Consider the following 72089-nt stretch of genomic DNA (forward strand, 5'->3'; position numbering starts at 1 on the left):
TGGTTAATTGGTTAACCACAGAGAGCAGCACATCAGGGTTACGTGATGCACCTGAACGCATCACCCAGGGCTGTCAGCTGCTGGAGTCAGACCGGACCCCATAAAGCAGCACATGACGAGGCCAAGAAGACAGAAAAATCCCCTTTAGGGCAAATTCTGAGAAGCAGAGGCGCTCCAAACAGCGCAGATACAGGAGGAAGTGGAATCTGGCGGCATGAAGCTCCTTAACCCGTAAAAATCCATAAATTAGCTGTGTGGTCGTATACGCCGCAGGGTTCCGAGTATGTGAAAAAAGTAGCTGATTATATTTCGGACATTACAGTATTGATAAAGCTGCATGTTGCCAAATATAGTTCATTGAAGGTGTTTCTGAAGGCAAAAGACCTCGAAAGCAAATGATCACTGTGATTAAGACCAAGTGGGATTTCTAAACACTGAGGACTCTCTGATGTATGTAAAACCCATGGAGCAAATTTAATACAGATTTTCACTTCTTGACGAAGACACTTTCTAGAATCTAGAGAATTCACTGATATCGCGTTGCTCTATTCTGTCTTGTACGTTCTACACTGTGTCCTAACTTTTTTCGGAATGCGGACGCTCTCAGAAACAGATATTTCTGACATTCCCAGACGAGTCAAAGCTGGTTTTCTCCAGTAGAATCCACCACCTGTTAGTTTCTCGGCTCCATGCAGTGTTTTGTGACCTTTGAACTTCAACAGTTCGACTCGCCATGTCGCGTGCGGCGTTCACGTGTGTGAGGCCCTCCGCCAGGCTGCGTTGCATAATGGCTCCTGTTCACACCCTCAGGCTGGAGATGTTATCACCAACCTTTGGAGAAATGATGGAGAAGTACTTCTGTCCGGACGGCCGCTGGTAGAGGTAATACATGGTGCCAGGCTTTTTTACAATGTTACAGGCAGCGTGGTGGAGGTCGGCGTCCCGTTTCGCCTCCTCCAGAGCCTACAGGAAGAGAAGGGAGAGGGGATTTAATCAGAACGAGCTGCCGGCCTGGCCCAGCCTGCTCTGCTCACTTTCTCACCTTCCTTGCTTGTTCCTGCAGGTATCTGATCTGGTCGGCGATGACAGTCAGTTTGTTGCATGCGTTGGCCTTCACGAACTCGTCCCCCTACACACGACAAGAATGCTCTGTTCAGGACTGTCTGATGAGAAAGACTAAAGCTTCAGTTCACACACCTTCTGCACTTGTGCTGCCAGAGCCACCAGGTCCATAGGGTCTCCCACCCTGGTGGTCTGGTAGGAGCTGACCAGCTCCAACCCACTGGGGTTGCTGCTGCTCTCCACCAGCGTCACTGAAAAAAAACACACACAGCATGAACTTAAAACACACTTTAACTCAAAGCCATCACCATCCTGAGGTCCAGCATGTTTGAGCTCAAGATTTAGGCCCCGTACAGGAAGTAAAACAGGTCATTAGCCAACTGCAAACTTGAATTGTAACTGCTGTGGGCTTCAGAATCATGGTGGGTTTTCAGGTCCAGCACCCAGGACAGTCGGGACATGTCCCGACTGTCCTGGGAGTTTTAACTGAAAACCTGAAAATTAAAATGTCATAAGGTGGTGCATTCAAGATATTCACTGTGTGTTTTGTTAACTTGAATCATTTATGTTCTTATATTAGTCACCACAAAAGGTTGTACATATCAATTAATATTACTTATCCATTTTTAATCCTGTCTTATTTTATATTTAATTTCCATTTCTATTTATTCTGTGTGGAGCGACGCTTCAAAAGAATTTCTCTCTGAGATTAATAAAGTATTTCTATTCTATTCTAGTGTCTCAACTTATTTTAAAGTTAAACCATCACAACTAAAATTGCAACCATGACTGAATCTTGAATCCACAAATAAGTGAAATAGAGTCAAGTTCACTCCACAACTGAGTGAGTTCCTAGATCAAGAATCCCAGGAAGAGGGTACAACTAGAACGAACACACACACACACACACACACACACACACACACACACACACACACACACACACACACACACACACACACACACACACACACACACACACACACACACACACACACACACACACACACACACACACACACACACACACACACACACACACTACAGTTATGCAGCTGAAAATGACACGATTCATTTCACTGCTGCTGTGAAAACCAAGAGGTTAGTTGTTTGACCATCATTAGAATCTACATCAGCTCCACTGTTTCACCATAAAGCTTCATATATAATCAGGGATGTTGGTAAATATGATCCTCTCCTGCATTAGACCCAGAAATAAGTTGAAATGTGGATTCACCTGATCACACAACAGTTTTCCAGGAGCTTAGCCCTGAAGAAGACAGCAGTGTTTTGGGGACTGTAGTAATGAATGAGTGATTTCTAGAATTTCAAGAATCTTCATTAACTCTCAGTGACCCGTGAGTGAATTAAACTCACATTAAAAACACTATACAGTCATATGTCATAAATGAATAGCTATAAAATTCTTTAAAAGGCTGATCGCATCTTTTTAAAACCATATTTAACCTAATCCAGTCCCAACTGAGTGCCAATGTGGACAGTATTGTAGCACAGCAGGTTCGTTTACCTTTCAGACGAATGTTCTGTTTTCACTCACGTGTGTTTACACGCCGGCAGCTTGTAACACGTAACAGCAAGTCAGAGCAAACCGGCTAAAGTTCACACTCACCGGTGGTGCTTCGGTCAGGCTGGTTCGGTAAACTGACCGTCCTGTCCATCTTCCCCTTGTCTCTTTATTATATGAATAAAAACGTACGGGGTGTTGATCTTAAGTTTCCATGCGGCAGACTGTTTTGTAATGTTTCACTACAGATCCCGTCCTCCGTCTCCGCCCTCTTCTCCCAACAATAGCGGTCCGGACAAGCGCCTGTTTAAAATATATACAAACGAAATGTTCTACTAAAGCATCTCCGTAGACTATATTAATGTTGGATATCCATCACCACAAAAAGACCACATCAAAATCTATCGTTGTAATATTTTTTGCACATCATAATTACTGTTTCTGTGCCTAGAGGCACACCAAAAGACCACCCTCTCATCAGAACATCTACAAGTAGTGATGTGTCGCTACTCCTAAATATAAATGGTTCTTTGCGTCTCTCTCTCTCCTCTCTCTCTCTCTCTCTCTCTCTCTCTCTCTCTCTCTCTCTCTCTCTCTCTCTCTCTCTCTCTCTCTCTCTCTCTCTCTCTCTCTATATATATATAAACTTTGATATTGAGCTGTTTTAAGCAGTTTAACGACTTGACTCTGTTCAACTTGTGCTTGCCCATAATGCATTGCGTGCAAGCTTACGTATTCTTTTTAAAATATTACGTGCCAGTTGTCTTATCAAACTCATTTTACTTGAGGGAAAAACGTTATATCACATTCTGATTATGAGTGGGTCTGACCGGGAAAATGTTGGTATATTTACCCTGAATTACACTTTTTTTTTAAGATATCTATTTAAGAATACAAGTACGTGTGTGTGCGTGTGAGATAACTTTCTCAGGTGGGGCTCTTCATTATTATTTGATTTCAGCCAATGTTAACTTAATTTAAATACAGTGCGTTCATAAACCACGTTAAAACAATCGTGTCTTTTTTTAGCATTGGTGAGCATTAATTAAGACTCTTTTATTTACATACTGGCATTTGATTCAGACACATCCAGAAATAAAGTGAAAGGAGCAGAAATTCACTATGTGATGCTCAAATGTTGAAAAATAAGACCCAAGCTCATACACGTTTTTTTTTCCTTTCTTTTCTCTGTGGTCACTCCGGGTCTCCGGAGTAAAACAAGAAAGACGTGAAAAAACACCAATAGCAGGAGGAGACTCAATGTTTTCTGGCTCTTTCGTCTGCATCTGAGGTTCAGGCCAAACTGGATGGAGCGACCCGGACTAAACCGATGAATACAGTCCCTCTCCTGGTTCCTGTATGCACACTGACGGTGAAAATCAGTGACGTATCACGTTTTGGAGCAATGCAATGACGTAGCTCTCACTGGCTCCGTTAACGGTGGAAAAAGAACCGGTTCTTTGGTGGTGCTCATTAAAGAACTGGCCCTGGCACCGGCCCTGAACTAGCTCCTGGTTTCTTTCCGGTGGAAAAGCCCTATCTTATATTGAAGATTATCCATAGAAAATGGAGGAAATACAATTTAGGGCCCATTGTTATTTTGTTGACATAAATATATTTTGACAGAATTACAGCATATTAATATATTTTATTAAAAAAAATCCCTCTATTGGCCAGCCACCACTGATTTTATATCCAGTATATGCAGTGGCGTTTCTAGATGTAAATACTTGGTGGGGCAAGATTTTATTTCAGGTCTAATGACACCACTGAATTCCAAAGTAAAGCGTATGCACAACCGTTTAGCCACAACATTATAACAACCAAATAGGCGTTGATCCCATAAAAATGTTGAGCTTTGGAAATAGCTGATCAAAAAATAAATAAAAAATTCAATTAAAAAATAAATATTGACGATAGGGTTCAAACCAGGTCATAATGTTTCAACCAGTCGACCAGTAAAGATCCAAATGAATGAGATTCTTAAAAAGGGTTCCTCACCGCGTCACACAGTTTACACTACTAATTCACCGAGGCAGACCAGATTGCATCAGAGTCTGGCTCGCCTGACCACTATATAAAGACAATGACCATCGGCCTAGCGCCACCTGCTGGAAACAGGAAGTGAGGTGCACATGCTCCGTTCTGGTAGAACCTCTACACTTTGCATGAGAGTCCACATCTGATCACAGCCTGAAGACGGTTACATTGATCTGACATAGCGCCACCTGCTGGGACACAGAACCTTGACATGCGACACATTGCTGCTTGCATATGTTGACTTTACGTTGAGATTGTTGTCATTTTCAGTCATAATTGTTTGGTTTTGTGAAAATATATCAACATTTTTATCTGCGGCAGAAAAAAGAAAAACTTTAAAGTTTACATTTAAAGGTTGTTATGATTCTGTTTTCTACCAGTCCAGCTCACTCGAGAGGACTAAAATGTGTTTGACACTCCTGGTTTAGAAACTTTATAAGCAGTAAGCAGTGAAAGATATTTGATTATTCTTGAATATGTTTTTTCACTTTCTTTGTGTTTCAAGCATTTTCCTAAACATCATTGTGGGGGTGAGTTTTTGAAAAGACTGAAATCTGCAGGAATCATGCATCCGAAAGAGAAACACATTTCTAATGGGGGGGGACTAAACTTGCTGGAAACACTCTGACCTGTCTCTGTCACATTTTCGACATTTTGAGCATTGTCCTACACATTTCTGAAATATTAAATATTGGGGGGTTGTCAGAGCCCATCAACAGGTTTTTGCCCCGGCCCTCATTTAATGTTTTTCTGGCCCTGAAACTGGGAGACGTCCACAGGAACAGAAGTGATTTATTTTCTGGATTTTACATCATTTTATATGACTTTAATAAAGCAGAAAAGTTGGTGAAGTGAGTGCTGGAGGTTCATTGGCTTATAGATCCTCCATGTGTGTCTATGTGGCACCAACAGACTGCTGTGTGTAGACAGGGGGTGCGGGTGCGGGGGGACTCCACTACTGAAACCCCACCTCCAGTCAACCTCCTGCAGGAGAAGGAGGACCTGACACCTCCTCTCTCTTCTCTGTCCTCCACCGCCAGCTCCCGGGTGTCTAATCCCCGCTCTCAGCGCCATGGAGCTCCGTTGCGCGCCGCTCGTCCTCTGGCTGCTCGCCGCGTCCTGCGCGCAGGAGGACCCCGGCCCGGCGTCCGGCCTGCTGCTGGAGCCCTACGACTTCCTCTTCGACACGGCCGTGGAAGCCTACTACAAGGGGGACTGGCTCTCGGTCATCCTCAACATGGAGAAGGCGCTGAGGAACAAAGCCACGGTCCGCAACGTGAAGGCTCAATGCCGGCTGAGCTGCGCCAACCTCACCGCCTTCGGCGCGCCGCTGGCCGGCCTGGGCCCGGCGGTTCCCGGGATCGGGTCCGTGGAGGACCTGGGCTTCTTCCAGAAGGTCCTGAGGCGAGCGGACTGCGTCAACTCCTGCGAGCTGGAGAAACTCGGGTCTCCAACTTTGCATCTCGTGAGTGAAGAGGTGGAGCTGGAGTTCAAGAAGAGGACTCCGTACAACTACCTGCAAGTGGCCTACTTCAAGGTAACGCGACTACGTCTGCACAAAGCCGCACTACTTCACTTTGTTTTAGTGAAAATCACCCTGTCTGAGAGTAACTGTGACTGCCGCCCCCCCCGAGCAGACAGACAGACAGAATGATCGGCAGACAGACAGCCGTGCCACGTCTCTAGGTGTAGTCAGCTCCTGTGCGCTCTGACGTGAGGACGCACAACTGAGTTGAGACTCCCTGCAGAGCATCCGGCTCCCTAAAACACTACATAATCTACAGTCCGGAACACTTCTGACCTGCACTGTGATCTAACTTCATTATCCTCTCAGATTTATTCTATTATGTTGTTTTGTCATGCCCCTGAACGCACCACGATGAAAGCAGGCCACAAAAATCTCTTAAGAAATCACCTTCAATCTCACTACTGTGCAGTTATGTAAAGTAGAGGTTTTCCAGCCCCGTTGGGCATCACCACTGATGAAGATTTTCCTCCTCTACAGTTAAATAAATTGATCACAAGTCAATAAAAAACAAGAACCAGGATCACAAGTTATTTCAGTTCAAAGGCAACAGAAAGCTCCAGATCTGCTGAATGTGCCGAATGTTTTCCTGGAAAGTGATACAAGTTCTTTATGAAAAAGTTTACATTTCATTTAATCTATTTTTTACAAAACAAAACAAGTTGAAAAATGTAAAGTGCTTCGTCAATATCTTATTTATTGTCATCCTGCGGCTGGATTGAACCCTCTGACACTCGATTTTGGCCCCATGGAAAATGTAACCTGGTTACGTTTTATCTGCCTCTTTTTGTCTGCATGCAGTCTTCAGGTCACGTGGCTGCAAAGTTACTCCTGACAGGAAGACAAAACATTTATTTAAAATTTTTTATAAACTTTATTAACAAAAATTCCAGGCAATGCCAATAACTTTGATAATACAATCCAAACATAGAAGACATACACACATCAACTAAACAACCATAAGATAAAACTGAACAAAACAAACAGAAACAAAAATAAATTAAAGCTACAAGCAGCGTTGGCCAGAACGCTGGCCCGTCGGGCTCGGCCCAATCACAACCTCTGGCCCCTTTAAACGTTATCTACCTGAAAATAGAATTAAGGACATCATTTTTACATGTCCTTAAAGGGGACATATCATGCTAAATCCACTTTTTTAGCCCTTAAATGCATTTTGTTGTATATTTAGAGTGTTTAGAAGTACAGAAAAGTTCAAAGTAGTCTCTTCAGGTGCTCCGTTGATATCTTTATATTCTGTTTTGGTCATATTTTGCGATCGGTTTCGATTTTTCTATTCTCTATTACGTTTTTTGAACAATGACGTCACAGTATTCTCAGCGGAACTGCCAAATTAGGACATCGACATTTCGAGCAATCCGCCATTTTTGTTTCTCGCTGCGATTTTGTAGTCCAACCGAAGTTACGAGAGGATAAGTGGAAATGTTCGGTTGTTGGATGTAGTAACCCACAAGCTTCGTTACACCGTCTCCCAGCATCAGAACCTTTTCGAAGTGCCTGGTTGAGTTTTATTTTTCACAGAAATGTACCCACATCTGTGGGTAAGGTCATTTTTGTGTGCGCGAATCACTTTAAGGACGACTGCTTCAACAACCTCCGCCAGTATAAAGAAGGATTTGCCGAAAGACTTCGTCTGATTGAGCGGTCAGTTCCTTCTATCTATGGAGACGACGAACAGAGCACTTCGGTAAGCTGTATATAACGCTAAAAAGTGTGATGATAAGACGTCCCTGTCATTGTTTTGTTAGCATTAGCAGTTGCACCGTCTTCATATGTTAGCGCTGTGTGCTCGTTTTAGATTATAATGTAACTTCTGTGTTAAATAGTCGTTGTAATACAGGCAGTATTGTAGTAGTGGGCATGGATGGAGAAGTTAGTGTAAATATAGTAACACACCATTGCGTTACATCCATATGAAGACGTTGTTCTGTAGGTGCATCATCGTCATTTTCATCTCGCTCCGCCGGGTCCGACTCTGGCTCCAACATGTATGGCTGGATGGACAAATCTTCCGTTGTTGACATTTTGTAAATAATGTGTGAATATAAAGTTTCTGCGCCGCTAGATAATTGTATCTGTTCTATCAAACTACAAAGATGGCCGAACAGGGTGACGTTGAACCGAGTATCACCTCTGCAACCTGGAGAGGAGGCGGGGTATGAAGTGTCTCATTTGCATTTGAAGAGACCGCCCCAAAACGAGTTGCTCTCAGAAGCGCATCAGAAAAGGGGTTGAAAAGGGGCCTGTGGAGCTCTAATAATGAGGAATTCAGACCCAAGCATTGCAGTTTCGCGTTGTATAGACCACAACTGTATGATTTATATGTAAAAAGGAAGGATTTAAAAGCATGATATGTCTCCTTTAATTCTATTGGCAGTCTTGATGAGGTGCCAAATGTTTGAGCGTGTTGAGTGGGTCAAATTTGGGCTAATTGCCAAATTTTCAGGAGTGAAAGAAAAAATATGACGAAACGCACAAAATACAATAGGGTCCTGGCCCCTCGGGCTCGGTCCCTAATGAAAGCTGCAAGCAGCCTTGATCGGGACTTCCTACTCTGGCCCGTCTGGGTCGGCCTCATCATGGCCTCATCTTGTAGGTGTGTGTGAATTGTTCATCACATTCACCCAGTCACGCTTTCACTCCAATGGGAGTGGTTTGGGGTTCGGTGTCTTGCCCACGGACACTTCAGCACACGGGCAGGTGGAGATTGGATTTGAACCTGCAATCTACCGATTGGGAGACGACCGCTCTACCAACGAAGCCTTTCCTGGACATTACATGGACGCAATAGAGGGAGTGACACCTTCTGGGATCAAACCCAAACCTCTTACATGACAGGTATGTGTCCTAACCACTAGACCAACAGTGCACATGTGCTTATGTCAAATCTGACAATACATTTATATATGACAAGCTCAAAAATGTATAATGAATCGATGTTATTCAGGGCACACGTTTAGTCACAATACTTTTTGAGTGATTACATTTATATCAAAATTTAAAGAGAATCTTTTTTGTAATTGAAGTGGGAGGAGAAGGGATTCGTTGGGTTTTTCTCTGTTAAAAACATCTAGAAATGACTGTGTTGTATTTGGTGCCATATAAATAAAGTTGAATTGAATTGATTTGAATTAATTAAGCCATTTCTTCTTTATGGCTTTATGATGTCATCTTTGGCGATATAAGAATATGATGCTCATTCCCCGTTGAGATTGTTCTCAAGGTATTACTTCCAGACTCCATTTAGTCGCATCAATAATGTGAGTAGAATGAAAAATAAGTACATTTGGTGAACTTGCATGACTCGTGAAAAGCTATTTTTTGGGGTGTAAAAAAGATCATTATCGATGTGTTAATACCATGAGTGTGTTGCTGATTTTCTGTGAAAAAGTGACAATATATTATTAGAAATATTTGCTGCAGATTCTAGTGGTGAAATGGAAAACCTGACGTTTCTTCCGTTACTTCCGAAAATGGACACCGACGAGGGTCAAATCCTCCATGACGTGCTCCAGATTTAGAATGTACGTTGTTAAATGCATTTTATAAGTCATTAGTATTTCCAGTAGAACCATGTAATTTTGTATTCCAAATATTTTTATTGAATTTTCAGTTTTATGGATTGTGACGCTCAAGCATCACAAATGCAAACTTTACATTACATGTACAACCACACAGACGCAAAGACAATAAACAACCCCAAAACAGAACAAAAAACAAAAACAAACAAACAAAAAAAATCATAAAAAAACAAAAACATATTACTAATAGAATGGGTTGGGAGTGGGGGGGGGGGTTAAGGGTCAAGGTTGTTTGTGCAGGCATGGAGAGTTCCTTGTTGAAATAATGCATAAATGACCGCCACATATTATGAAATTTCTTAGTACAGCCTGGTGAGGAGTATCTGTTTCTCTCGCTTTAAATGGGCCAGTACTTCCTCAAGCTAGCGTTTATGTCTTGGAGCCTTGGGGCTCCTCCAATTAACAAGAATTCATTTCCTGGCAAAGAGTGTGACCAAGGCAACCACACTTGCTTGATTTGTTGTAAGTGTAATTTCCTCAGGTGAGGTCCCAGATATTGCCATAATTGGATTGGGGCTGATCTATTTCTTATAAACAGAAGAGATGGAATCAAAGATAGACAGCCAGAAAGAGCCCCACCACAGACACAATTCAATTCAACTTTTTTGTATAGCACCAAATACAACACAGTCATTTCTGGGTGCTCTTAACAGAGAAAAGAGAAAGACCCAACAAATCCACATCAGCGAGCAGATTTATTTGCGACTGTGGAAAGGAAAAACTCCCTCAAACAGGAAGACCGGTTGGGGTGAGAGGATAGAGGAGAGGAAAGGATAGATAGAGAGATAGATTGAGGGGGACATACAAACGTTCGAAACACACCCTGGTTCGGGTAGGGGAGGAAGAGAGAGGTAGAGAGAGGGGGTTGGGGGGGGGGGGGGGGGGGGGGGGTTGTTTTGAAGCAACCCTCACTGTAAACTTTAGTAAATAGAAACGTTTTGAGTCTTGTCTTAAAAGTAGAGACTGTTTCAGCCTCCATAACTGAGACTGGGATCTGGTTCCACATAAGAGGAGCCTGAAAGTTGAAAGTTCTGCCTCTGTTATACCTTTAGAAAATCTAGGAACTTCCAGTAAGCCAGCACTCTGAGAACGAAGTGCTCTTCTGGGGAGATATGGGACTAACAGTTCTTTAAGATATTATGGAACCTGGTTGTTCAGAGCTTTATAAGTAAAAAGAAAGATTTTAAATTCTATTCTAGATTTAACAGGGAGCCAATGAAGAGAGGTTAGTATTGGAGTGATGTGATCTCTGATGCTGGTTCTTGTCAGGACTCAGCCAAAACATGTGACCGAGGGTGGCCTCGGTCTGGTGACATCTTTCACATCTTGGATCAATATTTGGATATACAGTAGTTTAGCTCGTCTGTTCCAGGAGAAATTAAGCCTGTGAAATATTTTGAATTGAATCAGACCATGTCTGATACAAATGGATGATGCGTTCACTCTACTCACTGCCAGTTGCCAGGTCATATCTGATATCTGTAGGCTGACATCCTCCTCCCATCTGGTCTTTATATGGTGAAGGGAAGGAGAAGCTGGCGTTTTTTTATTTTACCATATACAAATGAGCCTTTTGTTTGTGGATCCCTGTAAACACAATCATGAATCCAATCTTCCTCTATCGCTACTAGTGCAGCAGTTAATTTAAATTCTACACTAAAATACTTCAGTTAATGATACAAGCATCTAATTAGGCATTTATGTTCTCTAATGGCCACTTTTCAGAAATTTCCGGATGGCCACTAAAAATTTCAAAATGGCCGCAATTCTTTTCAAGATGGCCGCCCATCAAGGTTTTGATTTAATACCCATGTGCCGCTCATCATTTTTTTGACATTTGTTTTGTTTTTACATGCTTTTAGAAGCACAAGTAATGTGCAGTTCTCTTAAATATTCCTTATAGTACAAACAAACTAAGATGGCATCCAATATGGCAGCAATAATCTTCAAATTATGTTGTTTTGGGATTAGTAGAATGCACAAAATGTTATGTGCAATTTAGCAGTGTTTAATGCCATGGACATCCTTGAAACTACTAGTTTGTAAGTGTATGTATCTCCATTTATTTTCTAGGTGGTGGTGTTAGTGTAAAAGAGTGAATGTCAATGCACAACCAGGGCACACTGGTGACTTCACTGCTGTGAAACTCAGCATGGGGTTCAGTGTCAGCTAACGTTGCTTATATATGCTGTGCTTAGCTTTACTAACTTTAACATAGTAGACTAGTACGAGTTGTAGTGTAGCTTAGTTTAGTTTCACAAATGTTGTCTAATAGCCCCATATCAATCAGCTGGTAGAAAGTAGTTGGTAGGTTTAGTTAGACAGCCTCACCTGAATTGACAGGGTGTGCCAGTGCGGGAGAGCCGAGCCAAAGGTATGGCAATGCATGACCTTCTCATGTACTTACCCGGATGGTGTACACATCACACGGGAATTAAATGGCACTGGATGAATGATCGGGCTAGGTGTAGGTTTCCTGAACCCAGTGGTATCCCATACGTCAATGTGCATTTCATTTAAGTCTTTCCCTGCTGCACTGAGTGAGGAAGGAAGACTGTACACTTGCCAGAAGTCTCAGTTGACCTGTATCCTTGAAACGTATGCCCCATCGGTTTACCAAGAACCTGAGGCAGATGTTCTCATTGTAGATGGCTCAGCTCTGGTCCATGCCCTGCCTCCCAAAAGATCGAAGACATTTGAAGATTATGCAGCTCTCGACTTCCTGCCAGTAATACACATGTACAGTAGCAAATACCAACTGACACATCTAGTCTTTGATGTGTACTGCCCAACAAGTCTTAAAGCTGAAACCAGGTCCAAACGTGGCCAGGGGGGAAGACGCAAAGTAACAAACAAGAATGCAATTCCATCTAACTAAGGGAAACTTCTTGAGACACAGTGACAATAAGACTGAATTGTACCACTTTCTTGCTGACAAGGTTGCTCAAATGTCTGCTACAAACTTGGTGATTGTTACAAAGGGATCGGCTGTCCTGAGCACTGGTGAAACTGATCTTGATGGGCTGGATGGATGCTCTCACGAGGAAGCTGACCGCCGACTCTTTGCGCATGCCAAATATGCTGCAGAACATGGGAGCCAATCCATCATGATCAAGGCAAATGACACAGATGTTGTTGTCTTGGCACTAAGTGTCTTCATCAGCCTTCAAGAATCTGGGCTGCAGCACATGTGGGTATCATTTGGACAAGGCCAGAACCTCCGTTGGATATGTGTGCATGACATGATCCATGATGTTGGCCAGGATAAGGTCAAAGGCTTGCTATTCTTTCATGCCTTTACAGCAGGGGTCTCAAACGCGCGGCCCACGCGACAATATTTTGTGGCCCGCACCTTGCTACGAAAGTATAACGTTATCGCAGCCCGCAATTGGAGTGGACCTCCAAGGGTGTGAAGTGAGAGTAAACGTTGTGTTGTTGTGTATATTTACTTGAGTAAGTTCATGAACTTTAAAGGTTTGTTGGCTGGAAGCATGGGACATAACACATCTTTTGCAAGTAGTATAAATTCAGTGGACAATAGTTTCGCTTTTACGGTAGACAACATTGGGAATTGGTTTGATAAGTACATCTTTTCCACTAATTAATCCATAAAAGTTTAGCTTCTATTTTGACATCAACCAAACCATGGCAGCATCAAACCCCACACAAAATCCTCTTCACTCCTGGTTGCCCACCCACAACTGATAAACCAAACTAAACTAGATGAATTAACTAACTACATAAACAAAGCAACAAAAACACAACACAACATAATCATTACCAACACTACAAACCTAAAATAACCCCCAACAACAGTTAAAACGCAACGTACAGAAACTCCCATGATGCACTGCAACGATCTGCTCCGTGATCGTGGAGCGTTTTCCCTCCTACAGTTGAGGCCTGTGACCTGGAGATCCTGGAAAAGTTTGTCATCCTAATGTATGAGAGGTCTAGCACAGTTGCAACTGTGGATGAGGCCAGGCTTGACATGTTTGCCAGAAAACAAAGGCCTTATGAGTCAATCCTACCAACCAAAGCAGCTCTACTCCAACACACCAGACGTGCTGCCTACCAGGCTGGCTGTGTTTGGGCCCAGGCAACCCAGTGTCAGCCGGAAGAAATTAACCCTGCTGACTGGGGGTGGCAAAAGGTAGATAAAGAATGGCAGGTCGATTGGACTGCGATTTCTCCAATTGCCAAGAGCTACTAACAGCTCACCAAATGTTGTTGTAATTCTGTCTGTGACAGGTGCAAGTGCTACAGATTAGGTCTCACCTGTACTGCTCTCTGCAGTTGCAAATGTGAGGTGTAGTTGCATACTGTACACACATAGTCATTTTGTTGCCAAGAAAGGATATATGACATTCCTTGTCTTATCTCCACAAGAGTAGCCTTAGCGTTGCAGTCATGACTGATAAACACATACACATCTTCACAGGTGTGTGGATGGTGAATCATATGAATTACCAAAGTTACAGAAATGCTGTCAGTGAAAATATCCACAATATCCATGTTCATATTTAACTGCAATACATACCTACATTTAAAAATCCATATTTTCAATGTTATGGCTCATATATTAATTTTTGTTGTTGTTGCTCTTTCACGTCTGTAGAAGTGCCTATGCATTGTAGCTCAAGAACCATAATAGATACAGAAATACAACTGGTACCAAATTGTCTGAAATATTCAACTTTATATTCGACTTTCATACATTATTGGGGCATAAAACCAACGCCCTTGGAGTTACAAAGGAAAAACCGAATTCTTTGGCGGCCATCTTGGAATTTGGGTCGCCATTTTGAATTTTTGGGTGGCCACCCAGATGTTTTGATAGAGTGGGTTCTGGAGAGAATATGTACGAAATTTCATGCTTGTATCACTATTTGAACTATTTTTTTCATTTATTTGCTGCACTATACTAATGAGGGTGAAAAGCATGCTTTAATGTAGTTTTGAACCTGCATATATCTGAAGAAATGAGTGTTTGGAATTCCGAAATGTGCCTTTACATAGTCAAATGAGATAAAAAGACCATCTTTAAAGAAAACCTTTACACATAAGAGACCTCTACTTTTCCACAGCTTAAATTCTGGAACTGTGAGGGATGGAGGAAAGAAGGGGTTGGTGAGAATGACACTTGACACAAGCGGTTTCTTATGTCCAAAATGTACTCTAAATTGTAACCAAATCCAGAAAGAACCCCCTATTACTGGATTATTTGTATGGTACTTTCAATGTCTGCATGTGTTAGTGGCACCTCAAGTGTGCCTATGTCGAACAATGTAATTTTGGATGTAAAGAAATGAGAGGGAGATTGAAGACCACAATAACATTTACTAAGGTACTGTAAAAATCAAATTGAGCAGGTGTAATAATTGTCTTTGCTTGTGTTTTACAGTATACTTGTGGTGCTCCCACAATAGACAGACAAATTCTGGCGACTCGAGTGATGGGAGTCGCAGCAAAGAGTTTGAACACTCGGAAAAACAACAAAGAGAAAATCAGCGCTCTAGAAAAGGAGCTAAACAACTTGAACAAAGAAGAGAAAAATGCCAAGGTGAAATCTTCTGACAAAGACATGGAGGTGGTGTGCACCTCTGATAGAGGAGGTGCAGCTGGAGGAGCAGCACCTGCAGGAGAAGCAGCTGGAGGAGGAGCAGCTGGAGGAGAAACAGCTGGAGATGAGAAGCAGGAGATTAGGAGCAGGAGATTAGGAGCAGGGGGAGGAGCAGGATAAGAGAGAGCAGACAGGAGGAGGAGCAGGAGAGAGCGCAGGAGGAGGAGGGGCAGGAGGACCAGGAGAAGAGAGCGCAGAAAGGAGGAGGAGCAGGAGATAGAGCAGTAAGAGCAGGATAAGAGAGAGCAGAAAGGAGGAGGAGCAGGAGGAGAGAGAGCAGAAAGAAGTCGCAGGAGAACGAGATAGAACAGTAATAGGAGGAGCAAGTGAAGAGAGAGGAGAAAAAGAAAGAAGACAACAGAGAAAGATCTTATCATGAGGAACCTGAGACCACAACCCCCACCCCTCCCCCACCAGAGCAAAGGAGTGTGTTGTTAAGAAAATAAAACATGTTAAAAACATTAAATACTGCTGCGTGATGAGTCTTGTTAGAGTCCAGGATGTAACAACCACCCTACATGTGACAACCACCTGAATTGTTCTAGAATATACTGTTAGAACAATTCAGCTTGTTTTTTTATTTTGGCTCGTCGTTACATATTGGGCTCTAATACGCCCGGCTAACACCTCCGCTCACCCAAACCACCAAAATAAAAATTAAATGAAAAACATGTCGACACCTAAACACTGCCACTGCTTTTCTACATTATTAAATAGGAAAAACCTTCACTCTGTTTAACCAATTTCACAACAAATGTAAATACATCTTGTATCATGTTATGACCGCAGGCTGAGCTCTGCATGAGGCTGCATTGCGCTCCGCTACGAGACACATCATTAATATTTTCTACCCACAGAACTGCCCCCGGCTAGCTCAGTTGGTAGAGCATGAGACTCAAGGTAGAGGGTTCATGTCCCACGCCGGGCGCCCCCTTCCCGTGGGCTCACCACCCACAGGAAGGTTCTTAATCGGTGCAATGTGATCTGGGTGACAGTGCTCAGACTGCCACCCCTGTGACCCGGAAACAGATAAGCGGTAGAAAATGAATGGATGGACCCATTTAATAGGTTTTTGAAGTCGATTGATATTCGTGCTCAGAGTAGCTAGGGTTTGCAAATCTTATTTTGAAAGGCAAATTGCGGACTTCCTGTCAGATTTAGGTCAGGGGTACCAGCACATGATTTGTAGGGCTCGTTGAGACGAACAATTGAGTTTTGGTTTGATCTCGCTATGACATTCCTACGGGCCGTGGTCACCGTTTAAGTGTTTTTGGTGGCCGTTGTAGTGTTTGTAGGTGACGCTAGAGAGCACAGTTTGGCACTCTGGGGGTTATCTTTTACTTTTTCTTATAATGTTATCCAGTGTTAATGAGCGTGCAAAATTTGGTAAGTCTTTGAGCATGTTTAGGGGGTCAAATATTTTCTCCTTCAGAGGTTGAAGGCCTTTTTTGGAAGAAAATCGTACTTTGAAAGGCAAACTGAGGACTTCCTGTCAGATTTAGGTCTGGGGTACCGGCACATGATTTTAAACTCTCGATGAGATAAAGATGAGTTTTGGTTTGATCTCTCTATGACATTCCTACGGGCCGTGGTGGCCGTTTTGGTTATTCTAGGTGACACTAGAGAGACAATTTAGCACTCTGGGGGTTAATCTTTACATTTCCTTAATTCTATCGGCTGTCTTTATGAGCGTGCCAAATTTGGTGAGTTTATGTGCAAGCTTGCTGCAAAAAAAGAATAATAAGAAGAAACATTACAAAAACAATAGTGCCCTGGCCTCCAGGCCTTTCTGCTCGGTCCCTAATAAAAAAAAAGGAAGACAAAACATGGCGGACATCTGTTTATTTTCGGTGGAAATTGATATATCTTAAGATCGCTTGTGGCTGTAGCTTCATTTTGAGAGCTTTTCTCGCGACAAATGTAACTTTTTTTTGATATAGCAATTTCCACCGAAATGTTCGATTTTGTGAGCTTTTTTGTTCAATGTAGTGAAATGACAACGTTTTTTTAAGCTGTGGACAAACTTAGATGTTCATATTACACAGTTTGGAGCGAGACTGAGTTGACGATATTTGTTTTAACCAGAGTACTCACAACGCTTCACAGTTATATTTTTTAAAAACATTTTCTGAGCAAAAAGATTTTTCATAGTTTCTGATGTGACTTCTGTATTTGGAGAAAGTAGTGAGTCACGGTACAAAGTTTGTCTTTCATTCAGTTGTTTTGATTCACAGTTCTACTGTGTTCATGATTCAATCTGTTATATTTCTAACAAGGCTGCAGATCAGAGCTGTCAAAGACATTTTAGTTGAGGCTACATTCAGCACAGTTTCACCCATGAGTCGACCACACCGGTAAGATACTGTCATATTAGCCTATAAATTAGAAATTTAAAGTTACTTTTTTTTGTGTTGCAGAGTATACGTGATGAAAATGTCTATAGTTTCACAAAAACCAAACAATTACTCCTAAAAAAGAGTACAATCTCAAGCCAATTTTAATGACACCTTCTGGTGCAAAATATAGTGAAATGTCCAGAAAACTTCTTCTATAGCTGTTGCATTCTGGGTATTTTTAAAAACTACTTTATGAGCAACCAGGTAGCCAGCTTTCATGGCAGTCTCACTGATACCTCAGCTCAGTATTGTGTCAAAAAGTCTGAAGAAATTTGTTTAAAACAAGCAAACAATGTTTTCTTTGAAATGTTTACATTTTGCTTGGTGGTTTAAGTGATTGGAGCCTTCAGCCAGTTTTGCCCCATGGGCCTCCTGTGTGACACCCCTGCTTTAGCTGCTGGGTAGACTTAATGCATAAATCTTTTAAATGTTCCTACACAGCTGAAAAGATCTCGTCACACAAGCTGTCTTATTTAAAATGTCTCATATGCCGTGCTGTTAGTTTATATATCTCAGATGAATTTATATCGTATAATCTCATGCAGTCAGGCATTAACAAGTCAGGAATGTTCTGGCTTTTGACGCAGCAGCAGTGTTACTTTTAGCTGCTGGATGTGTTTTAATTCTTCATATTCTCAGAGAATAACTGCTCCTTCAGTCGTATGTAAACTCCGTCACAGGGTTTCTCCGTGTGTGTGATTGGTCAGATGCTGCAAACTCCGCCCCTTTCATGTGAACACGCACACGAAGGTCTGTGTTGAACCAGTGAGTTGATAACCTGCTGGTTTGTAACGGTTATCAGGATCAGGTGTGTCTGGATGAGTCAACCCAGGAAACAGAGAGGATCCTGGATATGTTGATCAGGGTTCGTAGTACAGGCCTCAGTTTCTAATGAGTTTTTGCGGGACTGAATGTTCTGTTTAGAATCCCACAGAATGAGAGAACTTATTCCACTTTATTTCCTGCTCACTAGTGGTTCAGAAAGTCGAATCTTGGGTCCTTTTCCATCCGTGTGCTTCTCATCGTGTTGGCAGCTGCGTTTCCATTAAAAAAAAATGCAGGAGAAACATGAAGCCAATTGACCAACATTTATTTCCTCCTTCAAAGTGGTTGGATAAACCAAATCTCCCAGTTTGAAGAGGGAACAGTGGAGGATGTTCTCACTCTAGCATCATTTCTAATGTTTGTGAATCGTGAGAGGATCCATCAGGCGTCAGCTGCTTCATCACACCTAAAGTTTTTTCAGAAATGATTCCTTGTCTCTTATTTTGTCCACACAGCAGAGCAGTGGTTCCTGACCTTTCAGATTTAATCTAATTTTGACAACCTCAAAGCCACAAAAGCACCAGATTTCCAAAAATGCTAATATTTAGTTTTTATATTTACTGTGTATAGAATGTACTTTTTATTTAATTGATTGTGGCCAACTACTACGAAGAAGAATATGTTGGACGTGAACAATATTTCATCACCTTTCATGTTGTAAAACGGCGTCATTTAACTTCCTCTTCAACTCTTTTGAGATTTTTGTCCTGAGTCATCGTGCTTGTGACTCCTACAGTAGTAGTGAAGTTTTACTGCCAAACAGACTGTGACCACTACTAATTCTAACCATATTACTGACAATACAAGTAACTATCACATGTAGTTCAGTGTTTGATCAGTTTCCAGCTGGAGGTGATTGGACTCTGAGCTGAGCAGAATCTCTGTGTTTCCTCAGATCAATAAGCTGGACAAAGCAGTGGCTGCTGCCAACACCTTCTTCCTGGCCAACCCCAATCACATGGAGATGAAACAGAACCTGGAGTACTACAGGATGATGGCCGGAGTTCAGGAGGGAGACTTCAAAGATCTGGAGGCCCCGACGCACATGGTGAGAGCAAGTCTGGTAACATTTGTTCTGGAGTCATCAAGCAGCCTGATTGTTCACTATTAACAGTTTGCTTCAGTGACACTTTGTGCTGCGTCGTCGTCATACAGCATTAAATAAAAAGAAGTACAAAGCTCCAAACACAATGGACTATATGTGACTTCCCGGGGTTGTATAATGATATGATATGATATGATATGATATATTATTATGTTATGTAATATAATATATCACCAGGTTATTATTGTCATATCAACATGTGCGATATACATATTGCTACTTGCTGACACCGAGTACCGATATGAGTACTTGCATGCCATTATAATTTCATTGTGTTTAATTTTCATCTGATGCTTTCAAATGTCAGATATTTAACTCAATCAATCAATCAAACTTTATTCAAATAGCACTGTTACTACATGAAAATGCAGCACAAAGTGCTTTACAGGGTGAAAACAAAATATAAATGGTTACACATACCCCCCCACTTGTACACCCCCTGCTGTTGTTTATACATATCAAAAGTAAATAAATGAAAAAATTACATTTCTAAAGTCCTACAAGAGTTAAAAAGGGGACATTAGTTAAAAGCTTTAATAAAAACAATGGTCTTGATCCTGCTTTTAAAAACATGAAGATTCCGCAGCCCTCAGGTCCTCATCAGGCTGAACTCACATGTAAACCTTAACTGTGTAGTTTTCTTGGCCTTGGCATTTCAATAGATATAGAATAGATGGACAAATAGATAATAAGTTCATTCATTCATTTTCTCCCGCTTATCCGTTTTGTGGGGGCAGCAGTCTGAGCACTGTCACCAGATCACATTGAAACATTAAAAATCTTTCCTGCGGGTGGTGAGCCCACGGGAAGGTGGCGCCCGGCGTGGTACATGAGCCCACTACCTTGAGATTAGAGTCTCACGCTCTACCAACTGAGCAAGCCGGGGGCATAAGGAAAGTTGTAAGTGCTATATTACATACATTTTTACCAATGGTTTATTAAACATTATTAATCTTCCATGAGTTTGTCGAAGTTCATACTTTAATCCAAGTATCCCGAGTCTTCCTCTGTTCAATAGAGACTGACGGCATGTGTTATGTGCTGTTCTAACAGATCTGAAACTCTTTATCATGTAGCATGTAGCACAGCTTGGAGTAAAATCCTCCTGATCCACTGATCAGTATAACAACTGAGCAACATCAGGCTAACTCTGCTGGTCTAAATGTCTCTGGTGATTAAGTTGCTGGTGTTGTATCAACTATTTTTCTCCTCCTCTAGATATTTTGTCAGAACATAATTTACAGTCTGTCTTACTTTTATCATTCTCAATAATATTAAAGAATCTCCAAACCATGGACCTCGTTGGTCTTCTGTTGTCTACCGGCTGCTGATGCATGACGTCATGAGATATTCCATGCTACATTGAACATGATACCTGATACTGGTATCGATATCGGTATCGGTGCATTGCATCTTGTTATTCATGTCTCCATACACAGTGCATTCATGCTCTGCAGATTAAAAAGTACAGAATTTTAATTAACAAAGAAATGTGCAAATTATTACAATTATTTCAATTATTGTTGTGCTGCTCTTTATTCATAGGCAGAGTTCCTGCTGGGTAAGAGCTACTACAGCGACGACTCCTTCGGGCTGGCGGCGGAGCACTTCGAGGTGGCCGTGGATGAGTACTTCCCCGCTGACAAGGAGTGCAGGGCGTTGTGCGAGGGAGCCTACAACTACGACGGGTACAACTACATGGAGTACAGCGCCGACCTGTTCCAGACCGTGACGGGTGAGGAAAGCTCCAGAAAGTCATGCAGGTTTTGAGTAGCAGTCTGTGTGAGTGTGATTGTGTGTGTCAGATCACTACATGCAGGTGCTAAACTGTAAGCAGCACTGCTCCGTGGAGCTGGCCTCCACCGCTGGACGGGACAAACCCTTCGAGGACTTCCTGCCGTCACTCTTCAACTACCTGCAGTTCTCCTACTACAACAGTGAGTCTTAGCCCAAACACAAGCTTTACAATTAACACACAACCTGCATGTTTAAGTAAGCTTTCTGAGGTGACGGTTTCGATTTCAAGCCTCTTCGTGGAGACATGAGGCAGGTGTCAAATTACAAGCACTGGATACTGGTTATTGATGTTCAAAAAGTAACATTAAAATGCTTGTTGCTTTCCTCTGATTGTCCAGCTAATAGGATGCCTTTTCTGAAAAAGGACATTACTTTTCTGAGGGGAAAGTTTAGATTTGGAGCTTCTATGTGCAGACATGAGGCAGGTGTCAAATTACAACACTCAGTACTGGATGCTGGTTATTGATAGTCAAAAAGTGATGTCAAAAAGGTTGTTCATTTTCTCTGATTGTCCAATAATAGGATCCTTATCTTCCAAAAGCAACAAGCTTCCCTTTTATGGTTAAAATCAATTTTGCCTCTTGTTTTCAACTCCAACAGTGAGTCTCAGCTTGGTGTTTTCTCTCCCAAACACAAGCTTTCCAAGCTGAACAACCTGTATGTTTAAGTAAACTTTCTGAGGTGAAAGATCAGATTGAGAGCTTCTGCATACAGACACAAAGCTGGTGTCAAATTACAAGCACTCAGTGCTGTTTATTGATAGTTTTGGTTCTTTCCTCTGACTGTCCAGCGAATAGGAAGCTTATTTTCAAAAAACAGCAAGCTTTCTGACATTACTTTTTAACTATCTATAACCGGCATGCAGTACTGAGTGTTTGTAATTTGACACCTGCCTGCGGTCAACTATCTGTTGTTCTCTTTTTACAACAGGAAGTCTCAGCTTTTGGTATTTTCTCTCCCATTCATAAGAGTTCCAAATAAGACTCAATGTTTAAGTAACCTTTGAGGTGAAAGTTCAGAATTAGCTTCTGCATGCAGACATGAGGCAGGTGTCAAATTACAAGAACTCAATACTGCATGTTGTTAAACAATAATGAAAATTTTCTGCTTGTTGATAGCATTCTGTTTTAGCAAAAATAATCTTTTTACATTTTTAATTTCATTTTTGTGGACATATTGTGTAATTTGTATATACAATACATTTTTCACACACATAAATGCTGTTCTTCAAATAAACTAAAGTTGATAGGCTCAGAATTATTTTTGACTAAAAATAGTAACTCAAGAGTTTCTCTCCGCATATGCTGATGTTTTGTTTTTTACTGTTTTGTGAGTCAACAGAATGAATATATAACACATCAGTAACAAGCAGTGATACAAAACCATTGAAAATTAGTGCAAGATCCATCAATCCATCCAGAAAAAACATGCTTTGTTTCACCGACTATATGGTCGAGATGCAAGTTGGCGGAAAACACATCATCTTCCTGTGATGATTGAGGGTGTGGGCATTGAGGTGGTCCAGAGTTATGAATATCTGGGGGTTCATCTGGACCATAAACTGGACTGGTCGGTACATACAAGAGAGGACAGAGCAGACCTTTCTTCCTCAGGAAGTTAAAATCCTTTGAAGTCTGCAATGTACCATTTTTATCAATCTGTGTTGTGGCAAGTGTGGTATTTTTTGCTGTTGTGTGCTGGGGCAACTGCGTGACGGCTAGAGAGAAGAACCGACTGGACAAGCTGGTCAGGAAGTGGATCAGTGATGAGGAGGGGTGTCAACACTGTTGACGAGCTGGTGGAGAAGAGGATGAGGAGCGTACTGCAGGCCATTCTCAAGAACAGTGGCCACCCCCTGCACAACACAGTGGTCACTCAGAGAAGCCGCCGCAGTGACCGACTACTCTCCATGAGCTGCAGCACTGAGAGGTTCAGGAGGTCGTTTGTCCCGGTGGCCATATGACTGTATAATAGACTTTTGTAATGTACATTTTATATCACTACTGACTGTAGCTTTTCTAACTTGTTTTTTCTTTATTATTACTATTATTTTTCTACTGGTGTGAGAGTGTTTACTTATGAATGGCATACACTGGATGATGCTGGACATCTGAATTTCCCCAATTGGGGATGAATCTATGTATCTATGATCCAATTTACTAGTCGCAGAGGCTGCCAACTTTATCAGCATTTTAAAAAAACATCACCAGCAGACTCGGACAGCGGCTGAATTTATGTCGGGTCGCTTTACTTTTATTTGCGTCACATTCACACGCACGTGCTCACATTGTTTTCGATGTAACACTTTTCTTCCTGCTATTCACCATCTTTGCGTGGTGTCCTCTCGCCCTCCAGGTGAGAAGTATGAGCAGGCCATAGAGTGCGCTAAGACCTACCTGCTGTTCCACCCTGAAGACGTAGTCATGAACCAGAACCTCAACTATTATTCTGTGGTGCTGGGCGAAGACAAAGCAGCAGACATATCAGCAAGACAGGTACAGGGAGTCTCTGTTCTGTACAGTTTAATCATAAATCATTAATTAAAGACACAACTAAAGCTCTGATGGTAAACTAAAGCTCAAAGACATCTGAGCTGCTGTTTAACCCTTTATAGTGCATTGAAACAATCAGAAATCAGGATCATTTCAATACTCACACATTGTTAAAGCATATTTCCTGAACTACTTTCTGTGACTTTTTATAATCCGTTTTAAAAGTCTAAAAATGTTAAACTGACCAAAATGACAGTTTAAGTCACAACTTAAAAAAAATAGCTAATAAAGTTTCATTTCAAAGTGCAGCCATTACTGGAGTTTGTGTGTTGTTGTCGTTGTTAAGAAGTGCGTTGTTCTCCCAGGTGGTGAAGCAGTACATCCAGCAGTCCTTACTGGAGAAAGAGCTGCTCTACTTTGGTTATGAAGCTTTTGGAATCACCTTTGTTGATCCAGTGAGTCAATAAATAACTTTTTTGTCCTCACGTCTTGCAATGTTTCTTCTGAAAAATCAATAATGTTTTTGGTTTTTTGTCATGTTTGTTTTCAGGACACGTGGACTCCTGAAGACGTGATGCCAAAGAAGCTGCAAGAAAAACAGAAGTAAGATTTAAGAGACTGTCAGCGGATCCAAACTTTTTCATTTTAATGTGAGAGCTTCCCAGATTATCTCTAAGAAAGCCTGCAGACCCTCCCAGAACCCTCCAGAACCCAGCAGAATCCACCAGAACCGCTCTTATCCTTTAAATTTTAACTTAAGAGTTTTTCTTTGTTTTGGTATATTTGATGAAAATGTCTACATTTTAACAAAGAAATTAACAATTACTACAGAAAGTGACTACAATCTCAACATAAAGCCAATTTTATTTAAACTTTCAAAGTTTGATAGCAACCAGGTAGCCAGCTTTCATGGGAGCATCACGATATCTCTGCTCGGGTCTCAGTGTTGGGACCAAAACTCTTAAGAAATGTGTTAAAAAAATCAATGTTTTCTTTGACATTCTTACAATTTGCTTGATGGTTTGTCTGGATTGGAGCTTCCTGCTGGCTGGATTTGGCCCACAAACGTTATGTTTGACACCCCTGGTGTATGTGAAAGATGGATGGATGGATGGATGGAGAGCTTTGTGTTAGCATGTGACCTATGTGTGTTTCAGAGCTGACAGAGAGACTGCAGCCAGGATCACAGAGGAGATTGGAAACCTGATGAAAGAGATTGAGACGCTGGTTGAAGAGAAGAAGAAGGATTCCACTGATATGGCCAAGGTTATTGTGCCAAAGGAAGGTAACACATCACTTTGCTGCTATTAGTTGAAATAAATCAACTTGGGGAGAACTGAGGCTCCGTTTACATGACAATATTTCGAGTGAAACTGCATAGTTTTTGCATTTTCATTTTGGGAGACGTGTCCTGTTTACTCATCAATGTTTTGAAAACGACATCCGTTTACAAAGAAACAGCAGAAACATTGAAAATTATGTAAACTTTTCTGTTTACACTTGAAACATTGTTGTGTGAATGGGGCCTGGATCTTTCTCTTGACAGTGTTCTGACTCCTCTACTACTTTTAATGTGTGTCCCTGCATCCTGCAGGTGGCGCTCTGCTGCAGGACGACGTCCGGGTGACGATGACGTCGCAGCAGCTGAACGGCTCCCAGCGGGTGCTGCTGGACGGCGTGATCAGTGACGACGAGTGCCGGGAGCTTCAGCGCCTCTCCAATGTGAGTGGCCTGAAGAGCGGCGCTGCTCGCAGCTCCTTGTGAACACATTCTTTTCACGTGTTGACAACTGGCTTGTGGTTTCCATGTTGTGTCGGCTGCACTCATCACTGGGTTGTTACTGTGCTCCTCTCCCAGGCTGCTGCAGAGAAAGGGGACGGCTACAGGGGGCGACCATCCCCGCACTCCCCCAGCGAGCTGTTCCAAGGCGTCACCATCCTGAAGGCCGTCAAGGTCTGTAGCATGTGGGGATGTGTCAACTGTCTTTGTCTTGTTTATGTTTCATATTTGTACAATGTCAATTTCAAACAGTGTCCCTAAATGCAAAACCCACCTCACAGTCAACAGATCAGATCTAAAAGTCATTTGACCTCTGTACAGCCGCAGTCCCACTGCGCTGTTTGTGCCAGGATGGAACAGAGTGGGACGGGTTTTCGTGCGGCCCCACTGAGAAAAGTTGTGGATGGTATCGTCACCCCTCCGTTGCGGTACAGAGCACAATGGAACGGGTCTCATAAGGAAAACGACAGTGCAGCCGTCTGCTGATTGATAGTGACGCTCATCACTCTCGACAAGCCGCAATATTTAAATATCCCATCGGCCGTAAACGAGATGTTGCATCTCAAGGGGCTTTCCTTACAATAAATTCTTCTGCAAATTCTTCCCGTTGTTGTTTAAAAACGCCGCTTTGGGCTCACTGGTTGTTTTGTTAACTCGGTCTATTGAAACGTCCTGGTATTCCGATGAGTTGCAGACGCTCCTCTCAGTAACTGGAGATGAGGAGATTCAGCAGGAGCTGGACGCTGCTGTTCACAATGAGAAATTTTCCACTGTGTCACAGAGAAAGGAGGCCTTACTAGACCTCATCTCTACAGGTACCAAGAGATTCCTTGAGGAACTACTTGCTGGAGTTTTGGGAGAAATGTCCTGTTCATGTCTTATGATAATGATGATAATCAGTCCTGTGGCTTCTTTGCTAGTTTTCCTCTAGTGATGTTGCAACGGTTTTTATTAAGGTGAAAGATCAAGGATGGTTTAAACATGAGGCCCCGTTTACACAACAATGTTGTTTTGTGGGTTCATTCACACCACAGCAGTGCTTGAAAACACAGGCTGTTCAGTATAAGAAGAAACAACAACACTCACTGGTGGCCCAACATTAAAATCACATAGTTTTCTGTGTTTCTGCCGTTTCAGTGTAAACGGACAGCGTTTTCAAAATATTGCCGCATAAAACTTTCCTGAAACGAAAAAGCAAAGATGATGCATTTTCACTTGAAACGTTGTCGTGTGAACGGGGCCTGAGTTATGGAGCAAAAACTCCCTCTGAGGGATTTTGTGAGCACTGCAGTGTCCTCCTGATCTCCACTCCACGCAGACTCGTACTGTCCTTGCACTGAGTTGTGTTCTTGCTCCCGACAGCTCGGACAAGAGGGTAAAGTCCCGCTGAAGAGCACTCGTCTGCTCTTCGATCTCAGCGAGAAGGTGAGGAAGGTGCTGGAGTCCTACTTCAGCCTCGAGACAAAGCTCTACTTCTCATACTCCCACCTGGTCTGCCGCTCCGCCATTGACGGTAAATCACGCACTGCTGAGCTATCATTACCATTTATTTTTTTTAACCCTTCTAGGTCTTTCTTGAGGTGTTTGCTCTTTTTTCCTGGTTCATGTGTGAAATAGTCCCTGAAACCTGTCAGTCACTCAGTAGACAGGTAAAATAAACTCAAATAATTTGGCTCCAACAGCCAATCAGCTATAAATGTAAGATTGTTAAAGTGCCATCCCTGCATGCGATAAGTTCCTGCCTCCTCTGAGAAGCAACATGATATCAAATTAGGTCCGACTGCTCCGACCCCATCCTGAATTCAGAAGATAAATGGCTTCAGGATTGCAGGCGTGCTTGTTCCTGTTGAAGTCTGAGCCGAAAGCCAGAAGGAAAAAACTGGAAGTCAGCATGTCTGATTGGATGGAATCAGCCTTCCTGTTGTACACATCTGTTAGTGTGTACTGTTGAACTCTCACAATGTTACTGCTCGTCCTAATGTCACTGCTTAGTGCATTATAAGACGTGATGCTGTCCGCACAGATTCAATATACGATCCATAAAATCATCAGAAACTAATTGATGTGGATCTCAGAAAGTTTCGTTGGCCTTTTTTTGTGAAAATTGATGTTATTATCAAGAATAGTCCCGAGATATTTATAGTTATGCACAGCGTTCACTGTCTGGCCAAATGATGGTTTTTATGACTGTTGTGGAGCGTCTGTCTGAAATCAGTGCACATGTGCTTGGTTCTCTGTACGCTGAGATGAAGAAAAGCATCATCACACCAGGCTGCAAATTCATCAATGACCAGACCATGGGAATGTTCATGGTCATAAAGAAGGCTACTACAGAGTGGTCAGAAAAGTTGATCACAATGGATATTGTCTTATCTTTAGTGTTCATTGTTTCTCCTGAGCAGTTACATTAGGAATAAATACTCCTACAAGTCATAAAGGTCAGAAAAGTGAATGCAGTGGGAAGGAAGCCTGAAGCTTTGTAACTTCTCAGTGTGATGTGATTCATTCAGAGAAACAGGAGAGCCGCGACGACCTCAGTCACCCCGTCCACGTAGACAACTGCCTGCTGGTGTCCGAGCTCAATGAGTGTATCAAGGAGCCGCCGGCGTACACACACAGAGATTATAGGTGAGCCGAAATGCCATTGAGCTGCTGATGAACTCACACATCATCACGATCACATGCCGACACACTTGAATGTGTCTCTCCTGCAGTGCCATCCTTTATCTCAATGACGACTTTGAAGGAGGAGATTTCATTTTTACCGAGCTTGATGCCAAAACAGTCACGGTAAGTCAATTTCTAACCGTCTATTGAACCCTAATGACATCTGTCCTGATCCTCAACCAGTGGTGCAAAGCGCATTAAAGAGCCATTTGTGTGTTGTTGTTGTTGTTGTTTTAATTCAAATATGTCAGAATCCCAGCTGGAGTCCATCTGGAAAAAGGTTTGAAGAAGTGGTGAAATATGCTTCAATTATAAAGCTCATCTCTCAGTACAGTTTAATCAATCACCCCATTTGCACAATGTTTCAAGTGAAATTGCATCGTTTTTACTTTTTCATTTCAGCATGAAACCACACTCACATGCAGCAGAGAATAATGGACTCTAAACACTAACTAACTGGGAGAACACAGACACTTTAGTGGACAGACGACCAAGTTGGATTTTTATCACGGTGACTGTCAAAATAAAACTACCAAGTCCAGAAGAATATGGACTGGGAGTCATGACACCATGAAGGAAACATTGTTCTGATTGTCCAGCTACTGAGCATGTTACTATGACTGTCGGAGGCGGAACATTTTCAAAAAGTTGTTTTCAGTGGCTTTGAGTGAACACCAAGCAAAGAAATCAAAATATCACTGAGCAACGTAAAGCTTTAGAAGAATTTCAACCACTTCAAAGAATTGAACGTCTTGATGAAATTGGTTGAAAAAACGTATTGGACTTGGAGAGCATGAACAACCTGTGGTCTCATCATGACTCTTACTATACAGTACAATGTCTATTGTACACGGGATACCAATATATACCAATGTAATACCAATACCTCCAACGAAGCATGGTGGCGGCAGCATCAAGCTTCTTCTCAGTCAGAGTTGAGGGATGTTGATTTAGGAGGACATGGACGACTTGTGGCCTAAGACATAGTTTTCAAAAGTGTTGATGCTGGAGGAAGGTTAAAAAAACATTTTGACTTGATGTAAATTTCAATTATTTTTAACTGTTGTTAAACCAATTGCATTTTTAGTTTGTGTGCAGCTATTCAGTTAGCTGTACATCTTTAATCAGGAGCTTCATTTCTCAGTCATTGTTTATTAGTTTATTACAGTTTGACCTCCTTGAAGAAAGGATGAAACTTTTGTGGCCCTCAGCAAGATGCAAGTTTCGCTGTTCTACTGTGAGATAAAAGACACAAAGAGTGTGAAAGTAAATCCCAGGGTGAACAGTGAGCTTTGCTTTACAGCTCAGCTCCTCTTCACCAATACAGTGGGTACAGTGAAGCATCACTGCAGCTGCCTGTCCCAACTTGTGGCCGATCTCACCATCCCTCCAACTCTCCTGAATAAGACCACAAGATACTTATATACCCTCCTGCTTTCAACCATGGACCATAAACATGTGATGTGCACTTTTACTCACGTCAGACATTTTCAAGCAGAAGTTGCATCTCATTGCAACCAACTGTATCACTGTAGAAATGCAGTGAGAATAAGTTTTCTTGATCCTATTACGCTAAAGCAGATCTCACTGTCTGATGGCTTCCAGATGTCATTGATAAAAAAAAAAAAAGAAGTGTCCAAAGATTTATTTCAGGAGAATTGTGTTAATTGAGGGGGCAAAAGTCATGGGCATGTTTCATTAGGGGGGTTGGCAAACTGTTTCATGTCCTCTGAGCCAGAACGCCTCCTCCTCCATCAGCACCAGAATACATACAGAATATTGCTGCTCAGAGTGTGTCAAACAATATAGAAAAGATGATAGATATAAATGCAAATGAGTTAAATGCCTGGTTAAAACTGTGGGTCTTAATTTTGGTTTAAATTATCTCCACATAATTACCACAAAACATTTTCAACGTCGCACTGAAATAAGGATTTTATCAGTTTGTAATTAAGTAATTGTCTTTTTTTCAACTTAATCATTTGTAATGTTGAGACTCATGATTCACTCAGTTTGTGTTCTTTTGCCCCGACTGATGAAAAATCGCATGTTAAAAAAGTGTGGAAAAGGAAATAATGCTGAGGATGTGTTCATTTAGTACAAACAGCAGCACATCTTTGAACACGTGTCTTGAACTTGCCCAGGCTGCGGTGCGTCCGCAATGTGGCCGTGTGGTGGGATTCGGAGCCGGGAAGGAAAACCCTCACGGGGTCCGAGCTGTCACCAGAGGTCAGCGGTGTGCTGTGGCGCTGTGGTTCACTTTGGACCCGGCTCATGAGGAGAAGGTAAGGACCTGCTTCAATGATCATTTTGACTCATTCAATCCCTCAGAAACAAACACATTCGATTGAGCAAAGGTGGCTCTTGTGTTATTTCACTTACATGGGCTTCTTTTTTTCCTCTCTTTTTTTTTTTTTACCAGAAAGTGTTACCTTTATATCATCCATCACTTTTCTAAATGGGACATATCGAATGATTTTAGACATTACTATCGACTGAATCTTGGCGGCTGTTGGAGGCTTGTATTTATTTTAACAGAAAAGAAAATGTTGAGCTATTTGGAAAAAAGTAAATCTAGATAAAGATAGTGTATTGTAGAGGCAGTGTTATACTGTCAAGCTCTTAGAAGCAACGTAGTGTTGATGCAGAGGCTGCATAGAGGTGGTTCACTGCAACACATAGCCTCTGAATATGGAGTATGATTTAGGCTTTATGGCAAATATTAAAACTTGTATCGGTACTCTGCATCGGGACGTAGCTGACGGTTAGTACTTGTATTGTTCTCGTCCTTTAAAAAATTGTTATTGGTTATTTACTGAAATGTGTTTTGTATTTCAAATATATAATGATGTCCCCCGGCTAGCTCAGTTGGTAGAGCATGAGACTCACAATCTCAGGTTAGTGGGTTCGTGTCCCACGCCGGGCGCCACCTTCCCATGGGCTCACCACCTGCAGGAAGGTTCTTAAATGGTGCATTGTGATCTGGGTGACGGTGCTCAGACTGTCACCCCTGCGACCCGGAAACGGATAAGCGGAAGAAAATGAATGAATATATAATGATACAAAACTGCATACAGTAGCAAATCTATTTCTACTTATTCTTTAATATCTAATTGAAGCCTGTTAAGAAGCTAACAATGAAACAAACTGGTACTCTCTTCTCGACAGACACATGACAGTACTTGTGCTCATATTTTGTATTTTGATTATGATGAAAATATGAGCACAATAGTTTTTGCTGCTCATGCAAAAAGGCCTCTGCTTCTCTTGCAACTCTTCCTCTGTCTGCTGCTTCTGTTTTTCTTACTGAAAATTCAGATCTGTCTTGCAAAGAGCACAACTGAACTTAGAGACGTTTATTATTAAAAAACAGGGCATTCTGTTGTCCTTCAATGTTGTGAAGTTTGTAGGCCTTCACTGAAGTTAAATGTACATGAGCATGGTGATTTTTCTTGTCGACTGGCAGAAATATGCAGAAAATGTTCAAAGCAGAGTTTGTTAGACCAGTGGTGTTCAACGTGCGGCTCTGGAGCCTCATGTGGCTTTGCAACTCCTCTGTGGAAGCTCCATGAAGCTGTCATGAAGCAAACATTTGTTTTCATTTTATTTTATTTGCATTCTACACTGATATATTATTTTTTTAAATGGCTGATCTTGATAAAAACTGCTAAATAAGGTGAAACTACTCAAAATACAGAAAAAATGCTCATGCTTAAGGTAAACGTGAAGTATAGGTTTTTTTGGGAATAGAAAAAAGGTGAAGAAAAGAAGAAAAAAACAGATTGAAGAAAAAAAAGGAAAGGAGAAAAGACAAAAAATTAGGCAAAAGAAGTAGTGCTAAAACTGCTCTAACAATCAGGAAATACACAGTGGCTAAAATTAGCAAAAGAGGCTAAAATAACAAGCCAAAATAAATGGCTAAAAAGAGAAAAATGTTTTTTATTTAATAACCAGAAAATTGGTCAAATATATCTTAATTGTACCTTCATGAATGCAATGTCAGTTTTTGTTTATATAGTAATATTTTTATATAATGGTTTCTCCATTTCAGATAATTAACATGTTTTGTGGCTTCAGACAAATTTGATCTGATAGAAAATGCTGAAAACGGCTCTGTTGAGACTGAACCAGATCCTCTCTTGTTCTTCTTGATTGTTTTAGGAGAGAATCGAGGCTGAGGACATGCTGAAGATGTTTTCCACCCCTGTGAATGAAGAGTTCACAAAAAACAACTCAACAGGTGTTTCTGAGCCTCGAGCAGCAGAAAGTCCTCCACCAACCGACCGGGAGCCAGCGGATGAACCGCGAGACGACAAAGGAGTCGGGGAAAAAACGGCTGCAGCCAAACCAGTGGAGTTGTCCAAAGACCCGCCTGCAGCCAAACCAGCGGACTCGTCCAAAGACCCGCCTGAAGCCAAACCAGCCAGTAAAGTGGTAGCTAAAACCAAAGCTGCCCCCAAAGCAAAGGTCAAAGCCAAAGACCAAGCAAAGGCTAAGACCACGGGTAAGGGTAAAGCTAAACCTGCGGCCAAAAACGACGGCAAACAGACGGGTAAATCAAAAACCAAGCAGGCGGATAAAAAGGACACAAAACCAGCTGCCAAAAAGACAGTAAAAGCTGCGGCGAAGAAGGAAGCAGCATCGGCGTCGGACTCTCAGAAAGACAGAGAGGAGCTGTGATCACACAGCCTGTTTGACTGTTTTACATCATGTTTTTCTACAAAGTTTTCTCTGTGGGTGCTTGAATGAAAACACTAAATTGTGGTTTAAAAAAACTGCTGTTTTACATTAAAATAATAAAGGTCCAAATGATACTTTTCTACAATGTTGCTAAAGATCCAGTAAAGTGGTTGGAATCACTGTAGCTAAAATTATTGGGCCTTTGTGATGAGAACGAAGTGGAATATCAAAAATGTCCAGATCCAATGTGTGACTTGATGAAATAAAAGTGAGGTTTCTGAGATGTGGGTATTTTTTTTTAAGGAAAAAAGTAATGTTGTACTGCAGACTGACACTAGGGGGCAGCATTAAAGCAGCCTTGAGTTCAGTCACATTGAACAAACCACAGTTTGTTTTTAACCTCCAGTCCAGATAAGCACCTCTTTCTGCCTTCTCTTTTACACACGGCTACTGACGTCATAACAGATATAATGCAAGTGTGGCAGTAGAGCACGCCACCGTCGGGTTCCCCCACAGAGTCACGGAGTCAGGAGTTCCAAAAACCATTATTTTATTAAAGTAAAACTAAACTGAATGACCAGACACACAGCTCTTCTTTCAGGCTCTGACCAGTGTGTCTCTTCCGCCTGCCACCCCGTGTGTCCGGGTGGCTCCTCCTTTATGGGCAGAGAGGTGAGGCAGCACACCTGATTCCCATCAGGGGCTTAATCACCTCAGCCACATACACCCACCACCAGATTTAGACCCACAGCCTAACCAACTCCCCCTCCAGGGGGGTGGAGTAGGACGGTGTGAGGCAGCACTGCTCAGGAGGCCAGTTACAAGGGCGGCCCCACCACAACAGGGTCCCCCGGGGGAGGGGATGGAGCAAGCTGTGGACACCGGGCATGCTCCTCCTCTCCACACCTCCGCTGCGGTCGCCGCCCTCATGTTCAGGGCCGCCTCCGCCCACCTGGTCTAGGCTGCTGCCTCCATCCTCGTGTTCTGGCTCGTCTCCACCCTAGTGGACTCGGCCGCCACCTCTGCCCACCTGGTCTGGACCATCTCCGCCCACTTGGTCTGCACCGTCTCCGCCCACCTGGTCTGCGCTGTCTGCACCCTCTTAGACTCGGCTTTCGCCTCCGCCCTCTGGCTGGACTCCGCTTGGCGTCACTGTAGCGACCAGCACCAGGACCAGCATTGAGCAGCACAGCAATGTCCCGTCGAGGCCCTGCCTTTCTCCGCGGAGCCAGGACCGGACCGGACCTGCCCGGCTCTCGCCGCCACCATTCTGGCCTTTGGCGACACTTGGCGCCCACCCCCACCCCTCCTCCTCTTCCGGGGAACGGGATGCCGCCGCCGGCTCGGCCAGCATGGGTTCGGAACCATCCTCTGGCCCGTTCCCCCATCGGGACAGCAGCGCATCGAGGAGGTCTGCTTGACTGACCCTTTCCAGGAGGAGCGCCTGGGTGAAGCTCACGAGCACTTGCTCCAGTGACTCCTCCGCCGTCCTCTGGGGAGCCGCTGCTCCCGGGGCGCTCCTCTGTCCTCTGTGGGTCCAACGGGGAGAAAGTGTGGCAGTAGAGCACGCCACCGCAGGGTTCGCCCACAGAGGCACGAAGTCAGGAGGACCAAAAACCATTATCAACGTAAAACTAAACTGATAAGTAGTGAACCTTTCTGTGTGGGGTTTACATGTTCTCCCTGTTACTTTCCTGGTGGTTACTCTCCCCATTGGCGACAACACTATGGAGGAGGCGCTGCGGCTGGTGGAAGATGAGGGGCCCTGTCATGAGGTGAGCAATGGATGGACTGCCGATGACGAACAAGACATTTTGGACCTTTTCACTATGTTATTTTTTCTAACTTTTTTTTTTGGTTTAAATAAATTTGTAAACATTACTCTTGTGTTTGTTTTTAACTGCTCACCCCGATTCCAACAAACCTACAGCCTTCAAGAGTCCTGGGTCTCTGTAATTTTAGGTGGCGTTGGCCGTTTTAAACTTTTAAGACTTTTTTAGATGGTATTGATTAAGAAGCCAACTTGCTGGTCAGATTGGCTCCACGCTACACATGGTACCTGCCCCCAGGTGACACCAAAACCTTCCAACTATGATCACAGAACATCAAATAAGGACAGATCCACCACAAATATCACAAAGATTCCTGAGTGAAATGGAGTGGGCTGATGTGGAGCTGACATAAACATGAGGACGTCACATGTGCCACTTGGACCATTTAAAGCAGCAGCAGCATCCTGAAGCAATTGAAGCCATGTTTACACTTACCTGGGTTTTAAGAAAAACGGATATTTCCCCCTCTATGTTTACAAACAAATCTTCAATGACACGGATCTGCCTATACACCTGCTTCAGAGCTACAATGAGCATGCCAAACCTGTAGGGGGCAATGTAACGAGAAGCAAGAAATCATGATAGCCAATCAGAATCCTTGAAAAAAACACAACGTCACTTATTGTGATGTAAATATCCGCCTATCCCCCTTTAGATGCAAACAGAGAAACAGAGTTTCCCCAGAGCTCCACTTTGGCCAGAGTTTTCAGGAATCATCGTTTGTGGTGACACGTTGCTGCTTTTATGTGTAAATGCAAGGCCCAAACGCAGAGAAATATCACAGTTTTCTAAATATTTGGGTACGTGTAAACGTGGCCTGAAACTGATCTGTAGATCTTGTTAATGCAGTACTTTAATTTTTTGGGATGGAAGCTTATTCCATTTCTCTCTGTAAAATAACGGCATTGATCTCCGTCACTGTAGCTACTCCACATCCTAGTAATGGTTAAATCTCTTGAAAAAGAGCTTCTGATTTCATGATGTGTGTTTAGTGTTCTGTGTTCTTTTTGAGACACTGGCCGTTTTCCAATTCTTAGAGCGCCAGTGTGTACTCGCCTACGTCACGAGGAACTACTTCCAAGGCGTCCTCGGAAGTGCGGAAATGCAAATTTACGAGGACGCATCGGCGTTAAAGGAGAATTGGAACACGAGTACTTGATGACGCGGTGGCTGTCATGGCTGGATGATGGACCCTGAAGCTGAGGAGGAGGAGGAGGAGGAAGAGGAGGAACCTGTTGCCTCTCTAGTTCAGCAGGAAGGTGATTTGTACATGATATTTTATATGATGATCTAAATTTTAGAACATTATTTTAAAATAGTACCTTTTCCGTCACATACATGCTGTGTATATTGCAGTGTATTGTACCGTGTATAGTACAATGTACAGTACTGTATAAAGTACAGTGTATAGTTCTGTGTATAAGACAGTGTTACTATTACTTCTACCTCCTATACAGCCTTTATTTTACTCTTCATCTCCTTGAACAATGAAAGCAGCTGATCAGAAATGTTCTAATAATATAAACTAGTATTTTACTGTTTTACTGAAGATCCCTGATGTTTATTAAATGAAGTAACCAGCTTTTCACATACCTGCTGCTTGTTGTCATCCTTCTGGTCATGTCATTAATATGTACTCTATTACATTTGTCTATATACATCCTACAGTTAAGCACTCCAATCATTAGCTGTAATTTCTCTTTAGAATAAACACATAAATGGCTTATACTGTGTGAGAGTAAATACATAAATACACACATCACTTACACTGTCGAGCAAAGAAAGATATCAAGCAGAAGATAAAGGAAACTTTATTTAATAACCTTCAGCAGAACCTACAACAGTAATAACACAAGTTAGAAACATTATGTACATAGAATAATGACATTGTTTTGTAAAATTCTAAAGTTCTTTCTAACCTCATATATTATAGAGTATTTTTTAACGACAGGTAGATGCAGGAAAGATTCTACCTTGCTGACATGTTTCAGCTTCATCTGTAGTCTTCCTCAGAGCCTCATCTGGCCCGTCACCTGATAAAGACTGACATGTCATCACAACCAGATGAAGCTCTGAGGAAGACTACAGATGAAGCTGAAACATGTCAGCAAGGTAGAATCTTTCCTGCATCTACCCGTCGTTAAAAAATACTCTATAATATATGAGGCTTATTGATGTGCACATTGGCACCTGGGGATCTGTGCAGGATGCTCTTGTCCTGCACAGATCCTCCATGTACCAGCAAGTACTGGTACCAGCTGGGTACTTTCTGCTGGGTGACGGAGGAAGTACTGTATCCATACCTGCAGTGCACAGTTGTTATTATATCACTGTAATGGCAACCTGCTTTATTTCAATAATCAAAATCATGAACACGAAGGTACACAATGAATTCTGATTCATGATTACATCAAAATATATCAAATGTTTTCATGTGAATGTTAACTGACAGGCAGGTTGAAACCCAACAGACTCCAGGCCAAACCTGGTGGTGCTCCGTCTTTCTGAGAGCCTGGAGAGACGTCCTCTGGTTGCTGTCTGAGTGTTGTCTGTGTGGCATCGGGTGACATCATGGAGGTGGAGAGGGAGGTTCAGGGAGGAGAAGGACGGTCCAGGGAGGAGGAGGAGGAAGGTCCAGGGATGATGATGGAGACGACCAGGTGACACTGAGGGCGTCCAGAGGGACCTGGCAGGAAGTGATGTGCGAGCGACACTCAGTGTCCAGCTACCTGCTCCTGAAGAACGACCTGCAGGCCTCAGAGAGGAGAACTACATCTAGACAGGAAGCTCTCCTCATGGAGTCATGTTCTCTACTCATGTTCTCTTGTCATGTGTAAATATATGGAGATAGATGGATAAAGACAGCGAGATCAACAGACTGTAAATGATTGCATATGACTGTAAAATATAGAACTTAACATTTGTCTGTGTTATTTGATAAACAATGTAATGTTGCTTTAAAGAAGAAATTGTCTCGGAGGAATTTCAACAACTATGAGGTCTATGAGGAGGACATAGAACAAAAAGAATGACACACTACCAGTTCAGTAAGTAATTAACTCATGTATGAATAAAATATATACATGTAATAATTCAAGCATCAAAAACAATCCTCACTCCCATCCTCATCTGGAGGAGTTCCTCTTCTCCACTGGACCAGGCTTCAGGTTCCTCAGTAGTCCTGGATTCAAATAGTGCATGGTGTTAGTTTGAATCCACAGCATCCTCCAGTAGAACCAGTAGAACCTCCGATAGAACCTCCGGTAGAACCTCCAGTGTAATGGGTAGAACACTTCAGTGCAATTGAGACAAAACACTATGGCCAGTAGAACCTTCACCTCTCAGTCAAGTTAAATAGTTTTAAACAGGATCTTTCCCCTCAGCAGCAAATTTAAATGTACATGAACACTGTTAGATTTACACTAAAACATTTAGATCTCATGAAAACCTCAGAACAAATGTGTAAGTAAATGTGATCTTGAAATATCAACCTCATAACAACATTTTAAACAACTACATTCTGGCCTAAAATACTCTTAAAACTGCACTCTGTTGAACAATGACGCTAATATTTTAGATTTTTACGCACCATTGTGTGTTTCCTCCTCCTCGATCTCCTCCGGCTTCTCCTGCTAAATGCATTATGGGTAAATTAGCTTCCGAAGTCTGCACGGGTCAGTGTCGATGCATCCTCGAAAATGTGGGCGGAGCGAGGATACATCCGGGTATTCCATGTGTACTCGGTGAGAAACGGCCTAAGAATTGGAACAGTACTTGGTCTCCCACTGATGACGTTTCACGAGTGCACGAGAGCACAAGTATAGACAAGTATGGGTATTGGAAAACGGCCACTGACTGTCTCTCAAGTTTCAGGCTCCTCGACTTCCCCTCCTTGTGCTGCTGGCCGCCCTGATATGTTTCACCTGTCCCTGAGTGTGTGATTGTCATCACCTGCTGACTGCAGTGTATATGGAGTGTCTACGGTCTGTTCTAGTTGTTGCTTTGTGTGTGTACAGTGTGTCACACCCCGTTTACACTAAGTTTTAATTGAAAATGCATAATTTTTACATTTTTGTTTCAGAAAAGTTTTGCCTTTAACCTTTGTCCAGCTGCTTACACACGTGCAGAAAATCTGTTTACTATGGCTCTGCGTTTCCCCCCGTTTACACAGTCAAAGTATTTTCAAAGGTTGTGTTTTCAGTGGCTCGGAGCAAGGTTGTCATGTAAACGGACACAAAAATGAAAAGTTTTGTGTTCACTTTATAATGTAATAAAAAAAAAAACATTTCCTTCAGTAGGATGTGCAGTTTGGTTTTACAGTATAAGAGAAAATTTATGGCTGGTAACTTGCATGTAAGCTAGATTCACCTACTATTTTTATAACTTTAGTATCATATCATGAGGGAACAGTTTTTCAAAATCCTACTTACAATATTCTTAACTGTATTTGTTTGGATAATTGCTGAGTAGTGTCTTCTGCTTCGGTTTTCAATCACTTGATAAAGCTCTGGGTCTCAGTTTATCTACAAATAGTTGCCTTAATCTTAATCTAAGTCTTTTCTAGAGTCTTTCTCTGGTTTCCATTAACTCATTTTAGCTGCTAAATGAAGCCTTGTTTGTATTTATTTCAATAACCTGTTAACCATCAAACCTTCAGACCCCTGCAGCTTCAGGGCCACCGTGTTGGAAAAAAGTCTAGAGGCAACAAAACAAAAGCAGCTCAGTTTCCTCGGTGGAAAAGTCAGATTTTAGATGTATGCAAAGTTGAATGAAGCTTAGATTGTTCAAACAACTACTTATTGTGACTTTGTCCTGATATGAGAGTCTGTTTTTTCGGTCGGTCCTCTGTGTGGAGCGTGGGAGGCCATGACACTGGAATATGTGATGAAATGTGTGTGTAGGTTTAAAATGTGGATGAAGTCATGACAGCACAGAGGCCATCTGGGCGCACACACACACACACACACACACACACACACACACACACACACACACACACACACACACACACACACACACACACACACACACACACACACACACACACACACACACACACACACACACACACACAGACACACAGACTGCGTAAAAATCGAAGTGGTACTATCACGCAGTGGGCAGTACATTTGGAGCCCATGAACACTGCCACTGTCTGAGTCAGATATTAAGTGTAACATTCCTTCAAACCTGTTCAAATACTCTTTCTCTGAAACACGTGTGCTGCTAAAATAATCTGCAGGTAACACACTGGCCTACTGGCTCCACCCCAACACACTGTCTCTGGAAATATACCAACGTAAACAGGTGGAGATCCTGTCGAAGAATGAGCAGCAACCAGAAATTCTGGCACCACAACTTCAAATATCTAACAAAAATTGTAAAGTGATGAAAAAAAGATGATTATAAATGTTGTGAGCCTTCACTTGTATTTCAGTCTTTTGGCACCATCACCTTTTTAAAGCGTCTCGCTTCAAAGTGTGATGCGTTCAAGTTCCTGTAAAGTGGAGCTCGTTCTGCAGTGGCAGGTTTCAGCTCTCCACAGCAAAGATTGATTTCAGGGCAAAGCATGCACTCTTAGTCATTTTCAGATTTCGTTATTTTTTTGATATGTTCAATACATCCAGTACCACAATCACAAAATCTTGATTGAAGTATTACTTCAAGGGTCAGTTTTGATACTAAGTTTCTTTTGGGCCCCATTTACATGACACCTTTTCAAGTGAAAACACTGTGTTTGTGTTTTCATTTCAGGAAACATTGGCATTTACACAGCAACCTTTCGAAAATGATGTCCTTTTACTGGGAAATTGCAGAAACATTGAAAACGATATAGTTAGCATACCAGGCCATGAGTTGGCGCTGTTTATTTTTGTGACAAAACCACACACACACGCGTGCAGAGAACATTACGTTATAAACATTAACAGTGGGCACACACGGACTATGGGCATATTTTTTCAATGGACATAATTTAAAAAATTTGGAGATGAATGTACTGAAGGTGAGGTGAATTGCAAAAGAGACGTATGGACTTTATCAAACTTATTTTTGGCTCCGTCTCCATGGAAACAGGGGGATACGCAACCTTTTGAAAAGGTTCAGGCTCAGTTGCTGTGTAGATGGCAAAAATGCTCCTATTGCACTTGTGCACCACAGCCATAGTAACTAGTAATTGTGCACATCCTCCGTAGCTGGACAATCAGAACAATGTTTCCTCCATGGTGTCATGACTCCCAGTCCATATTCTCCTGGACTTGGTAGTTCTATTTTGACAGTCACCATAATAACAATCCAACTTGGTCGTCTGTCCACTAGAGTGTCTGTGTTCTCCCATTGTTAATGTTTAGAGCCCATTGTTCTCTGCTGCATGTGAGTGTGGTTTCATGCTGAAATGAAAATGTAAAAACAATGCGATTTCAAAAACAATCCCACTTGCTCGTCTGTCCACTAGAATGTCCGTGTAGCAACATTGTTATTGTTTAGAGCTCATTGTTCTCTGTGGTCTCATGACATTACCAAGCAACAGCACCAACTAATGCCCCAACATGCGCTCTACATTTTCAGGGTTTCTGCCGTTTTCATGTAAATGCACATTATTTTCGAAATGTTGCCATGTAAACATGGAACCATGATGCAAAAACATTAAGTTTTCACTTAAAAAGTTATATAAATGGGGCCTTGGAGGCATAAAGATCAAGGTAAAAGTAGCAAAAACAGTTAAAATCCCAAAGCATAAAGACATCGCCATTGTCTTTTTGAGTTTTTATATCATTGTTGACTTCTTTCAAATCATACAAATCCACTTAAACATAGAGAACATTTGGAAATGTTTGTATTTGAAGAGAAATGGAAGTGTTTGGACACTAAACTAAAATGATTGTGACACTTGCACTCTAGGACATAAAAAAAATGTATGTATCTGCTTGGTTTAATGTTTTGCTTATGGTACTGGCTGAGTACCAAATGCGTGCCAGTTGGAAGTTTTAAAAGATATTGAAATATTTTACAAAAACGTGGGAGTGACGTCAGCTCTGAGCGCTACTTCAAGAAATCCTTGATTTGAGTTTGATGGAGCTCCCAGTGTGAATAATGTGCATAGCAAATGGACTCGGCCTTCATGCATAAACCACCACCACCCTCTACCCTGACCTCCTACGGCGTAGAAGACATGAACAGGAGCGCTCTGCGGCACTGTGCTGTGTGTGTGTGTGCTGCAGTCAGTACTCTCTTTGTATCTTCTTACTGTGACAGAGGGAGACACGCACACACACAAACACACACAGGCCACTTTGTTTTTATTCGCATTTGTGGCCTATGGATTTGCCCATTGTTTCTTCAAAACACAGCAGGAGAGAGAAGGAAAAGAGGGTGGTGGGGAGTGGAGGGTGGGCTGGCTGAGAGTACAGTAGACAAACAGTGGCTGGTACAGGCGTCCCTGACTGTCCTGCCACGTTTCAACACATTTTCACGTGTATTAAAAGTCAGAATTTCTTAATTTCAGCAAGTTTGAACACTACAAAAAGTGTGTGCGTAGTCGGCTCCTTGTTGCTATGGTGATGCAGTGGGCATGGAGGAGGTGGTGGCAGGTCTGGGTCGGGCGCAGCGGGGTGCCGAGCCCAGATTATCCGTGACTGTGACTCTGGAGAGAGGAGAATAAAAACAGCAGGCTGTGCCGGGCCGACACGACCCCCGTCTCTGAGCTCCTCCGGGCTGAGCTCAGAAACTTTCCACACTTCAACAGTTTCGGCTGCAACTTTCAACATCATGCTGTCACTTAACTGTGTGAAGTCCTGCTCAGCGCTGTGGTAGAGTTTGGTCCCTTCACTGAGAAAGTGTCTACAGATGCAGAACACACCCGGATGATGTGCTTTCACTTGGACTGAGCGATTGACCTGTGGGTCAAACCCTGATCGTTGTCAAACAGACTCGTCTCCACGGACATGTGAGGTGTTGCAGTACTGTACCAAGACAAGGTCAGACTGTACGTGTCAGCTCCAGAGTTGCTGCTGCTGCCGCCGCTCCGGCCTCTTGTCTAAAACCAATCTTGTGTTAGGCCGGACAGAGGCCTCCATTGTGCTGCTGGCTGTTCTGACGGATGCCTGGCCAATGACTTCAGCTCCGCTGTGAACTGTCTCCTTATTCTTCTATAGGACTGCGATCACAGCCGTGCTGGTCCGAGCATTGGACCGCAGCTGAGAGAGATCTATAGACCTGAGCTAACAGGCTAACAGGAAAACTGGCTTCAAATATTATTCACCATTGATTATAATTGATTCTACCATGGAATTAATTCAAAATTCTTCACTTGATTAGTTTTGCATGTTCAATCTCTTCAAGCATTTGGCTAATCTCACTATTTTGCAAGATTCTGTGACAGCATGAAGAATAATTTAGACCAGAGGCATCAAACATGCAGCCCAGGAGCCAAAACTAACCCACGGAACTGTTCAATCAAGCTCCAGGAAACACACTGCAAGATGTAAAATGTCATAAAAAGACAGTGATGCAGAATTCGTTTTTTCAATAAAAGTAGATTTAATTTATTATTTATTTCCCTGGCATTGAAATGTTTTAGTAACAATATTGGACATAAAATAGTAATCCTGAGTCCTGAGCTGAAACATCAGTGAAGCTGGAAACCATATTGAGAAAGTAGCATTAGCATTGAAGGATGCCAAATAAACCACACAAACATGCGGCAGAGAACATTAACAATGTTTGTACACAGACCTTCCAATGGACAGACAATGAATTTGGCTTGTTATTAAGGTGATTGTCAAAATAAAACCACCAAGTCCTGGAGAATATAGACTGGGAGTCATGCCATAATGGAGGAAACATTGTTCTGATTGTCCATCTCAGCAACTATTTACTATGGCCTTGGTCGCATGACTAGTATCAGTGTTTCCACTGTCTACAGGAGTGTTTTCAAAAGGCTATACCTTGGGAGCCGTTGAAAGTTCCACTTTCAGTGGCTTCGAGCACCATTATCATGTAATTGGACCCTGAAAAGTTTAGCTTATTCGCTTGAAAAGGTTTTTGTGTCATCCTCAAGTCTCAGGCCAAGTGAAAACCACTCTGATCTAGTGAATAGCAATCACACTTCTCGGTCACAAGTTTTCTTGTTTTCCTTGGTTTCATAATTCTTTGGACTTACTTTCATCAAAGAAAAACGTTTTTATGGTTATATTGGTCTGTTTTCTTCTCCACATTGTTCGAAATAACACGTACTGACAATTGAAACTTTAAATGTTCTACAACTGAATTGTTCTAAATCTGTTGATGAACAGACGAGGATGAGTGAGTACTCAAGAAAAGTTGGAGCCCTGTTTTAACTTACTACTTACTGGTTTAGATAGACTATTGATGTGTTGAGTAGTTTAACTGCTGCAGAAAATTCTATTTACTCAGTACTTTGTGTTCCCTTGAGCTAGCTCACTTGGTAGAGCATGCAACTCGCAATCTCAAGGTAGAGGGTTCATGTCCCACGCCGGGTGCCACCTTCCCGTGGGCTCACCACCTGCAGGAAAGGTTCTTAATTGGTGCAATGTGATCTGGGTGACAGTGCTCAGACTGCCACCCCCACGACCCAGAAACTGATAAGATGGATCGATACTTCATTGATGCTCTTCTGGAAGTTATGGATTTCTCTGTTTTTAACAAATGTTTTGCACAGTTACTTTTAACGAATCACACTAGCTAGTGGGCTACTGAAGTGCTGAGGGTAAAGGAATTTGCTCAGGTTGTGAGTTGTCTTCTCCTAATTGGAATATTGCTGGTTCAATTCCCCGTCTCCCTCATTCAAAGTGTCTTTGAGCAAGACACTGAGCCCCAAACTGCTCCCTTTGGATGGATTGACCATTATACAGTGCTTGACTTATCAGTCAAGCACTGTATGAGTGAAATTCATTTACTGTCTGTGGTGGGATTCACACCTACAGATACAATCCTACAGGTGGTTACAATATTGTTTTTAGTTGTTTTTATAATTATAACTGACTTTTGTGTCATTTCTTGAATTACACTGCTTTTTGAGACATTTTCACCAGAAGTAACTATACAGTATATACAGTAGCCACGTATTTGGAGTGACCCTCATTGTCATTATAGTGTCCAGTGTATGTCCTCTCTCTCGCTAGCTTGTTTAATTTTTTTAAAGTGTGTCCTCCAATGAGCCAATCAGAAATAAGGGGTTTAGCCAATCCCATTCAAGGTAGGCCCTCCATTTGACCCTCCCACAATTAGGCATCTCTGCTCTGGCACATAGCACCACGAGAGGAAGTACTTCCTTCTATTCCCAAGATGGGCATGTGTGGGCGAAGCCAGTCCAGCTCACATGGACACAGCAGATTCTGAATGTAGCTCCTATGATCCAATATTCAAATGGAGGAAAATCAAGGAAAAGATGAATTTGGGGCAACAATTTGAATACAATGTTTTTGGACCAACGACACCTATGTCAAAGTGTTGAAAAGCTGAAAAATTTGACTCCTTTAAAGGATGAGCACAAGTATGATGATACTACTAATACTTATTAAATGCCATTAAGCCTAATTCATACTTAATATGCAAACGATATCTGAAGTCTATGTGTTGCCTTGAACCACCTCCACCCTACCACCGTGTCGATGGTACATGCACCTTCAACTTCCATGAAGGCTCCAGTATACGACTGCGTCTACAGTACGTATAGTGCAGTGTGTAGCATCTTTCTACACACTACGCTATGCAGTGTGTAGAAAGATGCTAGATAGATGTACATAACTGTAGACTGTAGAATCCAGCTAACTTTTAATGAATGTATCAATCACACTTTAATCATGTTTAGCATGAAGCATCACTGGTGTGTGAGTCAATCCCAGTCAATCTAAACGGTGTTGGTTAGCATGAGAAATTTCACCAGCAGTGTAAGTTAATACCCCGGCATACAATAATCTGTTACAAAACCCTGGTGCCTCTCAGCAGAATAGTTAATGGCAGTATCTTCCAGTTGTGGGTTTTAATGTAGTTGTTGGTTCTGCAGTGCAGTGGAGTTCTGGTTAATGTGGTGTTCCTCGTCGGGGATCAGAATAAATGTTTGTGTAGTAGTGAACGGAGGACCCGATGGGCCTCCATGAACCAACACACCAAGTAGATAGCAACATTTTATCACCCTCATAAAACAAGATATGGATATAATGACTTTTTATGAATTCTAGACACTCAGCATTATCACACAAATGCTGCATTTCACAGCCACATTAAGTCGTAGCCCGTGTGTGTGAACAGATGTGCGAAGCGTTGGCTTGTGGGAACTCATTTGCTGATCCATGGTGGAGCCACTACTGTTTACTTGGGATATTTCAAGGAGGGTAAAAGTCTCATTAAATCAGTTTTTCTTCTTACATGCACCTTCCTCTGTGCCCGTAAGAAGCTGGCGAACACCCACTTGATTCCCGAGGGGACACGCAGTGATTCTCAGAGGCCCTTTTGTCCCATCAAATGAAGACGTCTCTGCTGGTTGTTATGGTGAATGCGGGCCGGCCGACGCTTGGCTCACTGCCACCCACTTACAGGGAGACAGATGGGAAATTAAAGTTGGTAGGAAGGACAGCTGAAGAGAGCTGAAAGTCCAGGAGAGAGTTGTTAGCATGGGGTCAGGTGATAGAAAATTGCATGTGAGGAAAAGGAACTTTTTCACCTGTAAACGTGACTGAAGTTGCGTCAGTTGGAGGGAAAGATGGCACTAAAAGGGGAAGTGAAAGAGACAGGGGGAGGGGGCATTTCTCTTTCACAAGACAGCGGGTACATGACACATTTTTGGAATTGCAGCCAATATAAAGGCAGTTAAAAAGTGTGAGAAGAGAGGTTTTGTGGACACTAGCGTCTCAGCAGTAACAAACTGCTCCCAGCTAATGTTTGGACATTGACATCGGCCTTTAGCCTTAAACCAGAGAGAGATGCTGAGAAAACTTTTTTCTTTTAATGTTACACTGACTAAACTAAACCAATACAGTCTACGGAATTAAATATATGAAGTATGAAGTATATACAGGGTTTTTTTGTTTGTAATTTAAAAGTAATCTTCAATGCTCTGACAGCTTATAGCTAACTTGTATTATTCAGAGATGATAGGTAGTTCAGAAAAAAACAACAAGTGAGGAAAAGAGGCAAGGAGGTAGCGCTGGTGAAGGAATGCCATTGAAGTGAGATGCTGAGGGGTTGCAGGCCAGACTCCCTGGAGGGTCTTTAACATACTGGGCTTCACAAATGCCAGGAGGCAAAGGACCTTCAAGGAAGCCATGAGGGTCGCAGAAGATGACTCACAATAGATGTGGATCAGAGGAAGAAATCTGTGGGTAGGAAAGCACTGCCTGAACACTGGATGGGGCTTGACCACCCTCGACTCATTTCTCATGTGTCCAGGCTGACTCACAAGTTGATGTCTGTCACAAATGATTGTTGGGGTAGTTTTTTTAAGATGTATTTATAAGCTGTTGAAGTGTAAGTAGTCGTAAAATTATAAAATTGATTGGTCGGTGAAACTCATTGATGTTCTTGCTACAATACAAGTAATGGGTAGAAAAATCCTAACCAATGCATTGTAAGCTTAATAAATACATTAGAACTTACAGTTTGATTTGATGGCATCTGCATGTGGTATAACTAACCATTTGGCTGAGCTCCGCCCCGAACGCAAATGAACCAATAGCATTCAACTGCTAACTGCCTGGAAAAGATGACTCAGACATTTTTGGCGTAAAACTTTGTAGAGAAGCATTTGAGAGCTGACAACACTTTTGTGGTGTTTTTGGGGGCTATCTAAGTCGTTTAAGACAGAAAATGGTCAAACGATGTGTTTGGGGCTCAAGCAACAGTGATACAAGGTCTCCTGAAAATTTTTTATACCACAGACAAAAAATAGACTAATGTCTCCTGTGGATGAAGCTGTTTGGCAGATCACACAAACTATAACCAAGAATGTCATTTGAATTGAACAACATTTGTTCTGGAGCCATGTTGCATTTATAGTGTCATTTTCAATGTTGTGAATAAAGCATTAGCAATTTATTAATAAGATGATTAATTAATACAATGAAATGAGTTACGCTGTTACTATCGATGACGTTTCCATGAACTCATTACTTTTGATGTACATGAAAACCATTGCAGCTGCTGTCTTGATAAGTGTGCTGACTGTTAGCTTCTTCTAACCTTAAAACTCTCCAATCACGTCTGTCATGATCACACATGAAACTATGTTATTTGTTTTGATCTAATCCAAATACCAAGATATCTCTGGATGTCTCATTTGTTAGGGTACTTTTGTTGGGTCCAGATTTCGTTCATGCCCTATTAGATGTGTTTGCATCCAGATCCCTGCACAGTCCTTGATCAAGGGCAGGAAAAGGAAAAAAATGCTGGTGTCAGAAAAGTGACACATATCTGAACATGAGCCACAAGGAATTTGACCTACTTCTATTCCACTGGGAACAGAAGGTTAAGTTGAAAGCAGGAGGGAGGTGGACATTCAGAAATTCAACATGGTGACAAGACGCTAAGCTCTGGTTTTCACATGTAATGATTTCATGGCTATTAGTGCCAAATAGCATTTGAAACCATTCAAGGACACTAGGCAATGCATTGTGTCAGGTCAAGAAAAGCAATATAGTACCAGTTCCGAGGTTTGATTGGATAAACTGGAATATAGTAATTATTTACGGTCAAGGAACTGGGTAAGGTTAGAATTGGGGGGTGGGGGTGGGGGGTTGGGGGTGTTCCTTACCTTCATTTGGTTCGGGTGGTGTTCAAGCAGCACTTTTGGAACCCAATCCGCTCACCCCATCCACTGGAAAGTCTGCTTGCATGAGACCCGACAGCAATGTTTTCAAGGGGACCAGAGATCACCCAGAGTTTAGGGGAATGTTCGAGATGCCAAAACGAAACGGTCTTTCACAGAAACTTACTGAAGAGAACTCTGGTCCAGATCAAACAGGGAAATGTGAACGCGCCCTGGAATTTTGGTAAACAGCTCCCAAAGAGGAATATTTTGAAAACACTCTGACTCTGCCTCAAGGATGATGAAGCCATAACCTGCAAGCCTCTACCTTTGATTGGCTAGCACTTTCTGCATGCACTGATTTGATTGGTTAATGTTTATGTTTACCATGCAGCATGAGGGCTGATGAGCCAATCAGAGGCAGAGAAGGCAGGGTCATTACGAGGCAGGTATTGCTGACAGATACATTTTACTGAAAATATGTGACAATGAGCAAATACTATGGACAGATTATCATTAACTGGAGCAGTCTTACATGCCACTGTTTCTTAAAAATTGTTTTTCTCTGCTACAAAAATTGAGCATGTACTCACTTCTTCACTGACCACTACACCAACGGGTGGAGTGATACAAATATTGAAACCACTGATTACCAACGCAAATGTGAAATATTTCTTGTTTAAAAATTTTATCAAATGACAAACTTAAATCCTTTGAAACAGGTCGAATAGAAAGTGATGACACTGCTGTGAAACGAGTTCAGCAGAGGGTTGATGGTAGAAGAGAGATTGTGAATGTTGAGGAGGTTGGATGGAAGGAGGGCCGGGGGGAGTCAGGGTCGGGGAGCTGTTCAATGTTTGGTTAGACCCAGATGGGAGGAGAATGGTGTCTGTAGCCTCTGGTCTGTGCTGTGCAGTGAGGCCTGGGAGGAATGCTCATCTTTTCTTTGCTCTCTCAGTGAGCCGAGACTGAGAGGACTGCGGTACAGCAGTGGATTAAGACCCACATTCCCCCTTTAATCTCTATAGTCACCCTCAGCTAGTCACCCTCAGCTGGTCACCCTCAGGCCTCTGCCCTTATACCTACCACCTTCTGTCTGTTTTGACTTGGACTGGCATACCGTCCACTCATGTACCGATCACATACTCATCATGACGATATTTTCACACAGAATATGACTGGAGGTCATCGATTGACACAATATTGCCACTTTCATTAAAAAAGTCATTCTTCTCCGCGGAAGCTATGAAGCTTAGCATCCGTTCAACATGTTTAATAGCGTTCAAAAAGTGTGAACAAGGCAAATTATTATTTGAAGTAGGGATACACTGAAACCACTTTTTTAAAGGATGAGCATGAATACTAACCTTTAGCTACTTGCCGACACTGAGTACCAATAGAAGTACTTATTAAATGCCATTTAAGCTAATTCACGCTCCACACACAACCAATATGTGAAGGCTGTGAGTTGCCATGAACAGCCTCCTCACCGTCTCTGTGTCAAAGCTACATCACCTCCAGTCTACAGTACACATAGCGCAGTGCATAGCATCTATCTATTCACTGTGCTATGTTACTACTGTAGACCGAGGGACCGAGCTCCCTGATAGTGAATGTATGTCAGATTTTAATCATGTTTAGCATGTAGCATCACTGGTGTGTGTAAGCCTCGATATTCTTTAGCATGTATCATGTAGCATGTAGCTCAGAGCTCAGAGTAAAATCCTCCTGATCCACTGAGCAGTTAAACTACTGAGTGACATCCAGCTAACTCTGCTGGTCCAAATGTCTCGGAATGAAGTTGCTGGTGTTGCACCAACTATCTTTCTCCTCCTCTTGATATTTTGACAGAACATAATTTACAGTCTGTCTTACAATTGCAACTATCATTAATATTAAAGAATCTCCAAACTGCAGACATCGCTCATGCTCTCGAGCGTACCTGCAGGCAAGATTGCTGGCAGATGATGTCAATGCTCTCTGGGTTGTATCAGGGATCTTTTAGGACAATGAGTACTCCGTGTAGCATTGGACCTGACACCTGATACTGGTATCAGTATCAGTGCATCTCTAATTTTAAGAGTTGTGCATTCCAAAGTTGCTTTATCATGTTTATGAAACTTGCAAAGGTAAAAAGTGTGAGTTCTATTTCAGTGTTTGATAACCAGTAAAATGAAGGAAGTTCTACAAAGTTTGAGGAACGACCAACTTTCATGTATTAACAAAAACCTCGACTGATGGTGACTTGAGGCTAAACTCCATGTGCTCAAATGGATAAAACCTCAAAGTCACATTGTTCAGAGTAGCTAAACATCGTTCATGGCAGCTAATATGACACGGTTGAATCTGTGTCTGTGAATGGGTAAACATGACTGAAAGTGTACAGTTTACTTACAATTTATTTACCAGTCAGTCCAACCAACTCATCTACTTCTAAATCTTGAATTTCATGACTTGCAAAGTTTAAACATACATGCGTGTGGGTGACTTTTGAAGCTTGCATATTGAATCTATAATGTCATTTGCCATAAGAGGATTGCTTGGATAAATCCATGGGGTGTTAATCCCAAAATCAGTCTGCAGAGACATGTGTCATATTTACATGTAACCACATCAGCCGATGTTAAATGATCCAAACCTTTTATTTTCCAGATCATATCAGAAGGGAAGTTAGGAGATTACCTGTGACTCTGTATGACTTCTTCCAGGATGTTAACTGAACTTTGCTGTCTTATGAAATTCAACCTTGAATTTCTTCAAATTGTTTGACGAAGAATCATTCTATTTTAATTCTAAACCTGATATTTTCTTAAATTCTAAATTATTTCTTAAAACAAAACAAATACAAAAACATCTTAGGAAGCATTTTCTTACTTATGGCCCATTTACATGGAAATGATTTCAAGTGAAATGCAAAATGTTTGTTTTGGATGTTCATTCACAAGACAATGGTGCTCGGAGCATGTGAAAATGTCACCCAAGTTGGAACTTTTCGAAGAGGCTCCGTCTCCATGTCACCGGTAGAAATGCTGCTCCTGCACACCATGGCGGTACTATTTGTTCTGCACATGCTCAGTAGATGGACAATAAGAACAATGTTTCTTCCGTTGTGTCATGACTCCCAGTCCATATTCTCCTGATACTTGGTAGCCATGTAAATGATCTTTGTTTTCAAACATTGCTATGGAAACGTGAAACTTTTCTGAATTAAAAGTGCCAAAATGACTTGTTTTCACTTGAAACGTTAGAGCCTTAGTAAGCCAAAATATGTCAGATAATATTTGTTAGACTGAAACCAAACATACTGTATGCCCCCCACAATCTATCCAACTTTATATCACCAAGCAGACGTGGTCCACGCTGAGTAGGAGCTGTAAAGCTACAGTTGAACAGGGACCTCAGAGGCCCCACTTCACACAAGAGAGCACATTTCTGGGAACCCTTTAAAGTCATTTTCCAAAACCCTGGGTGCCCTGATTGAGCTTAAGAGTACAAAAAAACTTTTCCAAACTCCAGATAAATGCACACTCATAAGGGGAAGCCACTCCACCACAACCGCCAGCACCATCACTAAGAGTTCCTGCTTCTTTTTTTGTTTGTGGCCTTTTAAGGCTCAGATCAATGCAGTGCTCAGAGGAATTCGTGGAACTAGATGGAGTTTGCTCAGGCAGGTGCAGGAGATTTGGTTCCACTGATGGCATGGTACACAGGGAGGTGGGGACGGTGGGTAATGAGGTGCCAGGAGGAGGAGGGCAGGAAGAGAATGACAGAAGACAAAGACACCAGGAAGTGTAGGCTGGCTAGTTTATGTTTGTATTGTTGATCAAAAGCAGGATCTTGGGAGTGAAGAAGTAAAATGACCCACGGAGATCTTGTCCACCTTAATCTGTAATTTCACATTGCTTTCCTGACTGAACTTTTTGAAAGTTTTTCCACCACAAGGTTGATACTTAGTATGATACTTTATACTATTCTTTTATTGTTCACAATGAACAAACTACATCTATAGCTCCTCAACAGGGGTGAACATTCTGATGGGGCTTGTAAGAGTACATTGATTGTATTTTTTCAGAGTGAAGAAGATAATTTGTGATCAATATTGTTGCTATGGGATGCTGCTGTCTTGTGAGACAGCACAAAGACTTATAGGATGGCATTTTCCGAGACTTTTTTTCTGACTTAATTGTGGTTATACCTGTAGTTTTTGTGTTTCTGTTATTATTTGGTTCACCCTGCTACATGATTATTACCCTGGTTGGAGCAGGTAATGTTAGAATTGTGTGAGATGTGTGTGGCAGCAGATGTCTCCCCTCCGTGTTGTATAATGTGGTTGAATGACTTGTAAATAACGTCAGAGTTTTGAGGTGTCTAACAAAGTTTCAGGCATCCATTTATTGCAGGCCTTGCCGGAGCTGCACTATATTGTTGTGGTTTTAATCACATGGCACATTGCAGAGAAAAGAAAAATAATAGGATCCTAAACAGAAATGTTTAACCCAGCATTAAATTAAGATGGCAGGTGGTAACAGTTTTGAAAGAAAGCTTTCATCTACTGACAAAAACTACCTAGCATAGACCACACATCAGTATTTAGAGGGAGTGGCAACGTATTTAGAACTTCATGCAACATTGTGGTTAGAATACGAGCAGAAATCCTCTCCAGACTGACATTTTAGCACAAAGAACAACAGAAAATGTCCATATAGTTTCAGGCCGTACAGCAGCAAATCATTGCCACGGACTTAAATCTACTAAAAAAAAAAAAAGAAAACAAAAGTAAGTCTGTGGCAATGATTTGCTGCTGAACGGTCTGCACATACATTCAGACACACGCTCAGGCAAATTGTGAACTCTTTTGGGATAGACGGGGTTCACTGTTATGACTAAGAACAGTTAAGTCTAAAGACTAAGTTGATATCATGTACGTCCCTTCCAGGCCAGAATCTGGACGTCCATGTGACATCCAGAACTAGTTGATAAATCACAAAAAAGATGTTCAGCTTGGCCAGATTCTAGACAGCTATGACAGCCAGAAATACTTGAGTAGAAGTTGAAGTCCTAGTCGAAGTCAAAGTTGAAGTGACGACGAAGATGAAGAGAAGCAGTCATCAGGGATGAAAAAGCAGCTGATAAGAGAGAGAGGGAAACTGTCAACAGGGATGACGACAGCAGTGAGAAACAATGTAGATAGATAGTCCCGGCAGATGGCGGTAATAGAAGTTTATAGATGCAAACTGCCGTTAAATCACCTTCCCGTGGGCTCACCACTCGCAGGAAAGGTTCTTAATCGGTGCAATGTGATCTGGGTGACAATGTTCAGACTGCCACCCCCACGACCCAGAAACGGATAAGCGGGAGAAAATGGATGGATGGATGGAAACTGCCATTAAACCCAAAAGAAGAAGAAGATTCCTAGTTCATGTTGCATTTAAAATCTTGATTCTGCTAAAAAATAAAATGTGATTAATCATTTGAGGGAATAACAGCTTGAATGTTTTATTTTATAGAGTAAGACATTTCATACTTTATAATATTAAATGTAAAATTTTGCATTAATCTACCTTTTAAGAATAGGCGGTAGCACAACTCCTATTTCCTTGACCCCTCAACTAATGAAGATGCTGGAGAGGATCATCCTGAACCACCTGAGATCCCTGGTGAACTTGAAGATGGACCACCTGCAGTTCGCCTACAGAGCAGGGATTGGTGGGGAGAGTGCTGCCATCTACCTGCTGCACCTGTCTTTGTCTCACCTGGAGAACTCAAGATGAAGGTCCGTGAAGGTCATCGTCTTTGACTTGTCCAGCGCGTTCAAGATCATCCAGCTGTCTCTGCTGAGGGGTAAGTTGGACGGAGCGGGCGTCTACAGACCTGACTGCAAGGACTATCTACTACCTCACCAACAGACCAGTATGTGAGGCTTCACAGCTGTGTCCCTGATGTAGTAGTATGCAGTACTGGAGTTCCTCAGTGCACCATGCTCTGTCCCTTCCTCTTCTCCCTCTACACCTCCGACTTCCATCATATTTCAGAAACATTATGACTAATGACTGATTGTGATAATCAGCAGGGTGCCAGACCCAAAAACATCAGTTTGTTCTCTATGGCACCTGAACAAGGCCTGTGAGCCCAAACCAGCCTGCAAAAGGCTTCAATCCAGCCCCATAAACCCAAGTAAGGTGGTTATATAGGATTTAGAGTTTTTATTTTTTCTTGACATTTCACTGTATTTTACACCAGAATGTTGAATTAAAATTGATGTGTGTAGCTCTACTATGTTGAGATTGTAGTCATATTCAGTAGTAGTTGTGTGATCTTGGAAGAATATTGACAACTTCATCAAATACACTGTGGCCACAGCAAAGAAAAACTTTCAAGTGTAAATTCAAAGGTTATTATAGCAATATTTTGCCGGTCCGGCCTACTGAAGATGAAACCGAACTGTATGTGGCCAGTTTAATTTAGTATATATCTTTGTGTATATATATATATATATTAGTGGCTCACCACCTGCAGGAAGGTTCTTAATCGGGGCTATGTGATCTGGGTGACAGTGCTCAGACTGCCATTCCCTGTGACCCGGAAACGGATCAGCGGGAGAAAACGCATGGATGGATGGATGGATATATACTCTATATAGTATACATTTTTGTATTGGTTCAGTTATGTGCTTTTAGATATGCATGTTCTTCCACATATTTGTTGTTTGGTTCATTCAATATCATCTGGTCCTACAATTTGTCCTCGTGACATGTCCCTCTGAAGAGAGGACACCTGTCTTCAGGGGACACTTGCCCTTGGGTTTTAGGGTGTCCCTACATCAGAGGTTTTACTGTATGTAGTGCAAAAACAAACTTTCAAGTTGTTTCACTTGACTTGTTCAGACAAGCTGACATTAGACGTCCATCAAGGAGACCAGCATGTCACATAGAATACTTGGACTTCATGATGTCACTGTTCCTTGGGATGATGAACTTACCTCAATTAATAGATTTCTACTCAAGGTTGACAACTAATTTTAAGAAAGAGGTTAGAGCTTAAGGCCCTGTCCTTATGAGTCAAAACCATCTTTTTCTTCCTGCCATTCTAAACAGTTTCCCGTCCACTCAGGAAATGTCTCCGCCTGGTTGTACATAATATTCTTGGCTGATAGGTGGCGCTGTAACTCGCACGTGAATACATCAAAAGAAGACACGAAGCATGCAAAAACAGAGAAACCGACAAATCCAACATCTGACCTGATTAACGCAAATAGCATCAGTAGCTCATGCAGCTCGACCTGGAGCAGGTAGTCCGCCACTGTTTTTGTTGTTAAGTGACATAGTTGCGAGGGTCACAGGGTTATCGGGTCAAGAGGTGGGGCCATAACATTCTTGACAAAATGTATGTGTTGTCCATCCACACTTCAAAGCCGAGGCAGCATTTCTCCTCTCTGGAACCCATTTGTAGAAAAAAATTCAAAGTCAAAAATTATGCGGTTACATGAAACGGCGTTGTCTTGTGGATAGGACCTTAATTTCATCCAGGATTTCACCAGCTGGTGTCAAATATTGTCATACAATTCTGGTTTTTGCCCATGTAGTGAAGGCATGTCAGAAAAGGCAGTATTATTGAACTCCATCAAGTAAAGACTAAGTCAGATATTTCAATGTACATTTCTTAATGTCAGACTGTAGCTTCCACATCAAGCACTACAGAGAACTGTAACTTCATTGCAGCTGAGGTTAACTGCAGCGAGAAGTTCATGAGGGACAAAAGAAGAAGTGGGGAACAAAGGTGGGAGGAGCAGCAGAGGAAGCCTGCTAGGGCTAATTAGAGTGATAATGGAGGAGAATGCAAAGGCAACTGGAAGGAGTGGACGTGACCAAGAGTGTACAAGCTGGAGATGAAGGGTTGAGGAGGAGGAGGGTATGAGGTGAGAGGGAGGGAAGTGGTGGGAAAAAGTCTTGGGCCTTCCCTGCGCTGGAGAGATGCTGGCTATTGGAGGGTGGCTCTTTCTGCAGATGTAAAATCACTAGAGCAAACTGGCTCAGTCCCACATACCTTAATCCAGCCACTTCAAAAAATATTTTGTTTACTCAGGAGCCTTCACAGACATGATTGTATTTTAATCACACAACCACTTGTGCAGTCATGCAAGGAGAGCAACAATGAGCTTGGTCCCATCAAAGTGATTCTAGGTACAGTAGGTCTATGGCGATGGATATTGCTGGGAGGTCCTCTGTCGTTGGGAACTCTCGCCTCTTGTTAGCCACTACATGGCTACGGTCTTTGATCAGCTCAGCTGACTTCTAAGCTCGGCTTAGTGCGGCAGGGGTCTGGAAAATGTGAGGAGAGGGAGAGAGGTGAGAGTTGGGAAGAAATGTAATGGAGGAGAGAGGGAGCAACCGATGGCACCTACTAAACAATTAGTCCTCTGCAGAGCATTTGGAGGGAAGTGGGTAGAAAAGAAAAAAAGACGTAAAGGTGACTTGAGGGTAAATGATTTTAGAGAATGGTGAAAAACAGGGTCTCCTGCCACTCCCTCCCTGGCAGTGACACACTTCAGTCCTCCCATCCCCAGAGACGCTGACCTAACAGCTGAACTGGAGCCGGCATGAAAGGAAGGTCGAACAGAGCCAGTTTAGCAAACATGGGGATGAAAAAAAATGTGTAGAACAAGTTTCCTCTGTGTCATTTGGTATTTGAGAGTTTGGAACATTCTTGGAAAGAGCTGCCATCCATCTCTCACAGCAGTTATAAGATTTATACTCTTTGTGTGTAAAGAAATACTTGAAAGAAAGGACTTGCTGTTGAGTATTTCACATCTAATTATTAACAATAAACTTACAACAAACACAATTAAACATTGGAATATACTCACACTGGGTCTCGCGCTCAAAATTTGTTTGCTGAGTTTGTCTTTCACCACTCAAACATGAAGATTTGTGTTGAATCTTATTTTCTAGATTGGACTTGAATCAACTCCATTGTTTCCATTTACTTGCATTCCAAATTGATGTTTGGGAGATGAATAGTTGTAGTGAGCCAGCTGAGGAAATGTCTCTCATCACAATAATAGTTAAGACTGAACTAAAAAAATTAACTGATGCCTTGATAAAAAATGCACGTTTCCAGATGTTATCAATAACATTGCGCGGTGTAGATGAATCTCTTTGATTGATTACTGGGAGGAGTTTATGTTATCTGAACAACAAAAAATGCGTCCAATATTCCAACTTCATGAAAGCAAATGGGCTAAATCAATAGTGGGCATTAGTTTGGACGTCTGTCAGACACAGTGCTCAGTACATCCAGAGAGAAGATCTGCTTCCACACGTGTGTATGTGCTTTATAAGTTTTTTTAAGTTGAATAGGCCCATTGTGTGATGTCTGAGGGTCTCACTGAGACCATCTTTGGGATGAAAGTGTTGCATTTGAGATTATATAAGTGGTTAGAGGCACAGGAGAAAGTGTTATAAATGTGCTTTTGTTGTCCATTTTTGGAAATTTGTAGTTTTTTCACCATGGCTGACGTCACTAACCTGCGCCGCCGTCGGATTATTATTACGTCACCTAATGAAAGTGTGGTCCGACGGTCACAACAACGTGATCGACTTTCCGTAACGCCTTTAGGAAACCTCCTAACACCTTTGTGGATGACGTCACGGGGTTAAGGAAAAGTAGATAGGAAAGGAGGAAGGAGGGAGTATTCGGATGTACCCAAGGTGTGACAGGCGGAGACACACCGACACACTGGAGAGGAGCCTGAAAGAGGCAGCAGGGTGTCTGAGTGTGTGCTTTGGAATTCATTTCATGTTATTTAATAAAGGATGGCATTTTGGAAGGCTGTCTCTATGCCCTCTCTGTGGGAGAACCTGAGGGTGGCAAGCTTGACTGCCACACTTACATTCAACACAAGAAATGATACACCTTTGAGGTAAAGGCCTAACTTAATAGTTTTGTGACACAAATTAATTTAATGCTGACCCACCTATATTTAAAACTTAAAAAAAGTTATATCCCTTAAATTAAGACGTTCGTGACCGACCAACAAATCTTTGTTTGGGCATCCATCTGTCAAAGCTGAAGCAGCATTTTGAAATTTCTCCACTCTGAAACCCATTTTCAAAACAACCAATATTCAGGCTTCTAAATCGCAGCACCATGTGGCCAAAAACACAGTTGCATGAAACGCCACGTGGACAGGGTCTGAGGTTCGAGTCCCCAATAAGTAGTAATACCTTTTGGGAAGCGGTAGGCTAGAGGTTAGATGAATAAGCATGTGTTTACAGGTTGAAGTCCCCCTGCTGTCAGGTTACCACTGTGGATTGCCAGGCAGGACTATGAGCTGCTTCCCAGTACTGTACATTGGCCATCCATTGTCCACTCACTGGTTGCCCACCGGCCCTCCACTGGCCACCCACTGCTTGAGTGGGTTAAATGCGGGAAACAGATTTTGGTTTACATTTGTTGGCTGTGTGATAAGTTCTTCTGAGAAGAATAAGAGGCACTAGCAAACCCCCACCCCTCAACCTCCCCAAAAAATAAATTAAGCACATAATACATTTCAAGAGAGAAGAGGCCTTAAAGATCCCAAATACCTTTATTAAAGCAATAAGTCAAAGTTTATCCATCAACAACACTAATTTGTGCCAACTATTTCCCTAAACTGTTTTTGTCTAGTACATTTTATGTCCTTTTGCTTTGTGTGTCCCTGCATTAGCTGCTGTCTACTTTGGGGAAAAGATGTCTCGTAATGAGCAGAGCCAACAGTCTCTTCAGGGCCACTTGAGCTGGACCAGAGGAGCTCTCCTCAGGGTGAACACATACATTATTCATTTCTCTGCTTGGTTAGCATTCATTCTTAGGGCTCTTGGGGTGAAAACATTAACAGGAAAGACTTGACATACTGTAATTACAATTGACTGGAGCACTGCAAAAGGTCTCTGGGAATACTGCTAACCCAACGACAAGCAGACTTCCCCAGTGAAATCAGGTTTATAGTCTCTTCCAGACTGGACACACATTTTCCTCATGTGACATCAAAGTGAAGCTGCTTGACTGAAAAACCACAGTTTTTTTCTTTCAAATGCACTAATCCACAACCTGCCTGTTGTGTTACATAATGGTCTTCCATTACTGTTTACATGTCCACATGTGTCCCACTGTAGCCCCGGCAACACTGGCTAATCTGATAGGCCCCCTTCACGTCTTAATTGTGTGTGTGTGTGTGTGTGTGTGTGTGTGTGTGTGTGTGTGTGTGTGTGTGTGTGTGTGTGTGTGTGTGTGTGTGTGTGTGTGTGTGTGTGTGTGTGTGTGTGTGTGTGTGTGTGTGTGTATGTGTGTGTGTGTTTGAGGAATTGCTAACCACATTTGGCGGTTTCCTGTTTGGGGAGAGCTGCACAAAAAGATAACAGCACAGTCACAGAGGAGCGAGTCCACACTGGTTATATTGTAAAATCACAAAATACTCTTATTACCATCTGTAAATTATTGTAAGATTTGAAGTATTTTAGACTAAACAAGCTTCAAAGAGAATGTTCATCCAATTATTTTCCGCAGGCCGGATTATTGTGATGGTCAGTTTATGTGTCTCAGTAAACAAAATCTATTAAACAGCTGCAGCTCATCCAGATCTTGCTATTGTTATTGTATTATTGTACGCTTTGTAAAGCTCAATGGTGCTATATAAAAAAAATGTTATCTATAGACTCTTCAGGTGAACACAGATGAAGTAGAAAGAAACAAGACTTATATTTGCTTCAACCACCAAATCAATGCTCAATATCAGTAATTTATGAAAATGTTAAAGTGCTTTTTTGACAATCATTTCAGTGTTTTTCAAACAACATCTTGAATATTTTGACTTACACTTCAACCCGTCACAACTTGGAAGAACTGAAACAAGCTGACACATCATCTGAAACTACCATTCAAGTTCAAGCTTCAAAAATCCCACATTGATGTGTACATTGTAACCCCTGTCATCATAGCAGAGGAAAGATGCAATGTCAATAAGAGATTGATTGGAACTAAATGGGTTTGACTTAAATAGCACTTTTCCACAGTTTGTGCAAAACATTTCAGGTTGTTAATCACACACCAATGGAGGAAGCTGCCCTGCACTCAGTTTGGGGTTCAGTGTTTTGCTCAAGGAAACTTCAACATGTGGATGGGGGAGATAGGGAATCAAACCAGCAACCCTCTGATTTAGAGGCGACCACTCTACCAACTGAGCCACAGCCGCCCCCAAATACATTCCCAGTATGTGACATGAACCAAATCATCACTCAGTTGGGGAGTTCTGGCGTGTGAAGTGAGAAACCTGAAACTAGAAGGTCATGTTGACCAACCCACTGGCTCTTTAAAGGACTAAACGGCCTCTAATCCTACAGACTGTGATTGTTTCACACTCAAATGTTGCTTCGTGCCCCTCCATTACCCCATAAAATGCCAGCGTGAGATTCAATATCAGGAGGGCATCCAGAAAACGGTTGAAGCCCCCACTGCTCCAAGCCCCTACGCAAGGACTTGAGCTCTTGTTTTGATTCTCTTTCATCTCTTCTCGCCTCTTGGGCTCAGCTGACCTCCATGCTCTGACCACAACTCACCCCCATATGTCAAGCCCCCTCATTACACACTGCAATCCAAACTCCAACACACACACACACACACACACACACACACACACACACACACACACACACACACACACACACACACACACACACACACACACACACACACACACACACACACACACACACACACACACACACACAGCATCCAAACCTTTGAGGGTAGAGAGAATGAGAAAGGTCTGGAGGATAACAAACACAAGGTTGGTATGAACGAGTGTTAGACCACCATGTATGGTTCTTTTCACCTTCATATGAGTGTATGTGTGCAGTGAAGGGTTTTCAAAGACATCCCTGATGCTGGATAAGCGAGGTCACATGTATGTTCACATGTTCTGGTGTGTGTTTGTTGACGTTGGGGTAAAGCAAGTTCAGCTTCAAGGCTGGGCTGGTAGAAACTACAAGTGTCTTACTTTCTGTAAATAACTGCTTAAATCTAGCCTAACATCACAAGAGAGTGACAAAAAAACAAACTCCACAGCCTTTGTAAGATTATAAGAAATTATTTCAATTTTGTGTATACATTAAGTCTGAGGCTGCATGGAATTCTGCAAACATGCAAGAATATTGTATTCACAATACATTTGGAAATCCTTGTGCAGCCCTAAATCAGTCCAACTGTTTCCACCTAAAAATTGCAAATTTCCTGAAACCAATCTGAGCACAAGCTGGAGACTGAATCTGACCTCCACATATATACCAACGATGTCAGTATTAGTATATCTCATGTTTTAGAGTTATACCATCAGTCATTTCCCAAATCCGGTACTCTTCTAAATATGATAGACTTTAAACTGACCTCCATATGAATGTTGAATAAGCAGCCCTCGCTGTGGTTTTACCAAACTTCATGCATGTTTTTAAAAGGAGGTTGGACAAATGTTTTTTTATCTTGCTCTCCATGATCACCCTGATTTGTTGCTGATCTCTCGAAGTCTCCAGAAAGCCGGTCTGAGAAGATAGTGTGAGAACATGCTTGTTGTGTAGACGATCTGTACCCGTACACGAGTGAGTGGATACTGGGTGGGGGTGAGACATGTCTCTTACAGATGTGAGAAAACAGCCATGTCTGCGGGAGTGAGAGCGTCGACCGTCTAATTGGCGGAATAGAATTACTGAGTTAGTCTGAAGCGAATTGAAGCTAATTTAATGAGCCTTATTTGAAGGAGAGCCGATGGGGTGCTCAGCTGTGGGGAAAAAAAGAAAGAAAAACCGGTTTCTGAACTCCTCTCAGACACAAAAGGTCCGGAGTGTGTTCGCATTTACAGCTTGTAAGGATGTACAGTCGGCTGAACCCTTGCTCTGGCTTTCCCTTTCTCCCTCACTTCATTTGTGGAGGGGTTGCCATAGCGATGGGGGAGGCTTGCCTCGGCTGCCCATAATTTCCAGAGAGGCTGTCTGGATGTGACATGTCCTTTTCAGCCGAGGACATTGTTTGGATGCTGATTTATGCTGTGTTTGTTGCACTTTACCACACCCCCAGCTGTGATTGTTTCAAACTTTTTGAGGATCAATGTGTGAGCTACTTGATTTAAAAAAAAAAAAACCCAACAACAACAGCACGGTGAAGTTTAATTTGATACTTTTTGACTGAGAGTCCTGAAATGTGTTAAAACTGTGACTTTAATTCTGCTATTTTTCTCTCAAGCTTTTATTTTTTTGGGGGGGGCGGGCATTCTTCCCCTCTGTTTGAAACAGTTCTTATTCTCCCCAATGAGCCCGTCCCTCCTCCATCCCAGTGGGCGTTCCCACAATGCACCAGAGTCCAATCACAGCCAGGCCCTTCTCCCCATCCCATCATGGTCAGCCTGTTGTGTTCACATGTTCCTCTTTTTTTCCTTTTTATTTTTTTCTGCTAACCCTCATTGAGCAACTCAAGCTTGGAGCAGATGGAAAGATTGTAGTGGGGGGAAAGTGAGCAAGCAGTGAAGAGAAAGAGAGAGATTTTTCAAGAAGCCATGCAGAGACTGAGGCAGCCCAGAGACAATGCTTGATCAAGTGAACTGCTGAGGAACAAAAACTCCATCTTCCACTTCCAGAGATCCCCAGTGGGAGCAGGGAATCAGACGGGACAACCCAGAGGAGGAAGATATTACACTGACAAGTCAGTGTTTCTACTTTGACGGGCACAAAAAGAGAAGCAAAGAAAGGACGAGGAGAAACAGAAGAACCCTACAAATGCGAGTTAAATCAAAAAGGCAGGAGGACATGTTCAGAGGGACCAGAAAGTGAAGAGAAGAGTGAAAGAAGTAACAGGTGTGCCCACAAAGACTGCACAGAGGGGCGACACTCCATTGCCCAAGTTAAAAGCATTTATAAGGAAAGCCAGAAAAGAGCAAGGAAAGAGCAAGAGCAGTAGAGGGATTAAAAACACCACAACTGCTTTAAACAGAGAGAAGGATGGCCAACTCGGGTCTCCAGTTGTTGGGTTACTTTCTGGCACTGGGTGGCTGGATTGGCATCATCTCCACCACCGCCTTGCCACAGTGGAAGCAGTCATCGTATGCTGGCGATGCCATCATCACAGCCGTGGGTCTGTACGAAGGTCTGTGGATGAGCTGTGCCTCACAGAGTACAGGACAGGTGCAATGCAAGATCTTTGACTCCATGCTCTCGCTGGACAGTGAGTACCACTTTTCAATTTATCTTCACAATGTTCTAACTTGTATCATCAGTGCTCACAATGTTCTGTACAACCTCTGTAGTAAGAGATTCCATTGAACAATAGCTTTACTTGGTTGTGTTGATTTGCAAATAAAAGTTTCTTCAATCTCTCAGTTGCTCTTACAAATTGCTGCCTTTCTCAGTGAACTTCATTTTATTTTTGCCTTTTTGACAGGATACTTCTGTCGGACATGTGTTGCATGTGACATTTTCACAAAAAATATCAAAACTTTTGCACCACAAATGATAAGACTTATTTTTTGAGGAGCCATTCATTTCACACAACCTTGGAAGTGAAAAACAAAAGAAACAAAGTCCACCACAATATCTAACTCTAGTAAACAAGCTCTAAGGCTTGATCAACACTGCAGCTGTTGGCATCTTTAATGATTTTGTTTGTTAAAACTCCAAACCGGGCTGCACAGTGGTTTTCGAGATGGTCTCGGGTTCAAATACCAGCTGGGCTTTTCTGTTTTGAGTTTACATGTTTTCCCTGCCTGTGTGTGGGGGTTTCCTTCTCGTTTCTCTGTTTGCCCTGCGATGGACTGACGACCTGTCCACAGTGTGAGCTGGGATTGGCTCCAGTGCCCGAATGGATGGATGGATGGATGGTTGGATGGATGGATGGATGGATGGATGGATGGATGGATGGATGGATGGAGTGTGAGTGCAGAGTGGGATGGAGGGTGGGAGGACAGTGAGGAATGTGGGATTTGGACATAAATTATTATAGAATATGATCCTCTTGTCATCTCCTATCTTGAAACAGGTTTCTGTGACTGAGAATTCCCGGCACACAGATGCATCCATCTACTTCCTGCTTAAATCATCCAATTAGAGATTGTAATGAAAGGGTAAATGGTGACAGAGGTGGTGGTGATAGTGGCAGTGAGAGTCCGAAGGCATTTTCTCTCAACAAATTACCTGTTTCTCTTTGTGGTTACTTTTCCTGCACACCAGCCACACTTTTCGTTGGAATCACTTTTACAAACATTTAGGGTTAGGGTTAGGGTCTTGGATTAGTCATTGCAACAACACAGAGTTTTGGTAGAAATCCCTGCAGTGGGACGCCCCGAGCCAATCTCCCATCTTCATTGGGTTGGTTTCAGTTGTAAGAACGATGTATTGTCCTTGTGCATGAATAGAGGCTGTTATGAGAAGAAAAGGACAGTGTTGAGCCAGATACCAGAGATATTCTCAGAATGCTCTCTGTCTTCCCCACACGCATACATTGTTTCATTCGTCCAGCAACACGCCCAGTGTGTACAGATTCACACCAAAGACAAACCTTTACAGAAGATTCCACCACATGTTGCTCTGACCAATTCTACTCAATCAATCATGGGTTCATTCCACCGTTTCCCAGACAGATTACGAAAGGCAGCAGATGAAAACACGTGTATGAGGAAGACGCCGCAAGTCTGATAGTTGATTAAACACTCATCCGGTATACCGGTTTGATCTCAAGGAGCTCCTCTCCCCTGGATCCACTCGCAGCAGGCGCAGCATGTGATGGTGGGTATAATTGTTCACCAGACTGTGCTGCGCTCTACTGATGCAGCCAGCCAAGCAAGTGAGGTGGAAAATGCTGGAGGTTTACGAAGCCGTTTGCTCATAAAGAAGGTGATGATGATGATGTTGAGCGGCTGAAACAATTGTTTTTGTCAGAGGAGGGGGTTTGAATGGTGGTGCTGAAGGGACAGTTCTTTCTATTCAGTAACATCTGAGTCCCAATCACAAATGTGTCGACCTACACATGCCACTCTGTTGCCTAACACAGAATAACAATCTTCTTTCCATCAATATATGCAATGAGACCTGTGATATTTCTGGCAAAGTAGCTTGGATGTACAGCACAGAAGTTAAATCTGCTCAGTTAATGTACTTATCTTGTGGAGAAGTTGATTTTTTACTAACTGACCAAACAACCAACCAACAGCAATAAAACATACCTCCTGTCAGAGGTAGGTTACCAATCAGCGGATCTAAACCACACAATCTACCAGAAATGTAGCAGGGTTTACTTTTAGATTTCTTATTAGCTGCTTGAATGTTAATCACTCTGCATACGAATAATTCAGACTCAACATTATTTTACAATTTGGCCCAAGGATGAAATTTATTGACCAAAGCTTCAAGACAAAGTGCTGTGTTCAAACTACCAAAAGCCTGGCTTCAAAATTACAAAAAGCTAAAGTTCATCCATCCATCCATCCATCCATCCATCCATCCATCCATCCATCCATCCATCCATCCATCCATCCATCCATCCATCCATCTTCTTTCCCGCTTAGCCAATTCAGGGTCGCAGGGCACTTGAGCTGACCCCAGCGTACTGTGGGCGAAGGCAGGGCACACCCAGGACAGGTCGACAGTCTGTCACAGGCAAAACCTTAAGTCACAATCTTAATTTGCCTATATACATTGTCTTCAAAGAACTTTCATAAACGCGATAAAGCTTGTATTTTAAATCCATTTGTCAAAATATTCAATATCCAGTTGGAAATTTTTTTTTTAATTTGGAGCTAAAGATCTGAAGTGGCTTCTATACCTATCATACATGCTGGGAACTACCCTTTAATAAAAATAAATAAAATGACTCTTCACTGAGGATTTACATTTCAGACAGTGAGACATTATTTAAAGGGCCAAAAGCAGAAAGTTGCGGTCCATTGTCCTTTCATTTATCTCTGATTGTGAATATAAAAACAATTAGGTGAGACAGGCTTTCATTTTGCCATTTGAAGGAGTTACCATTTTATTGGAATTTGCTTTAATCCATTTGAAATTCAATTTTTAAAAGGATTAAAGTGTTTTTCATAATCAGGTACCTTTATACTAAGGCCAGGTTTCATCAGCAGACCAATACACATTTGCTATACTGTTGAGTATTTAGGGAAAAAGCAAGCATTACATTAACACACTGGCCTGAATACAATCTGTGTTCAATTGGACCTCTGCTTTTGTTTGAAGTTTTAGGTTCAAACACAAATATATACAGTGTGAAGGTTTTACTGTATGCAGTAAGAGAAAGCCATAGAAGTTATGAAACCTCAAGTTTACTGACTTCCTCAAATTGCCCTTAATTCTGCTTTGTGTTCTTTAACCTGTCATAGAACTTGAATATGAGCACCATCAATGAAGTGGTTGCCACTCCTGGCTTAAAGTGGGAAGGTCCCCAGTTAGAGGTGTGGGTTGAGTGGGGGGAGGTACTATGGTTTACTACCACAATCCAAAACATGCATTCAATTCCCATTGGTAACTTTAGTTTATCTGTTGGATTCTCTAAGAGTGTATGACTGTTTCTGTGTTTGCCCTGGCAACCTATTCAGGGTGTACCCTGCCTTCAAACACAGTAAGGTGGGATGGATGGATGGATGAATGGATGAATGGATGGATGGATGGATGGATGGATGGATGGATGGATGGATGGATGGATGGATGGATGGATGGATGGACAATTCAGCCATTGGTTGAGCCATTTGCTCTAATACTGGAGGCACATCTTTCACTGACTTCCTGGTTCACTGACTTCATCTCCAGACGAAATGATGGAGCACAGATAACAATACTGCCACCTAATGGATAAAATGCAGCATCGGGGGAAACTGGAATAAAACCATTGCGATAATACTAACACTTATGTGGTTATATTTTTTATGAGTTTGATCCAAGTGGTATTGCAATACTTTCCAATGAATCCAGCTTTAGTTCCAGTTTTTGACAGTTTACAATGGCGCCATAGTGGTTAGTGGAGTGAGCTGATAACGAGAAGGTCACTCATTTGGTTCTCTCTGATGCCGAAATGTTTCTTGATGTTCTTTTTTGTCATAACACATTCCTACCTTCAAATACAGTTTTGTCAAAGTGGAATTTAGTCCCACAACTAAACATCCACATTGTTGGACCAGTTTGACTTTTTCATAAAAAATCACTACTCCTGACCAATAATGGGATTTCGCACGGCTCAATATAATTATAATAACTTTATTTATATTGCACTTTTAAGAACAGTTGTTGCACAAAGTGCTTTACAGTAAAAATACACAAACATAAAAGTCAGGCGAGACAGAGGAGACAAGCAATTATTAAACAGATGGAAATTGCAGATGAAAATTATTGGCGACAAAACATCACAGGCCTCGGTGGCTATAAAGAGAGAGCATATGAAAGATAAATATGGCATAATTTTGATTAAGAACAGATCAATTGAATAAAAACAAGTGAAACTAAATGTAAGCTTCAAATAAAAGTCTATAGAAAAGGGTTTTCAGAGGAGATTTAAAAGAGGTCACTGATTCTGCAAGCCTTATCTCCTTGGGCAGGTCGTTCCAAAGTCGAGAGGCCCTGTTAGAGTCTGCATAGTCAACCTTAGACTTAAGTTTTGACTTTGGGATGACCAGAAGGGCTTGATCTGAGAATCTAAGGCTTGTATAGGGTCAGCAGGTCAGTACTATAACTTGGGGTGAGACCATGACGAGCTTTAAAAGTAATTAGCAAAATCTTAAAATGAATTCTAAAATGGACAGGGAGCCCGTGGAAGTCAGGATTGGTGTGATGTGTTGTCACCTGTTAAAACCAGGAAGAAGTGTTTAAGAAGTGCTTACCTTCAATTGGAAATATATAATTTGAAAACATTGCCACTCTGTTCTAGAGGAGCTTGATGAGCTGGAGTAATGCACAGAGCCCCACACAGTAACCAACACAAACAGCTACCACGGTTCTTCTGATTAGTCAGAACAATTGGGATACTTGTAGAATCGAGTTGACTGAAGGGAAATCAGTTCAGTGAAACTCAATTTTAGCTGGTTGAAGCAGAGAACATCATATTAGTGTGTTGAATTTACTAAGTGTCACTTGACTGTTCAAACAGATATTACGATTAGGCATGAGTGATCTCACAAAGAGACTTTACAGTGTTCACTCACACACTCACGCACGCACGCACGCACGCACGCACGCACGCACGCACACACACACAGCAGCAAGCACACACACTCATTGAAAGCTGGTGGCTGGCACCGCCAAACTTGGCAGTAGAAAGAGAGGGCCAGCCCATCCTCTATACCTCCCTCCTTCTCTCCCTCCCTTTAGCCTCGCCATCACCCTGAAGGTCCCCAAATGCCCTTGTGGTTTTTCAGTGAAAGAGGCCAGAGTGTTGTCATTTAACTTGAACCCCCGCTCACTCTCCGAAGAAGAAAGGAGGGATGCTGGAAAGGATGAAAAACAACCATAAGAAAGTATAATTGAACCTTTCTCTGCAGAGAGTTCAGATATTCCATCAAAAGGGGCAGTAGAGCCATAAAGCACACTTCAAACAACACTCCTTCGTCTTCCCTCCCATTATAAGTCCCTTCAGATCAACTTCTGAAATGCTGCTTAACTGTTGCACCATGAATGATGGTGTGTGTACTTCTGTCACAATGACAAATGATGACTTTGCTGCTCAGGCTTTTTTCACACAATTGCTTTTTATGAAGCATTTTCATTTTCTTGATCACATAATGCAATTCAATTTAAGTTGGTTCTGTTCTTTAGCTTTGGTAGCGTTATAATAATAACTCTGTGACCCAATGAGACTTAACCTCGTTGGATTTAATCTAGTTCACTCTGGGTTCAACTGAGCCTAGTCTTGTTAATAAATTTCATTGTAGAGATCGAAAACTGAGGATCACCTTCACCAAAGAGTGAGGCAATGCCCTGTGATGGGCTAATGCCATGCCCAGAATGTACTGGACTTTTTTTTAGACGGAATTAGATCCAGTTCCCTGTAGGTCTCGATGAATGAAACAAACACAAGATGGATTAGGATTAATTCAGATTTGTCTTAAGTTACCATTAAAATGACTTCTCCACCTTCCATATTTGTTTTAATCAATTTAGTTTCACATTGATGATCGGTTAAGCCATTGCGCAACCAAAAATCTGTACTAGTGTGTCCATCAAAAAGATTATATTCATTCATTCAATCTGAGCATAATGGGTATTATGTATGTATTATAGAAAAAAACTGTTTGACAAAACTCACAGGAAGCAGGCAGACCTGCCCTAGTTGTTGGAACAGTGTCAGAAGGAATCAGCAAAGTGAACTGTCATCAACAAGAAACATTTTTTAATTCTGCATGATGCGTTGTCTCACCATAACTTTTCTTCAGAATTTTGGAGGAAAAAAGTCCTCCAGCACAACTAAAATCTCTGGAATCGACAATAAATTAGCTTTTTACATGAGCTTCAAACCTCACCAATTGATCTTGAAGAAGTATTTTGAAATGTGTCTCACTGTTGGAAAGACACAGGGAAAACTCATCTGTGTATTTCTTACAGAGTGCAAAACACAGTCCAAAACAACCACCAGTAAGAAGGCACTGAGGAAAGTCATCTTGGATTCCGTTCCATCCAACTGTTTGGTAGATCAGAGATGCCATTTGACAAATGCAGACATATTCATTATGTGAGACTAAAGCTGCTGGCCTTTCCTGCCAACTTTTCGTTATAAAATGTTTTATGGCAATTACACCTCTTCGATGACTGTTGGATATCAACAATCCCCTCTGCTTGCTGTAAGCTCCCGTCAGGACTTCGACGGGACCTTTACGCACTCAGTCTTGCTCACAGAGCGTCTAATAGTTGCGGCAGTGGCGACAGCCCCACGGGAACAATCTGGCTTTGTGACGGGGCCACACAGATCTCACTGTGTGCAACATGTAAAGCAGGACCTCCTACAGCTGCTTTGTGCCAGAGAAAGAGAGGTTCATCTGTGTCGGTCCCACCTACAGCCGTCGCCAGTTTGCCAATATTGTGTACACATGTATGTGTGTGCATAAATATGTGTAAATATATTGCTCCCACTGAGTTATGTATGCATTGAAATCAATGTGGGAAGCAAATTAGATTTTTGAAAAGACAAGAACCACAGTGGACCGACATTAGAGAAGATCAGGAGGATCATTTAAGGTCCCAAAAGCTCAGGCCTGAGAGAGAGAGAGAGAGAGAGAGAGAGAGAGAGAGAGAGAGAGAGAGAGAGAGAGAGAGAGAGAGAGAGAGATTATCCCCTCATGACGTTCTTCCATCCCTTTCTACCTGTATTTCTTATCTTCTATTGCATCATCAACCCTCACCACTACTCCTTCCTTTCCAAATCTAGTCCACATCCAGACCTGCCGAGCCCTCATGGTGGTGTCGGTGTTGCTGGGCTTCATCGGCATCATCGTCAGCGTGGTGGGCATGAAGTGCACCAAAGTGGGCGATAACAATCCGTCCACCAAGACCCGCATCGCCGTGACTGGAGGAGCGCTCTTCCTGCTCGCAGGTGACATTCCTGTTCAGTTGGCCTTAGTTTTCCACCTAAAAGACACTTAGTGCATTCAGCTGGAGTGATTTGGTGTTTCTCTGGCTGGAATGTCTCGCTGAGGCATCCCTGATGTAATTGGAGTTGCATGATGTAAACAGGAAGAGGTAATTTGAGAGACATTAGCTTCGAACTGCATGCATAATCCCAAAGGATGAAATTTACTGAACATTAACCTCCATCTGAGGTTTTATTTTATACTGTTGCAGCTACAAATGTTTGTAGATTGAATAAACCACTGAAGCAGTAGTCTCCTCCTCTTGCAGGTCTGTGCACATTGGTGTCTGTATCCTGGTATGCCACCCAGGTGTCCTATCAGTTCTTCAACCCAAATACGCCACCCAACGCCAGGTATGTGCACCACCCAGTGGCCAAATAGGCATCAACACACACCCTAAAGTGCTGAAGTCAACAGTAAAAAAATCATGAATGTTAAAATTCTTTACCTTTGTAAATTGGAAATATTTGATTTCCAGTTGTTCCGACGAACAATGTTTTAGCGAATGACTACGGACGCCCCGTTTACACAACACACACAAAACTTTTGTTGCATTTTGGGTGTCTGTTTACACGATAATGGTGGTTGTTGCCACTGAAAATGTTACTTTTGGGAAATGGCTCCCAAAGTGGAAGCTTTCTAAAACGACGGGGGAAAATTACACTTTTCGGAAATGTTTGGGCCCTGTCTCCGTGTAGACGGTGGAAACGCTGCTACTGGTTCTGCGCACCACTGCCATAGTAACTAGTT

At 42.2% G+C, this 72089-nt stretch overlaps 3 protein-coding genes across 4 annotated transcripts in view; 2 read left to right on the forward strand and 1 right to left on the reverse strand.

Moving 5' to 3' along the window:
- cUnh1orf50 (chromosome Un C1orf50 homolog) overlaps positions 1–3091 on the reverse strand; it is a 4657-nt gene extending 1566 nt beyond the window's left edge. Inside the window, exons 1-4 of the mRNA XM_080462606.1 lie at positions 2693–3091; positions 1198–1313; positions 1043–1129; positions 832–963 (exon numbers count right to left, since the gene is read on the reverse strand). Of these exons, the coding sequence (XP_080318732.1) occupies positions 832–963; positions 1043–1129; positions 1198–1313; positions 2693–2741 (384 nt within the window). The 5' untranslated portion in view covers positions 2742–3091. The remainder of the gene's footprint in view (positions 1–831; positions 964–1042; positions 1130–1197; positions 1314–2692) is intronic.
- A 2463-nt stretch (positions 3092–5554) lies between these two features.
- On the forward strand, positions 5555–33396 carry p3h1 (prolyl 3-hydroxylase 1). The gene is made up of 15 exons (XM_080462607.1): positions 5555–6164; positions 19491–19643; positions 21246–21435; positions 21506–21637; positions 23853–23992; positions 24355–24444; positions 24540–24592; positions 25147–25274; positions 25584–25711; positions 25847–25942; positions 27131–27281; positions 28279–28396; positions 28483–28558; positions 30580–30720; positions 32597–33396. Exons 1-15 carry the CDS (start codon positions 5700–5702, stop codon positions 33113–33115), a joined length of 2580 nt encoding a protein of 859 aa, XP_080318733.1. The 5' UTR covers positions 5555–5699; the 3' UTR covers positions 33116–33396.
- Positions 33397–63128: 29732 nt separating this feature from the next.
- The window catches only part of cldn19 (claudin 19), a 17532-nt gene continuing 8571 nt past the window's right edge, over positions 63129–72089 (forward strand). Inside the window, exons 1-3 of one of the 2 annotated variants that reach the window (XM_080461718.1) lie at positions 63129–63952; positions 71138–71302; positions 71608–71692. In XM_080461718.1, coding sequence (XP_080317844.1) covers positions 63730–63952; positions 71138–71302; positions 71608–71692 — 473 coding nt within the window. In that variant the 5' untranslated portion in view covers positions 63129–63729. The remainder of the gene's footprint in view (positions 63953–71137; positions 71303–71607; positions 71693–72089) is intronic. The other variant, XM_080461719.1, reaches the window with a different exon arrangement.

The sequence above is a fragment of the Lipophrys pholis genome (assembly GCF_963383615.2).
Source record: "Lipophrys pholis genome assembly, chromosome: 4".
NCBI lineage: Eukaryota > Metazoa > Chordata > Actinopteri > Blenniiformes > Blenniidae > Lipophrys > Lipophrys pholis.

Bases quoted from the DNA above. Each gene is read 5' to 3' on its own strand.
- p3h1 (XM_080462607.1), top strand. From the start codon at position 5,700: ATGGAGCTCCGTTGCGCGCCGCTCGTCCTCTGGCTGCTCGCCGCGTCC. The intron at 23,993-24,354 runs GTACAGGGAGTC...TTGTTCTCCCAG, and splicing joins CAGACATATCAGCAAGACAG to GTGGTGAAGCAGTACATCCA. The intron at 25,943-27,130 runs GTCTGTAGCATG...TGCTCCCGACAG, and splicing joins CCATCCTGAAGGCCGTCAAG to CTCGGACAAGAGGGTAAAGT.